The sequence below is a fragment of the Musca autumnalis genome, unplaced genomic scaffold (assembly GCF_047663935.1).
Source record: "Musca autumnalis isolate F117 unplaced genomic scaffold, ASM4766393v1 scaffold_131, whole genome shotgun sequence".
NCBI lineage: Eukaryota > Metazoa > Arthropoda > Insecta > Diptera > Muscidae > Musca > Musca autumnalis.
In genome coordinates this window covers 49,872-121,960 of record NW_027411680.1, presented here as the reverse complement: position 1 = coordinate 121,960, position 72,089 = coordinate 49,872, and the positions used below count along the sequence as shown (strand labels likewise).

The 72,089-nt window shown below is 35.7% G+C and overlaps 2 protein-coding genes across 2 annotated transcripts; both read left to right on the top strand.

The window, feature by feature from the left end:
• Positions 1 to 33,056: 33,056 nt before the first annotated feature.
• On the top strand, positions 33,057 to 41,695 carry LOC141391828 (uncharacterized). Its single transcript, XM_073964523.1, has 3 exons — positions 33,057 to 33,339; positions 33,549 to 33,634; positions 40,575 to 41,695. Exon 3 carries the CDS (start codon positions 40,577 to 40,579, stop codon positions 41,624 to 41,626), a length of 1,050 nt encoding a protein of 349 aa, XP_073820624.1. The 5' UTR covers positions 33,057 to 33,339; positions 33,549 to 33,634; positions 40,575 to 40,576; the 3' UTR covers positions 41,627 to 41,695.
• Positions 39,168 to 40,517, top strand: LOC141391830 (uncharacterized). Its single transcript, XM_073964525.1, has one exon. It carries the CDS (start codon positions 39,168 to 39,170, stop codon positions 40,515 to 40,517), a length of 1,350 nt encoding a protein of 449 aa, XP_073820626.1.
• Positions 41,696 to 72,089: the final 30,394 nt, after the last annotated feature.

Genomic DNA, 72,089 nt, shown 5'->3' with positions numbered 1-72,089 from the left:
CTCACAACCCTCACCATCCTATATTCTACTGGCAGAAAAAGTTAATAGTAGAAACCCAATATCGATTACACCCCCCTTTCAGCTAACCCATTTGCGTAAGAAAACGTCTAAATTTGGTTAGAAATTCATTATGAATTAAAATCCTATTTTTATTCAATTCATTATAAAAAATATTTAAGAATTATTTGTTGTATTAAATAACAACAGATTTTTACAATATATAACTAATGATAGGGGATTTTAAATATAGCAACTATATAAATGACAATGTTATAATTTCGAAATCTTTCAGGAAAATTTCAAATCAATTAATCTTAAAAAATGTGAATTTATATCTTATAGATATTAATGTGAAATTCAATGTTCATATGATTTTGGAAAGTATGTTGACATTAAGTAAAAATATTAACAACACTGTTTCCTGCAATGGGTTAATATCATTGTCAACAATGATTGATATTCAACTAAAGATAAATAGATTACAATGTAAGGAGATATCGATGCAAAGGCAGAGTAATCAAATTGTGGCTTTACCAAAACAAAAGGAATAACAATTTTGTTCTCAATAAAGAAACATATTATTATCAATATGTGTGTAAGATTGTGTAATATGGGCTACAAGGTGATTACTCCCGCATCATGTAATCTCAACAAGAGAAGAATCACAAAAGCGAACAAAATCAATAACAAAAGAAATATTGTAAAACTGTAGGTTTGTAGTTTTAGCTTACCCCTGTACTCCGGTTATGATGAAGGCCTCCATGCACGACTGGATACTGGTGTAGTTTTCTCTTGATTTAAAGAGTTATGTTGAGAGCTGAGAATAGTAATATTAATTGATTTTGTTGTATGTGACTCTCAGTGATATTCCTCTATTTTTTTGTTTTGTAATTTCTATTTCATTGATAAACGTTGAGTTGTAAAAGTATTTATGCGTAAATCAAACTAACTTTAAAGATACATGACTGGGAAGTATACCCCACGGAAACATGTCTTGCAACAAATTTATGCATTAAATTTAAACATTGTATTTTAGGGTGGTATTAGATCACATGTATGTTGTTTAGTGAAACACGTATTATTAATTCAAAAGGCATGTAAATAGTATACTTTAAAAATAGTCTGATACGCATATAGATACTTGTATTTTTATGACTAAGTTAACAATATAATTTGGTTATAAGTGGATTTTAATTATAGTTAGGATGTTCTAACGAATTTTGCATTTATAATTGGGTAGAAACCATTTTCAAGTTACTTAATGCAAATTATTTAGTATTTCTGATTAGGTCACATTAGAGATATTGCCAAACTTTTTCTTTGTGAATTTTTAGCTTTTTGTTATAATCTATCTTGATGATATTAAAATTATGTCATTCAGAGAAACGTGAATTTTTTTACGTTTTGAATATTGGAAACTTTGAGGTTAAAGTAAAACTTTAAGACCACTTCTTAAATTTTATAGAAAAGGTAGCTTATTACTCGTTCGATTTTGGATAGATTCTATAAGAATTATGGGGATTCGAAAAACAATATTGTATAATCTTCACCTATAGATTAAATATCACATCGTTCACCAAAAGAACATCACTGTATAAGCACACTGTTTAATGATGGTTTTTACTCTGGAAAGTCTGCGCTGATTTGGAGGAAAATGTATGTTACGAAAGGTTACAGTCTCTTCTTGATGATGAATATGGAGCGCTGAATTGCATATGTCAAAGATGTCACATATCGGTTGCGTTTGTTACATGTGCTTCACGTAAGATACGTATTATTTCGTAGCTGATTCCAATCGAGACAAATTTTTGGCACCAATGCCTGGTGTGGGAAAGCTTTCGACTGGTAGATTTTCGATCACGTGTGGGCGTATGTTCAGGTTAGGATGACAGTACAGACAATTAGGGGTCTCCACAGAACACGCTTTGAGCCAGAGCGGACTCCAGCAAAATGGTACTGGAAAATCACCGTAGGTGAATTGCACTCTCACCGAATCTTTAAAGGAATTCAATGGTGGTATTTTTATCCAGTAATAAAGACACTTGACGCAGTCGAAAATTGCGTCAAAATTGGATTTATTTGTGCGTAGATCTAGAAATGGAATTTTTCTTAAATAATTTTATAAATCCACGGAAAAAGGTGTTGATATTACCAACCTTTTATGAAATAATATCAGTTGATGAACGATGTGTATGATAACTTTTAACTTCTTCTAAGACAATTTTTATGATCTGTTCACTTCAGTGGTATTAGCAGAAAGGAAGATTAATTTCAAGCCAAGTTTTTTTCTTTCTACGACAGAAACATGAAGTAGGAAGTAAAAGAGCAAAATGTCAAAACTGCTATACCGATAACTTCTAATCGATAGCTCAAAGTGGCCTGCAGTACTTCAAGTTTCACATATTTTATCTAAGTATTATTATCACTTTTTTTATTGAAATTTATAAGAGTAATGTTTATATATAAACCATAACACCGGAAAAAGAAGGATAAATGTATCCTTTTTACAAAAAAGGACAATAAAAAATATTAGCTTCGAATGGATTCTAGTTTATGAAATCAAATTTGTCCATGCATGAAAGTCCGGTTCGTCATGTGTGCTTGTACGATCAACAGAAATCGGAAGTACTGTACAGTCAAATACTTGTAATTTACAAAGAGGAACACCAAACATTATCTCTGTGGAGATCAAAACAAAAGATGCAAATATAAAAGCAAATGAAATTTGCATACGCGACGAATTGATCAAATGATATTGACTATTTTACAGCATTTTGGCTACGTATTGATTGTTTTTAATCTCAATATGGGACTTTAATATGTGTTTTTTTTTTTACAGTAGTGCCTTTATATCCAGGTTTACCGTTTTTGATGATTTCCAGAACAAAATGTGGTTGATTCTTATCAAAACACAGAGCTTGTAATGTTGTGAGAAATATACCGAGAGAATATTTAGCCCATAAAAGAATACGTGTTTGTTTCAAAATGACAAAAAGTGAAAAAAATAGAATTACCATGAACTCATTGGACATTAGAGTGTCTCGGAGTCATGTCAATGAGGAGGAGAAAATAAGATATATGTGTGCTGTGGCTCCAGTGTATTTATAGTATTGATTTTAGAAGAAATTTGTTGTGTTCAATAAAATATAGTGAACATTTATACTGAATCAAGTGTGGTATTTGAATTTCTTTTTATTTCATGGTTGTAAAGGATATTAAGGTTAATTTTTATACCAACCTATTAAGCCATCGAAACGCACACTACAAACCTGATAATTCAGGACACATTGGAACGGAATTAGACGGAAAACAGGGCGTTTGATCATGTCCTTATATCCTTACTGTGATACGTTCCTGAATGTTTTCCATCTTCGTCCTCTAATATATAATAGTGATTACCAAGCTTTTGCGTCACCTTAGCTTTAATAAATACAGGTGACAGTTTCGCATTAAAACTTTTCTCAAAATTGCTTTGAGCAAAGTTTCTGCGGAAAACAGTTTGGCCTATGTCGAAGGTTCGTGGACGTGTTCGAAGGTTATATGTGTTTTGATTCCTTTCGTATGCCTCTTTTATATGTCTTCACAAATCTTGCCGTATGATTTGCAGATAATCATCCCTCTGCAGGCTAACACTAGGTTCATTTAATAAGCCTAGGTTTCGCATCAAATCGTAAGACGACGCATGGGTGACCATGTCGAAGCCATAGAGGGCATGGTAGGGGGAAGATTTAATCGATTGATGGAGCGTATTGCGGAGGGCACAATTAACCGATGTAAGGTTATTATCCCATTGTTTGTGATCGCTCTTCAAATATGCTCGAATGCCTGCGATTAACGAGCGATTAACCCGCTCAGAGGCATTCGATTGAGGCGAGTATAATGCGGTGTAAATGTGTTTTATGCCAAAAGAAGTGAAAAACGCATTTAGCTCGTTCGAACGGAATTGACTTCCGTTGTCACTTACAATAAATTCGGGGACCCCATACGCATGAAAAACGTGTTTTAGCAAATAATCCTGTATTGCGCTGGAGGTGAACTTGCGCAGCGGACAGATCCAATGATATTTGGTTAAGTGGTCCAAAACTATTAAAAGTCCAATATTTCCGGATTTGCTTCGGGGATATGGCCCTAAGAGGTCGATGTAGAGGCGCTGGAATGGACGAGATGTTTCGACTATGTTACCCATTGGTGGTTTTAAGACCATATTCGGGGCTTTTGTTGTCTTGCAGACCTCGCAGTTCCTAATGTAGTCTCGGACATCTCGTACCATTCCAGGCCAGAAAAATGTCCGTCTTAGCAATTCAAGGGTTTTGGCCATTCCACAGTGGGAAGCCACGGGAACATCATGGGCTTTTGCTATGGTTGTGGACCGCAGCTGGGGCGGAATCCAGAGTTTCCAAGACCGATTCTCTTGGTCTTCGTCCCCAGAATAATGTTCTGTGCGGTAATAGACAAATCTGTCAATAACTTTGACATCAGGATATTTACCCTCATTCTCTAATACGCGCTTCTTCAAGTCAAGGTAATCTTTATCGTCGTCAAAATGTGTGGAGTTTAAGTCGATACCGGGTTCCGAAAGTTCTATGCTACCAATTTCCTGTTCTGGAATGCGGGAAAGGGCATCGGGGACCACATGATCACTCCCTCTTCTATGACTAATGGAGAACTTGTAAGGCTGCAGTTTGAATACCCAACGAGCGAGCCTGCCGCTCAAGTCGGGTTGCCTCATTAGCCACAGAAAACTGGAGTGATCAGTGATCACCTCGAATTCCTGTAATTCCAAATAGCATCGAAACTTCTTTATTGCTTCAATCGCAGCCAGACATTCTCTCTCTGTAACTGAATAGTTACGTTGAGAGCTATTCAATTTCTTGCTCATGAAAGCAATTGGTTTCTCGTTGCCATCCTCATCGTGCTGTACCAAAACTGCTCCAATCCCGAAATCACTAGCATCGCAGTGAAGATAGAATTTTTTAGAGAAGTCGGGATTGGTCAGTACTGGAGCCGAGGTTAGCACCGATTTCACCCGTTCAAATGCAATTTGGGCTTCGGAAGTCCATTGAAATTTTCTCTTTGTCGAAAGGACTTCAGTTATGGGGAATGTTTCGGTGCAGAAGTTCTGCAAGAACCGCCTATACCAGCCAGCTAACCCAAGAAACCCGCGAACTTGTTTCATGTTCCTTGGTACTGGCCAGTTTAGGATTGCAGAAATCTTCTCCGGATCCGTGGTTATTCCGCCATTCCCTATAATATATCCTAAGTAATTTACGCTAGTTACGCAAAATTTACTTTTCGATACATTTAGAGTTAAATTGGCTTTACGGAACTGGGAGGAAATTCGCATAAGGATGTCTATGTGAGAGGGAAAATCCTCTGAGACTATAACCAAATCATCCAGGTAACCAAACACAGAATGACGCAATTCTGGCGGAATAAGCTCGTTCATCAACCTACACATTGTTTGAGGGGCATTGCACAGCCCGAAAGGCATAACTACAAACTGATATAGCGGCCTTCCCGGGACTGTGAATGCCGTCAATGCTTTGGATTTTTGGTCGAGACTTATCTGCCAGAATGCGTCCTTCAGGTCCAATTTTGAAATGATATTGGCTTTTGGCAGTCTGGGCAGAATTCCCTCAATATTGGGAAGCGGTTACGCATCTTTCTTGGTAACCGCGTTAAGTTTTCGGGCGTCCAAGCAGAGACGCACCTTATTTGGCTTCACCACAAGTCTCATTGGAGAGCTCCAAGGACTTGTGGATGGCTCAATCACTCCCAACTTTAACATTCTGTCTATTTCTCCAAACATTAGCTTTTCCACAGCCGGCGAGACTGGGTAGAAGCGTTGCTTAATAGGCATAGCATCGCCAACATCAATGGAATGTTTTATTAACGATGTTCTGCCCAGACCCTGTGTCTCGAAGTTTGGGAAAAGCTTAATGACAGCATCTAGTTGCTGTTTTTCGTTAGATGTTAAAGGGAAATATGTGACTATAGAGGATTCCTTTACTTCCTGATCAACGGGACAGTCAAGTGCTGACAAGTTTGGTGAACATATGCCACTATTGTTTAGGGCAATAATGTCAGATGTGGACAACAAATTTTGGATAAGGTCAAATGACCGCCAAAAATCGATACCGAGGATCAAATTTTGTGAAATGGATGGTATGATGAATAATTTTATATTTTTAGTCTTGCCTCGAAGAGTGACATTTGTATCGACCCACCCTAATACACTTTGTGTATTACCATCTGCTGTCCTGACGTGGGTTTTTGCAGGTTTGAAATTGGGGTATTTGTAAAAGTTGTGTAGGGCTAGGTTACCTCCTACGCAACTCACATTAGCCCCTGTATCAAGGAGTCCATACTCTTCAAATTCTAGGAACGATACCTTCGCGTAGTACCGCAAGTCCTTAGGATTAGAAATTATTGTAGAAATATGAATATTTCTACACATTTTTTTTACTTTGAAAAAACGTCTAAGACGTAGAGTGGATCGCTTAGGTTTGGACGGATGATAAACAGCTGACACATTAAATATTTCTTTCCGTTTTTGAAAGTATATTTCCCACCTCTTATGGAGGGGGAGTCTGGGATATATAATCCGAGATACATTGGAGGTCTCTTTGACGATATTGGTATCATAAGATGGTCTTTTCAGTATAGTAATAGGGGTTTGTTTGATACATTTAGAGGGCTGTTTTTTAATAGACAAATTAGGGGTATTGTTCTGTAAGTCAGGGATATAAGTCAAATCTCTTTCCGAGTAATCAGTTACGATGGGTCCTTGTGATGGCCCATTGATTTTAAGTTTTTTGATTGATTTTTTGACAGGCAAAAGGCACATTGAGGTTTGTAAACCTTTTTGGCCCCACAGCCATAACAAAAGATGGCCCTGTTATCAAGGCAGTCGTGCCAGTGGTGGCCAATCTTGTCACAATTCCAACATTTTAGGCTAACATCGGACTTGTGAATAGCCTCTACTGAATGTGGGATTTCAGAATCTGAATCTAAGGGTTCATCACCCTCAACAGGGGCAACATACTTACGAGGGGCAGAATTTATAGTAAAAGAGCGTAAAGGGAGATTTTTGCGAACATATTCGTCACTTAAAAAGTTTTACCTCATTTGAACTAATTTCCTCAAATGAGACAACGAATGGATTGGAACATACAGAAGATCCTGACGGATCTCAGGTCTTAGGTTCCGAGCTATTATTTAGATTAGCTCTTGCTCAGACATAGGGCTTGAAAGCCGGTCAGCTATTGAGGAAAGAGCGTCGGAAAAGGAATCGTATGACTCACTAGGCTTCTGTTTTCTACTTCTCATTTCCTCTCTTAAATCAAATGATGATTTAAGTTGCCTATACTGGTTGAGGATGGCTTCACAAAATGTTTCCCAGGTTATTGACCGAACCCGTTTGTGGTATCGCCAAAACCACTCGCGGGCTTTTCCCGTCAGTAAGGTATTCAAATTGCTGCAAATAACTGTGAAGTCATTGTTGAGAGTTTCCTTAGTGAGGGTTTTGACTCTATAGAGGAATTCTTCTATTGGTAGACAATTTGGTGAACCGTCAAATTTTAAATTCCAATTATTAATAATTGAAGTCACCTTTTCAGCATGAAAGCTCTGAGAACTAGAAGAATAGTGAGTGTTAGGAGACGAATTGCCACTAGAAGATTGATTCTTTTGATTTGGAACAGGATTCCCATTCTGGTTGTTGTGACTATTGGCTACGTTAGTTGAATTTCTATTAGAATTCTGAGCATTACTTGGTATTATAGTGTTATTAATTGGAAGATTAGAACCTACATTTTGGTTCTTTGAACTGTTAGGCAATGTTGGGAAAAAGTTGCAGTTTGCAAGAAGGCGAGCGACTGTCACTTCAATCAGTTGGTTAATTTGATTATAATCAACATTGTTGGTGATTACTCCTAGATTATTTGAATATTGTAACGGAGATGCATCCAAATGAATTTGATCCGAAATACTATTGTTTCGATCTGGAGTTCGTAGAATATCTACATTTGGAAAAGGGTTGTTGTTCGTTATGGGATTTTGTGTTTCCTGGAATAAATTCCGGGAAGTACTTCTTGTGTAATAAGTTTTTGCCATGGCTCCTCTAGTGGATTTGGTAGTATTTTTATTACCTTTGGGGGGTTTAGGGGCTAAACTCAAAGTACGAAGGTCGCTGAGTTCGCAAGGTTTTTTTACATGTAGGACATATTGACGAAGAGGATAAAGAGTTCTCAATGCATGTTCTATGAAAATAATGAGAACAACCGTTTATGTAGAGACAATCTTGTCCTTGTTCCAATACTTCATTGCAAATATGACATGCTGCAGAAGAAGTGGATGCTGCAGTTGTAGGATGAGATTCTTCTGGATTAGATCCTTCCGGTGGTGGAGTCTGTAATGCCTCCGCCATGTCAAGATTGTATCTTTTTTTTAGGATATGAAATGAGGTTCGGATATCCAATGGTAATCAAAAGTTTTGGGTTTAAGGAATATGGTATATTGATATATAAACACTGTTTCATATATCAGTTTTAATCAAATGTAAACGAAATTGGTTTAATCAAATATTATCAAATAAGATTTGAAATATAGATTATTGTTGAAATATTTTCTTATTCATATTTTTGTATATAAAGTTATTTTTGTGAACTATCGATCACTAAACAAACTTTTATAAACCGATTTCCGTAAAAACAGCTCAATTAAAGAAATATTTATTGAGAGGAAAAACAATTATTAAAATACGAACGTTTCTTGCATATAAATGGGTACTGTTGTAAAAGGAGTTGATAACAGACGACTAAAAAGGATATCAAAAATGGCTATGGAGTTGAGAATAAATCTTAAATCCATGGAAACTCAGACAAACCAACATAAGGAATGTTCTATTCTTGGTCCTTATACTGTTGATATGAGGTCATTAATTCGCACTTGCAAATAAAATGAAATCCTCAAATATCCCAGTTGCTAATACCTAAGTCGACAAATCCCCAAAGAATAAAAGATATATTGCGAACTATATGAGATTGAAAATGTCTTTTATGGCATTCAAAACAGATTTTGAAAGGGTTAATAGGATGCAAACGGTCGACAGATCGAAGTAAACCTCAACCTGCGAATTTCCAGTGAGGTCCTACTAACTATTCAAGAACCTTGTATCTTGTCATAAACGATCTTTTACAAATCTCATGAAATATTGAACTCTAGGATAACTGAAAAAAAAACAGAGCCAAAAAGACCAGGATATATTCTTTCCGGTCCCACGTTGGGCGCCAAATTCTGTAATGTACACGAACGAATTCGCATGAATGCATTTTGTATTTGTAAATTTTGACATTCGAGGAGTTTGGGATGAGGTAGGACGATGGGAGTCTTTTCATCATTCCAACCCATGTTCTCATTACATCCTTATTGTAGACTCCCTTCTTTATTTTAATTTTGCAAAAGAAATTAGATAAGGACCAGTGAGATTGAAAAAAATTAAACTAAATATTACATAAGAAAGCAAAGATACCCCACATTATAAAAAATGCCATGATTTGAATTGTAAGTTATTACATTTAGTCGCTGTCTAAAATGGATATATACTCTCTGGTGTTATCGAGAGTATCTGCTCATAACCCTCACCATCCTATATTCTACTGGCAGAAAAAGTTAATAGTAGAAACCCAATATCGATTACACCCCCCTTTCAGCTAACCCATTTGCGCAAGAAAACGTCTAAATTTGCTTAGAAATTCATTATGAATTAAAATCCTATTTTTATTCAATTCATTATAAAAAATATTTAAAAATTATTTGTTGTATTAAATAACAACAGATTTTTACAATATATAACTAATGATAGGGGATTTTAAATATAGCAACTATATAAATGACAATGTTATAATTTCGAAATCTTTCAGGAAAATTCCAAATTAATTAATCTTAAAAAATGTGAATTTATATCTTATAGATATTAATATGAAATTCAATGTTCATATGGTTTTGGAAAGTATGTTGACATTAAGTAAAAATATTAACAACACTGTTTCCTGCAATGGGTTAATATCATTGTCAACAATGATTAATATTCAACTAAAGAAATTTGTGAATGGGATGTAAATAAATAGATTACAATGTAAGGAGAGATCGATGCAAAGGCAGAGTAATCAAATTGTGGCTTTACCAAAACAAAAGGAATAACAATTTTGTTCTCAATAAAGAAACATATTATTATCAATATGTATGTAAGATTGTGTAATATGAGCTACAAGGTGATTACTCCCGCATCATGTAATCTCAACAAGAGAAGAATCACAAAAGCGAACAAAATCAATAACAAAAGAAATATTGTAAAACTGTAGGTTTGTAGTTTTAGCTTACCCCTGTACTCCGGTTATGATGAAGGCCTCCATGCACGACTGGATACTGGTGTAGTTTTCTCTTGATTTAAAGAGTTATGTTGAGAGCTGAGAATAGTAATATTAATTGATTTTGTTGTATGTGATTCTCAGTGATATTCCTCTATTTTTTTGTTTTGTAATTTCTATTTCATTGATAAACGTTGAGTTGTAAAAGTATTTATGCGTAAATCAAACTAACTTTAAAGATACATGACTGGGAAGTATACCCCACGGAAACATGTCTTGCAACAAATTTATGCATTAAATTTAAACATTGTATTTTAGGGTGGTATTAGATCACATGTATGTTGTTTAGTGAAACACGTATTATTAATTCAAAAGGCATGTAAATAGTATACTTTAAAAATAGTCTGATACGCATATAGATACTTGTATTTTTATGACGAAGTTAACAATATAATTTGGTTTAAAGTTAGGATGTTTTAATGAATTTTGCATTTATAATTGGGTAGAAACCATTTTCAAGTTACTTAATGCAAATTATTTAGTATTTCTGATTAGGTCACATTAGAGATATTGCCAAACTTTTTCTTTGTGAATTTTTAGCTTTTTGTTTTAATCTATCTTGACGATATTAAAATTATGTCATTCAGAGAAACGTGAATTTTTTTACGTTTTGAATATTGGAAACTTTGAGGTTAAAGTAAAACTTTAAGACCACTTCTTAAATTTTATAGAAAAGGTAGCTTATTACTCGTTCGATTTTGGATAGATTCTATAAGAATTATGGGGATTCGAAAAACAATATTGTATAATCTTCACCTATAGATTAAATATCACATCGTTCACCAAAAGAACATCACTGTATAAGCACACTGTTTAATGATGGTTTTTACTCTGGAAAGTCTGCGCTGATTTGGAGGAAAATGTATGTTACGAAAGGTTACAGTCTCTTCTTGATGATGAATATGGAGCGCTGAATTGCATATGTCAAAGATGTCACATATCGGTTGCGTTTGTTACATGTGCTTCACGTAAGATACGTATTATTTCGTAGCTGATTCCAATCGAGACAAATTTTTGGCACCAATGCCTGGTGTGGGAAAGCTTTCGACTGGTAGATTTTCGATCACGTGTGGGCGTATTTTCAGGTTAGGATGACAATACAGACAATTAGGGGTCTCCACAGAACACGCATTGAGCCAGAGCGGACTCCAGCAAAATGGTACTGGAAAATCACCGTAGGTGAATTGCACTCTCACCGATTCTTTAAAGGAATTCAATGGTGGTATTTTTATCCAGTAATAAAGACACTTGACGCAGTCGAAAATTACGTCAAAATTGGATTTATTTGTGCTAGAAATGGAATTTTTCTTAAATAATTTTATAAATCCACGGACAACAAATTTTGGATAAGGTCAAATGACCGCCAAAAATCGATACCGTGGATCAAATTGTGTGAAATGGATGGTATGATGAATAATTTTATATTTTTAGTCTTGCCTCGAAGAGTGACATTTGTATCGACCCACCCTAATACACTTTGTGTATTACCATCTGCTGTCCTGACGTGGGTTTTTGCAGGTTTGAAATTGGGGTATTTGTAAAAGTTGTGTAGGGCTAGGTTACCTCCTACGCAACTCACATTAGCCCCTGTATCAAGGAGTCCATACTCTTCAAATTCTAGGAACGATACCTTCGCGTAGTACCGCAAGTCCTTAGGATTAGAAATTATTGTAGAAATATGAATATTTCTACACATTTTTTTTACTTTGAAAAAACGTCTAAGACGTAGAGTGGATCGCTTAGGTTTGGACGGATGATAAACAGCTGACACATTAAATATTTCTTTCCGTTTTTGAAAGTATATTTCCCACCTCTTATGGAGGGGGAGTCTGGGATATATAATCCGAGATACATTGGAGGTCTCTTTGACGATATTGGTATCATAAGATGGTCTTTTCAGTATAGTAATAGGGGTTTGTTTGATACATTTAGAGGGCTGTTTTTAATAGACAAATTAGGGGTATTGTTCTGTAAGTCAGGGATATAAGTCAAATCTCTTTCCGAGTAATCAGTTACGATGGGTCCTTGTGATGGCCCATTGATTTTAAGTTTTTTGATTGATTTTTTGACAGGCAAAAGGCACATTGAGGTTTGTAAACCTTTTTGGCCCCACAGCCATAACAAAAGATGGCCCTGTTATCAAGGCAGTCGTGCCAGTGGTGGCCAATCTTGTCACAATTCCAACATTTTAGGCTAACATCGGACTTGTGAATAGCCTCTACTGAATGTGGGATTTCAGAATCTGAATCTAAGGGTTCATCACCCTCAACAGGGGCAACATACTTACGAGGGGCAGAATTTATAGTAAAAGAGCGTAAAGGGAGATTTTTGCGAACATATTCGTCACTTAAAAAGTTTTACCTCATTTGAACTAATTTCCTCAAATGAGACAACGAATGGATTGGAACATACAGAAGATCCTGACGGATCTCAGGTCTAAGGTTCCGAGCTATTATTTCGATTAGCTCTTGCTCAGACATAGGGCTTGAAAGCCGGTCAGCTATTGAGGAAAGAGCGTCGGAAAAGGAATCGTATGATTCACTAGGCTTCTGTTTTCTACTTCTCATTTCCTCTCTTAAATCAAATGATGATTTAAGTTGCCTATACTGGTTGAGGATGGCTTCACAAAATGTTTCCCAGGTTATTGACCGAACCCGTTTGTGGTATCGCCAAAACCACTCGCGGGCTTTTCCCGTCAGTAAGGTATTCAAATTGCTGCAAATAACTGTGAAGTCATTGTTGAGAGTTTCCTTAGTGAGGGTTTTGACTCTATAGAGGAATTCTTCTATTGGTAGACCATTTGGTGAACCGTCAAATTTTAAATTCCAATTATTAATAATTGAAGTCACCTTTTCAGCATGAAAGCTCTGAGAACTAGAAGAATAGTGAGTGTTAGGAGACGAATTGCCACTAGAAGATTGATTCTTTTGATTTGGAACAGGATTCCCATTCTGGTTGTTGTGACTATTGGCAACGTTAGTTGAATTTCTATTAGAATTCTGAGCATTACTTGGTATTATAGTGTTATTAATTGGAAGATTAGAACCTACATTTTGGTTGTTTGAACTGTTAGGCAATGTTGGGAAAAAGTTGCAGTTTGCAAGAAGGCGAGCGACTGTCACTTCAATCAGTTGGTTAATTTGATTATAATCAACATTGTTGGTGATTACTCCTAGATTATTTGAATATTGTAACGGAGATGCATCCAAATGAATTTGATCCGAAATACTATTGTTTCGATCTGGAGTTAGTAGAATATCTACATTTGGAAAAGGGTTGTTGTTCGTTATGGGATTTTGTGTTTCCTGGAATAAATTCCGGGAAGTACTTCTTGTGTAATAAGTTTTTGCCATGGCTCCACGACCTCTAGTGGATTTGGTAGTATTTTTATTACCTTTGAGGGGTTTAGGGGCTAAACTCAAAGTACGAAGGTCGCTGAGTTCGCAAGGTTTTTTTACATGTAGGACATATTGACGAAGAGGATAAAGAGTTCTCAATGCATGTTCTATGAAAATAATGAGAACAACCGTTTATGTAGAGACAATCTTGTCCTTGTTCCAATACTTCATTGCAAATATGACATGCTGCAGAAGAAGTGGATGCTGCAGTTGTAGGATGAGATTCTTCTGGATTAGATCCTTCCGGTGGTGGAGTCTGTAATGCCTCCGCCATGTCAAGATTGTATCTTTTTTTTAGGATATGAAATGAGGTTCGGATATCCAATGGTAATCAAAAGTTTTGGGTTTAAGGAATATGGTATATTGATATATAAACACTGTTTCATATATCAGTTTTAATCAAATGTAAACGAAATTGGTTTAATCAAATATTATCAAATAAGATTTGAAATATAGATTATTGTTGAAATATTTTCTTATTCATATTTTTGTATATAAAGTTATTTTTGTGAACTATCGATCACTAAACAAACTTTTATAAACCGATTTCCGTAAAAACAGCTCAATTAAAGAAATATTTATTGAGAGGAAAAACAATTATTAAAATACGAACGTTTCTTGCATATAAATGGGTACTGTTGTAAAAGGAGTTGATAACAGACGACTAAAAAGGATATCAAAAATGGCTATGGAGTTGAGAATAAATCTTAAATCCATGGAAACTCAGACAAACCAACATAAGGAATGTTCTATTCTTGGTCCTTATACTGTTGATATGAGGTCATTAATTCGCACTTGCAAATAAAATGAAATCCTCAAATATCCCAGTTGCTAATACCTAAGTCGACAAATCCCCAAAGAATAAAAGATATATTGCGAACTATATGAGACTGAAAATGTCTTTTATGGCATTCAAAACAGATTTTAAAAGGGTTAATAGGATGCAAACGGTCGACAGATCGAAGTAAACCTCAACCTGCGAATTTCCAGTGAGGTCCTACTAACTATTCAAGAACCTTGTATCTTGTCATAAACGATCTTTTACACATCTCATGAAATATTGAACTCTAGGATAACTGAAAAAAAACAGAGCCAAAAAGACCAGGATATATTCTTTCCGGCCCCACGTTGGGCGCCAAATTCTGTAATGTACACGAACGAATTCGCATGAATGCATTTTGTATTTGTAAATTTTGACATTCGAGGAGTTTGGGATGAGGTAGGACGATGGGAGTCTTTTCATCATTCCAACCCATGTTCTCATTACATCCTTATTGTAGACTCCCTTCTTTATTTTAATTTTGCAAAAGAAATTAGATAAGGACCAGTGAGATTGAAAAAACTTAAACTAAATATTACATAAGAAAGCAAAGATACCCCACATTATAAAAAATGCCATGATTTGAATTGTAAGTTATTACATTTAGTCGCTGTCTAAAATGGATATATACTCTCTGGTGTTATCGAGAGTATCTGCTCACAACCCTCTCCATCCTATATTCTACTGGCAGAAAAAGTTAATAGTAGAAACCCAATATCGATTACACCCCCCTTTCAGCTAACCCATTTGCGCAAGAAAACGTCTAAATTTGCTTAGAAATTCATTATGAATTAAAATCCTATTTTTATTCAATTCATTATAAAAAATATTTAAAAATTATTTGTTGTATTAAATAACAACAGATTTTTACAATATATAACTAATGATAGGGGATTTTAAATATAGCAACTATATAAATGACAATGTTATAATTTCGAAATCTTTCAGGAAAATTCCAAATTAATTAATCTTAAAAAATGTGAATTTATATCTTATAGATATTAATATGAAATTCAATGTTCATATGGTTTTGGAAAGTATGTTGACATTAAGTAAAAATATTAACAACACTGTTTCCTGCAATGGGTTAATATCATTGTCAACAATGATTAATATTCAACTAAAGAAATTTGTGAATGGGATGTAAATAAATAGATTACAATGTAAGGAGAGATCGATGCAAAGGCAGAGTAATCAAATTGTGGCTTTACCAAAACAAAAGGAATAACAATTTTGTTCTCAATAAAGAAACATATTATTATCAATATGTATGTAAGATTGTGTAATATGAGCTACAAGGTGATTACTCCCGCATCATGTAATCTCAACAAGAGAAGAATCACAAAAGCGAACAAAATCAATAACAAAAGAAATATTGTAAAACTGTAGGTTTGTAGTTTTAGCTTACCCCTGTACTCCGGTTATGATGAAGGCCTCCATGCACGACTGGATACTGGTGTAGTTTTCTCTTGATTTAAAGAGTTATGTTGAGAGCTGAGAATAGTAATATTAATTGATTTTGTTGTATGTGATTCTCAGTGATATTCCTCTATTTTTTTGTTTTGTAATTTCTATTTCATTGATAAACGTTGAGTTGTAAAAGTATTTATGCGTAAATCAAACTAACTTTAAAGATACATGACTGGGAAGTATACCCCACGGAAACATGTCTTGCAACAAATTTATGCATTAAATTTAAACATTGTATTTTAGGGTGGTATTAGATCACATGTATGTTGTTTAGTGAAACACGTATTATTAATTCAAAAGGCATGTAAATAGTATACTTTAAAAATAGTCTGATACGCATATAGATACTTGTATTTTTATGACGAAGTTAACAATATAATTTGGTTTAAAGTTAGGATGTTTTAATGAATTTTGCATTTATAATTGGGTAGAAACCATTTTCAAGTTACTTAATGCAAATTATTTAGTATTTCTGATTATGTCACATTAGAGATATTGCCAAACTTTTTCTTTGTGAATTTTTAGCTTTTTGTTATAATCTATCTTGACGATATTAAAATTATGTCATTCAGAGAAACGTGAATTTTTTTACGTTTTGAATATTGGAAACTTTGAGGTTAAAGTAAAACTTTAAGACCACTTCTTAAATTTTATAGAAAAGGTAGCTTATTACTCGTTCGATTTTGGATAGATTCTATAAGAATTATGGGGATTCGAAAAACAATATTGTATAATCTTCACCTATAGATTAAATATCACATCGTTCACCAAAAGAACATCACTGTATAAGCACACTGTTTAATGATGGTTTTTACTCTGGAAAGTCTGCGCTGATTTGGAGGAAAATGTATGTTACGAAAGGTTACAGTCTCTTCTTGATGATGAATATGGAGCGCTGAATTGCATATGTCAAAGATGTCACATATCGGTTGCGTTTGTTACATGTGCTTCACGTAAGATACGTATTATTTCGTAGCTGATTCCAATCGAGACAAATTTTTGGCACCAATGCCTGGTGTGGGAAAGCTTTCGACTGGTAGATTTTCGATCACGTGTGGGCGTATTTTCAGGTTAGGATGACAATACAGACAATTAGGGGTCTCCACAGAACACGCATTGAGCCAGAGCGGACTCCAGCAAAATGGTACTGGAAAATCACCGTAGGTGAATTGCACTCTCACCGATTCTTTAAAGGAATTCAATGGTGGTATTTTTATCCAGTAATAAAGACACTTGACGCAGTCGAAAATTACGTCAAAATTGGATTTATTTGTGCTAGAAATGGAATTTTTCTTAAATAATTTTATAAATCCACGGAAAAGGTGTTGATATTACCAACCTTTTATGAAATAATATCAGTTGATGAACGATGTGTATGATTACTTTTAACTTTTTCCAAGATAATTTTTATGATCTGTTCACTTCAGTGGAAGATTAATTTCAAGCCAAGTTTTTTTCTTTCTACGACAGAAACATGAAGTAGGAAGTAAAAGAGCAAAATGTCAAAACTGCTATACCGATAACTTCTAATCGATAGCTCAAAGTGGCCTGCAGTACTTCAAGTTTCACATATTTTATCTAAGTATTATTATCACTTTTTTTATTGAAATTTATAAGAGTAATGTTTATATATAAACCATAACACCGGAAAAAGAAGGATAAATGTATCCTTTTTACAAAAAAGGACAATAAAAAATATTAGCTTCGAATGGATTCTAGTTTATGAAATCTAATTTGTCAATGCATGAAAGTCCGGTTCGTCATGTGTGCTTGTACGATCAACAGAAATCGGAAGTACTGTACAGTCAAATACTTGTAATGTACAAAGAGGAACACCAAACATTATCTCTATGGAGATCAAAACAAAAGATGCAAATATAAAAGCAAATGAAATTTGCATACGCGACGAATTGATCAAATGATATTGACTATTTTACAGCATTTTGGGTAAGTTTTGATTGTTTTTAATCTCAATATGGGACTTTAATATGTGTTTTTTTTTACAGTAGTGCCTTTATATCCAGGTTTACCGTTTTTGATGATTTCCAGAACAAAATGTGGTTGATTCTTATCAAAACACAGAGCTTGTAATGTTGTGAGAAATATACCGAGAGAATATTTAGCCCATAAAAGAATACGTGTTTGTTTCAAAATGACAAAAAGTGAAAAAAATAGAATTACCATGAACTCATTGGACATTAGAGTGTCTCGGAGTCATGTCAATGAGGAGGAGAAAATAAGATATATGTGTGCTGTGGCTCCAGTGTATTTATAGTTTTGATTTTAGAAGAAATTTGTTGTGTTCAATAAAATATAGTGAACATTTATACTGAATCAAGTGTGGTATTTGAATTTCTTTTTATTTCATGGTTGTAAAGGATATTAAGGTTAATTTTTATACCAACCTATTAAGCCATCGAAACGCACACTACAATTTTTGGTTGTGTTGTTCTCACTGCATCTAGGCATTATTTGTCTTTGCATGTTTCGTGTAATCACAAGTACTCTATTTGTATCACTTCTAGTTGGAATGAGAGCTTTTAATGTTTCGCTATCCAATTTTAATCTTGATAGAGCATCAGCGTTTGTATTTACTTTTTCTTTCTTATATAAAATATCAAAATCATAATCTGAAAGATCCATACGTATACGCGTCATTTTTGAAGACGGGTTTTTATGGGAAAAAAATGAAACCAAAGGTCGATGATCTGTTACCACTGTGAATCTTCTTCCATAAAGATATGGCCTAAAAAAATTGATTCCCCAGTGTATTGCCAATAATTCTTTCTCTATGATTGGCTTATTTACATCATGTTTTGATAACGTGGAACTGGCATATGATATTGGTAAATCAAATCCAATATCTCCTTGAGATAAAACAGCCCCCAGGGCGTAATTCGATGCATCTGTAGTTAAAAGAAAAGGTCTATTAAAGTCTGGGTATTGAAGTATTGGTGGTTTTAATAGCTTGTCTTTAAGAGTCTCGAACCCAATTTTGCATCCCATACTCCACTCGAATTTTTTATTTTTCTTCGCTAAGTCATTGAGAATTTTTGTATCCTCTTTTGGGGATTGGGTAATTTCTGATTATTTCATCTTTCATAGGATCTGTTTTTATGCCTTTGTCAGTGATTTGGTGGCCTAAGTAAATCACCTCTGGTTTAAGGAAACTGCATTTCGATGCATTAAGTTTTAAGTTGCAACTTCTGAGACGCTTGAATACTTCAATAAAATTTTTGTTGTGATGATTCAAACTACAACCGAAAACTATAATGTCATCCACATATAGAAAAGCGGCTGCATCAAGCCCACTTAAAGCAGTGGTTAGCATTCGCTGAAAACTGTTCGATGATATCTTTAGTCCAAATGGTAACCTTTTAAAGTGGTAATGAAAATTTTTTGTCGAAAAGGCGGTCAGAGGGCGAGAATCTTCAGCCAGGTTTATCTGGTGAAATGAATTGGTCATATCTAGCGTCGAAAAGTATTTTGTTCTGCCAAGTCTATCTAATACATCATCTAATCTACTTAATGGAAATTTATCATTTATTATTTTATTGTTTAATCTTCGAAAATCCACCACAAGTCGCTATTTCTTGTTATTATCATGCGATTTTTTTGGTACCACTAAAAGTGGAGAGTTATATGGACTGACTGAATTTTCAATAATATCATCTTCGAGTAACTTTTTTTTTTTTTTTTTTAATTCATTTATTAATAAATCACAAAATATTCAATAAACTAAACAATGTGGCCCCGCGCCAGTATTGACATTACTGGGGCCAGTTGGCAACTAAACTATTTAAGCATTAATTCATAACAAATATAATAGTAATTAATAATAAGTAAATAGTAATCAATATACTACAAGAAAATAATAAAATAAAATGAGAACATACAAAGTAAAGCAAAGTGTCAGAGAAGCATTTCCAAATTAGATATCAAATGATCTTTTACCCGTCTCTTAAATATTGATAATGTTCTACTTTGTTTTACAAACAACGGTATATTATTAAATTCATTACTTCCCGCATAATCAATACGTTGTTTCGTGACTTCGAGTCTACATCTTGGAGGTCTTAAATTCGACGAGCCCCTGGTAACAACATTTGTATTATTATTATTATTAAAAGTTATTGCTCTATCACCTATATTATGAATTGATTTATAAACATATACTAGTAAATGTTTCTTATACAAACCCCTTATTGGTAATATGTTCTTTCCAAAATATTTATATAATGACAAAGTGTTATATCGATTAGGCAAATTAAACACACACCGTAAGGCCTTATTTTGTAATGTTTGCAGGGATGTTAATTCGTTTGTCAATTTATGTCCGTACACGATGACCATATACTCTAAGTGAGAGTGAATCAACGCTTTGTACATCAACAATCTAATATCCATACTCAGCTTTGCTTTTAGTTTAAATAAAATCCCAATGGCAGAGGCAATTTTCGCCTTTACGTACTTTATGTGGCCATCCCACTTCAAATTGCTCTTTAATTGTACGCCTAAGTACCTTATTTCATTTACTTCTCGCACAAGACTACCTTCAACAAAGAATTCAAAGTTATTATTCATCATAGGAAAGGATGGCCTAAATCTTAAAAGTTTGGTCTTGTTTGGATTTAAAACAAGCCTATTAAGTCTGGCAAATTCCGCAACCAACGACGAATCTCTTTCCAACTTTACCCGTAGGACTTTTTCATGTGTATATGGGTAAAAAATTGCGATGTCGTCCGCAAACATTACTATTGCCCCCAATAGGCCAAGATTATTTATATCGTTTACGTACAGCATGAAAAATAGCGGTCCTAAAATGCTCCCCTGAGGAACTCCACTGCAAATGGATCGAACCGAACTTCTACTTTCTCCCACTTGGACAAATTGAGTTCTATTTTCAAAGTAACTTCTTATGAGTTCAAGCTCTTTATTCCTTATGCCATAATAAGTTAATTTGTTCAGCAAAATATCATGATCGACTAGATCAAACGCCTTACTGAAATCATAAAAGAGTCCAGCTACTCCTGAATGCCCGCGGTCTAAACCCCCACAGATTAAATTAATCGCCTTAATGACTGCCGTGTCAGTACCACCTCCTTTGATGTATGCAAACTGAGAACGATGAATTAAAGAGCCCTCTTCGAGATAGGACATCAATTGCATATGCATGATTCTCTCAATTATTTTATCCAATGACGATAGAAGTGCTATTGGCCTGAATTGATCGACCATCGTAGGATTAGGTTACTTCGGTATGGCAACAATTTTGTGATGTTTCAAAACATAGGGATACTCTGTTACAGTTACCATACAGTTAAAAATATTTGCTATTAAGGGGGATAGCAAATCAGAAAATCGTTTTAAAAATTCAATAGAGATACCGTCATCTCCAGGACTTTTTGAAGAGTTCATATTTAGTATGACATCTTTTACTACATTCATAGTAACCATTTGAAAATGAAAACAACCATTATGACTTCTCAGCGTTCTTAACAAATTTGGATTATCGTTTGCATATTTAGGTATATTTTCTCTTACAGTGGTTACCGAATTGATGAAATAGTCATTGAACTTATCTGATAATACCTGTTCGTCGTATATGACATCACCCCCTTCACCTGTCACACATATGCCCTTCTCTGAAGATTTACCTTAGGTTTTGTTAATCAAAACCACTGTTTTTTGGATCACCACTATATTTTCTTATATTATCATCATAATAATTATTCATGCGTAGACCTTTTGATTATCCGACTAATTCGTTTCAAACGCTCTTTTATTGATGTATCCTCACGATGTCTTCTCCTCATTTTTAAAAGCTTGTCCTTCTCTTTTATTAATTCTCCTAAATGCTTATTTATCCACGGAGACACATCATACTTTTTTAGACGATTTTCAGAAGCCACCGATGTACTTTCATTAACAACATGCGTAATAAGTCGTATAAGATCACTTGACATAACGAAGGGTCCGATACAGTTTGCAGTTCCGAAATGCCTTCAAGCAATAATCTTTCAACCTTTCTGTAATCGCACACTTTCCTTTTTACGTTGTAAGAACAATTGTCACCATGATTTGCCATTACCCTACAAAATAACATATTATGATCACTTAGATCAATTTCAACGGATTCAATTTTCATAGACACTTTGGTATTGGCAAATATATTGTCAATGCTAGAACCACTTTGTGGCCTAGTGATTAAATTGTGGCAACTATGATGATCAAATGTATTGAAGAGTTCCAAAATGTCTTTAGCGTTAGGACCATTCAGATCAATGTTGGAATCTCCCAATACGATTGAAGAACAGGTAGCAGTGCTTTCTAACCTTTCCTCCATTATGTCTAAAAATACTGGTACATTACACCTTTGGGATCTATAGTAAGATAATACATGCAGCGTTTTCCCTATCATCTTTAAATTATGCAATCTAATATGGACAATATTGACAAAATTAACACACTCGCAAGATATAACCGTGTATTTAAACCGATTATTGACGTACAATGACGTTCCGCCGTAGCCATCGCTACGGCAACTGTGTACTCCACTAAAGTGCGGAATGTTATATAACTGGGTACAATCACTGGAAAACCATGTTTCATTTATAGCTAAAATGTCAGGCAATTTAGGTAGATTGGCAATAACGTTTCTAAATTGATTAAATTTATGAATAGACGAAATGCTCCTCATATTCACTGTAACAATACTGATATAATTGTTATTACATTCAGTTAAAAAATTTTTATAAGAATCTAGATTTTTGAAATAATTCATAGAAAATGGAATAATTGATTCAAAAACTAACAATAATTAAAGAAATAAAAAAAAACGAAAAATTATGATTTGTCATCTAACACCCCATCATCATCACTGCTGCCAATATCAACATTAATTTTTCTTTGTAGGCTACGCCTTGGTTTTTGGCTTTGGGTAGTTGCTTCCATCAATAGCATATCGACATCATCTTCCGTTCGAATTAACTTGGCTCGTGAAGAATCTGACTTTTTGGCAAAAATACGACCATGATTTGTATACACTGAAATGTACCCTACTGCCTTCAAGGTTTTAGCATATGACAACAATTTTGAAGTCTCATTGCTTAATAAATCATTAATAAAAACCTTCTCCATGTTCTCCTTATTCTTTAGTGCTGACTTCGCCTTCATAAATTCATCCTTTGATTTCTTTTGCGAAAACTTTATAATTAGCTGTTTGTTTTCTTTAGACCTTCCACTGAAGAAAGCGTCCTCTATATCTTCCTTCCCGACGGTAGCTCCCATAACCTTCGACAAATCAGTAGCCACATCAATAGCATTTTTATTTTCATTATTTTTGATCTCAAAAACGATGCAGTCGTGTTTAACTTTGTTATCGTTAAGACGTTTTACAGAAGATTTCAAATATATAATCTCTTGTTTCAATGCATTATTTTCTTTCTTTATTACATCCAGCTGTTTCTTGTTTTCAATCATTATCTTCATCACATCTTCATACTTGGTAGATAGAAACGAAATTGAGTTTTTTATCTCAACCAGCTGATCAAGCTGGTTTAGTTTGTCTTTAATAAACATCAGCTCATCTTTTATGGACGTACTGTCATCTCTCTTGCACAAATGACATATATACTGCTCGTCCTTATTCTCAACCAGGCGTACATCGGACATGCATTGTTTTCTCGCATTTATCGCATGATATATTGTCTTCCACATCTTCGTTTATCACCAACTTGCACTGCCAACAAACAATTTTTTTATTTATTTTTGTGCTTTTGCGGCTCTTTCCCGGCATTATTTCAATATTCTCCAATTCTCATTAGCACGTTCACTCAACAAAAGTAGTCTCTGAGTTTTAGTAATCGTTGGATAATTAGATAAATGATTTTTTTCTTAAACATCCACGGAGCACTCGTAAAACGCAAGTTTATGCAAACAGGGTTGCCAACTTACTTCTTTACCTGATCATTAATTTCATGCATTTGGGAGTCAGGCAGTCTATAATTCTTTGTGTACACCGGTGTTCGGTCTATTATTTGGATATGTTGAGAGTAGAAGTTGTTAACACTCAATTTCTCTCCCGGCAAGTGGAAAATGTCCTGATATTCTTTTATTATTCTCTTCAAAGTTTCTTGGGCATCAACATCTTTTGTTTCAATATCTAAGCTATAAAGTAATGTCATTCTAGATTCGCCTTGTATAACTGAGTTTGATGTATGTAATATTTGATATTCTTTTAGGCCATGAACTTCAAAATTTATAGATTCTATTCTCACTACTTCATTCGTCGTATTTAGAAGTTTTACATGTTTTATACCATGTTTTGGTATCAAGCAATTTGCTACGTAAACTCCTTTCATGATTTCACTTTTTAGTATCAAACCATCTTTTTTATGTCTAAAGTGATTGGAACAATCAATTCTGCTCTCGCTGGTATGATAATTTCCTTTTGCGTTAGCTTCCTTTAGCTTCATTGGTGTTACTATTTCATGCTCGTTTATATTGAAATTGATTGTAAATGTCTCAAAATCTATCCTGCAAAGGTATTCTGTTAATATGTCGCGACCAATTATACCATCTGTTGAGATTGGAAAATTTTGGTCAACTATATAGAATTTGTGTTTTATTGTTTGTGATTCGAGTTGTAACGTTATATAAGCACTGTACGGCATTTTCTGTTATACCTGTAAGTCTTGCTGTTTCCTGGATATTTATATTTCTAAAATTCTAATTTTTGCAAATCAAAACGTCTGCCCCAGTATCAACCAAAAAAGTGAGTTGTGTATTTACATCTATACAGTTTATTGTTACAAAAGCACTAGATTTAGCATTCAGGTTAAAGATTCTTACATTTGGCAGTTTCTTCTGTCTCCTGGCCATCGGAGTTTCCCTGCTCTTCATACGCAAATGCTCTATAATCATTCCCCTGTCTTTCTGTTTTATTGTTTCTACTATATTGATGAGTACTAGTATTGTTTCCTTTATATTTGTTACTTTTGTTTTCGTAGTATTTTCCATTATCGTATCTACTACTATTTATCGATTGATTAACGTTTCTATTTCTGTAACCACTATTCGAGTTATATGTGTTACTGTTATTATTTGTGTATCTATTTTCATATCTTTTAATGTGATCATTACGATATCTATTGCTATTGCAATCATTGTCATTTTGGTATCTACTTTTGTATTTACGGCTAGGACTAACGCTCCTATTGCCGCTATACCTATTTTTATGTATGGTGTATACGCTTTTGTCTTCAGAACCAAAGCATTTTTCGGCTTGCAAGCACCTTTGGGCAGCTTCGTTCATGTTTTTTTCACTTCGGACACCTTTTGTAAATATATTTAATGCCATATTCTCGCTTATTTTATAAACTGCGTGTTTAGTCTCTTGGGAGACTATCCGTAAGCTCTGATATTTGTTCTCTAAACTCTGTTATAGATCCATTTCCCTGATTAGTAGTACCTTATTCGGATAAAACTTGCTGCAACGTACGTGGGTTTGGATATGCTTCAATCAACAGGTTTTTTAGTTCCGAAAGCTTAGTAGGTTTATTATATCGACCTAATATACTTCGCACCTGACTTGATAGTTTAAAATTATAGATGTACTTAATGAAAATTTCTTTGTCCTCTTCTATTGTGAGGTCATGCAATAATTCAACTTGTGATAAGAATTCATCTAAGTATTTGAAGGCACCCTTAAATACTGGTAGGTTTTTGCCTACTACCGAAATGTCAAAGTGAGCCATATTTGATGAACTTCCAGTAACCTTTTCCTCCTTAGTGTTTAAACTTTGTAAGATTGTTGCGATTTCTGCACAAAGTAATTCAATTTTCAGTTTTGCTTGAGACAATTCGTCACTATTTGCAATTTCAGTAGCTCTTTTCTCTATAAAGTCTAATCTACTATGTTTATGTTCTACATATTTCTTTGAAAATACTTTGTTAATACTTTTTTTTAAATTAGTTTTAAGTGTATCTAGTTCGTATACGTAACTGACAATTTCTTCCATTTATACATATTTCTTTTATATCCTTTGTACAAAATTGATTTTTCTTTATTTGGTGTATACGTAATTGAATTGACATCTAAAATAAGTTTGTTTATTAAATCCGGTTATGTGTAAACGTACTATTATAATTCAATGTGCGATCACATGTTCCCCTGCTTTAAAAACTGGAAAAATTACGAAACTCGTAAAAGTGGTAAACTACTTTCATACAAATTGTCTGTGCGGGAATGCAAAATGTGGAAAAGTGGTAAAATTGCAAAAACTTGTTAGTTTTGGAACAGAGCTTATGTCTTTAGTTATTTAGACGATTTACAAACGGGTGTGTACTCCCTTAATTCAGACTTTGATTACTGGTTACATCAGGTATTCATCCATAAAATAACACTGACATTTACTTTCAGTTTGTTTATATAATTCCTCGTGTGAAATTAATCAATATTGTTGTTTTATAAATTTGTGTGAATTTCTGTAGTTTTTAGTTTATAAATTGTTTTTATTCTGTTGTTTAATTTATATTATTCATTTTCCATATAAATTATTTTTTTTTGTGTACAAAACAGAATATACTTTAAGTTTAATTTAAGTAATTAAAAATATGCATGCTTTTTTGAAAAATAAAAGTGCTGAATATTATTTTTTTTGTTTTATTTATTATGTTTGTTTTTTTGGGGCATTTGACCCTCTATATTAATAATTTGTTCCCAAAGTTCGACAGAAACTTTCCATGGTGGTGGTGGGTCGGAGTTAACACGATTCTTCAGGTCAGCTACTAGTCGGCGTAACCTCACAATTTTTCCACCACGTTTGTGTTTCGGCTTCTGTGTAAGTGGTATAGCGGTCAAGACAGCCTCCTTCGCCTTTGCTGCCGTGCCATGTATTCCTTTATGGACAATTTAATGGGGCCTTGTTTGTATGTTGCTGGTGTTGTAGGTTCCACGGGTATCTCAGAAGAGCCTGGCAGGATCGCCATGTGCTGGTTCGCCACTGTGTAGGTATAAATTTACAAGCCCTACCTATCGAGTTGAGCCGGCGCTTTTTAAACGCCACAGGCAAAGAATAGTTTTAAACCTCTGCAGGCACCAAATAGTGCCAATGCAAGAATTTATTTCGAAGCGCTTATGTAAAAGTAAAAAGACAGTTTTATTACTGTACCAACAGTTCGGCTGATAAAACTTTATTGACAATATAAAGGAAATTAACCTGGAACTAACGGCATAAATTTAATTCTATATTCCTTATGGCTAGTGTCCTTAAAAAGTAAACAGTGAAACATGTGTTGGTTCAACAGCTGATAAGTCATATGATCAAAACATATGACCAATACAGCTGATAATAAGGGATATCTCAATTTGAGTATCGATAAAACCGATTACACTACACGGCAGATCCGTTCAAGAGTGTTTTTTTTTTTTTGTAACCTTTAGGCTATTTTCACAGGAAGTATGGACTTACCCTTAATGAAACTTACAGCGTCGTATAGAGGACAGCGACTACAACTTGCGTAAACAAAAATCAAAGTGGTTCGAAGCCAGGTCCTAAACTGAACTTTTCCGAACTTTTGTGGGAGGTACCCGAAGGAGTGCACCGATTGAGTCCATATTGGAACCTCATCTAAGTTGGTAGAAATTACACGATGTGCAAAGTATGGACCAAATCGGTTATTCCCTACAAGAGTTATCGTGCGCACAAGTTTTCTGACAATTTTTGAACATTTGTGGGGGAGGTACCTGAAGGAGTAGACCTATATGGCCCATCTTCGAACTTAAATCGAATCTGAACAAAATGTTTCGATACCCAAAATTTGAACCGAATAGACTGATCCATTCGAGACAGACGGACGGACATTGCTAGATCTACTCAAAATTGTCTGAAACGGATATCATACAAACATACTTGGGGTCTAAAACCATTATTTCGATTAGGCACATTTTTGGTTGTATCAAAGTGTAAATACCCTCTTTAGCCTAAAGGCTGAGGGTATAATGATAAAGTAACTTTTTCGCTGATGGACTAAAGGACTACTACGAATTGATGGCGGAAATTGATAGAGCCACGGGTCCTTCTACCCCGATTCCCGCCGTGTCACCTACCCCTGGTCCAACCCCAGCTACTAACATAGCGCCCCCGTCCATTATTTCCGAAAACATGGACACTTCGGAGAATAACGTCGCTCCTAACCCTCCAATTGTGGTACCTTTGCCACTTACGCCTCTCGCATCGCCGTCCGTCACTGCAACCCCACCCGCTTCTGATAAACCGGTTAATTTTAAGTTCAGAATCTGTGATGGTAGACATCCACTCCGTTTCTGTAATCAATTTATGAATTTACCTTTGGAGAAACGGCATAGGGAAGTTGTGAAGTATAGCTATTGTACTCGTTGTCTGACACAGTCTCACCTGGCAATGGATTGTAGAAGTAGGACCAGTTGTCGTATTTGTAACGACAAGCACCATACCTTGCTACTCGATGGCATCCCTACGCCATCAAAAAATCCTACTTCTAGTCCTGCTCGTAAGCATCATCCATATAAAAAGCCCAGGGTCCGTCCGCAAAATGAGACTGTTTCCTGTCCATCCGTAGGAAGCAGTCTTCCGATCGCTTCTGCTACCCCTTCCATTGGAAGCCTACCCCTGGTTGGTGTAGTTCCCCTTTCCCCGAGCCTGGTAGTACGCTTAGTAAGTGCTAAGTCGTCTATCCCTGCCCGTGGTATTATTGACCAATGTGCCAGGCAAAGTCAAATTTGTGTGTCTTTAGTGCACAGTCTGCAGCTTCCCTGCTCCAAAATTGACGACATTTCGTATTGTCGGTTTACCATCACCTCTATGCACGATCCTGCACAATCAGTTGCAGTGACGGCCCGGGTCTGTGATTTGGCACGTGTCTTGACGCCTCCTGAAACAGTGCCGGAGAGGGTTAAGGAGTCGTACCTGGGTGTACATCTAGCAGATCCGCAATTTTATATTGTGGTACGTGTGGCATTGGGCCATATGGCAAAAGTAATGACCGGCCGAATACAGATGTTCCCAGGCTTAGCCTTGGCCCAGTATAGCATATTTGACAGGGTTTTATCCGGGGTATGCAGTAGCTGAGGATCCCTAATGATCCTATTGCGCGTGGTCCCTAATGACCCAACGCATCAGTATGGTCCCTAATGGCCATACATGTATATATGGCTGGGTCCCTAATGGCCATAATTACCGCGGGGTCCCTAATGGCGCCATCGTTTAGTTTGTAAGCATATCATATGGTCCCTAATGGTCATATTTACCGCGGGGTCCCTAATGGCCCGGGGTGCCTAATGGCCTCATCGTTTAGTTTGTAAATGTTTTTCACAAAATGAAATTAAAAACAAGAAAAAACTAACAAAAAAATTAATTTAATTGAATAAAAAAAAAAAAAAACTTGGAATGATTTGTATTCTTTTCATTTTAACATCCCTACGATGTTGAAAGGTGGGCGCCAAATGTTTAAATTAAATAGTTTATTTTTGATATTACTTTCGCTTATCAACGGCCAATCTGTTGTGGTCTAGATTATCGTTAAAATCTGCAAACTCCTTATTGTTTCATCCTTGTAACATTTGCATTGCAGATTTTAGCGATAATTCTTTCGTTGAGTTGTTTGACATTTTCCCACCTCTCATCATCTACTTTTACTTTCCATCGGATTGTTGAACGCCATCGAAGCTTTATTGTAAGCCGTTGCAAATCATCAGGTAATATCGTTACCAAAACCTTTTATTTATTCAATAAAAGCTCATTTGACTTCTAGTCAAACAAATATTAAAACGAAAATACTGCCTTTTTATTTCTCCTCTTTTTTCTTTTATTTACATTGACGTAAACACATATATTGGGGCAAAGATGGGAACATATTGTTGTCACCTTGCTCCATGTGGCATACAATTTATGGCACAAACCATAACTATGGATATGGAAAAGATATTTATATTCCAACAGATATTCCTCTAAATTTTCGGAAAGATGTTCAATGCACTATTATTAATAATTTAAGCCAAAAACATAAGTATTTTCTTCAGTCAGCTTCAAGCAGTTGTGACGCAATCAATAAAAGGCGATTATCTGAAAACGGGAAAATGGCGTATGGAACACTTATTATTAATAAATATTTAGTACTGTTTTGGATGACATTTGTATTAAAAAAATGGCTGAATACGCAATATCTTTTAAATGATTGTTTAATGATAACAGCGAACTCGTTATAATTGAGTATAAAATAAACCACGGTTAACGACTGAAACAACTGGTGTTGCATGGAGGGATGGTTCGTATGAAAAGTCATATACATAGCTGTATAAAAATTAGTAAAATTTTAAGTAAATGTGGTTTTCGAATTAGTGTGTCTCAAGCTAACGGAAAATGTTTTTTTTTTTTTTAAATTCTCGACAAGCTTTGGAGTGATTTTCTAGATAAACAAACATACACTGTATGAGTAATGAGAAGGGATGTCGCTGTAAGTTATACACTTTTGGACTAAAAAATCTGCGGGGAAAAGTGAACTGTATTTATTGCGGATTGAGCATTATTCACGGGTGTGGACAGAGAATCCCTGTAACGATACTTACAAGACCCCATTCCTTCGTGACCTATGCTACCAATTAATCCGGCCGTGCTCAGGGCTTGGGGGGTGTTCTTGTCTAAAGGAATAGGCCTCAACCAGTTACAATAAAATTAAAATTTTGGTAGCTAAATATTATAACATAAAATCGCGATGGCCATTGCCAGTATAAAGGAATTATTGATATGGATTGGAATCTAGATGTTACAGAATCATTGTCGGACTTCCCACCCAGCCATGCCGACTGTGTTTCTGTCAGCCCACAAGCACTCTAAATGCCTATGCCTTCAATTTCGTGGTACTACTTTATGATTTCAACAGAATAAGATTTTGTTTTAATTTCTGATCATTTTATATTTAGAAAAAAAATATGTACATAAAACAAACATGAAAATTGGTACAAAATGTACAGGTAAATGTAAAAGCTGGAAGAGCGTGGAACATTCTATTTAATTCCATTTAAGTCAATGTAAAATAAATAACATGAGGATTATGTAGCGTAATTAATATATTATGTAGCGTAATTAATATTATAGTTATATATTTTACTTATAAATGGTAAAGTGTATGAATGATTAAATTACTTACAATTATAATCCGTAGCTTCGTCGACAAGCGCTTGTTGATCTTGCTGCAACATTAACTTCTTTGATAAATTAATAGTGTTTTTACAGAAATCGATATAATGAAAAAAAAATGAAATCAGGATCTTAATGTAGGAACTGCAGAATGTATATGAAGACTTCGTATTCAAATTCGAACAAAATATATATACCATCTCTTTGAACTGATTCGTTTAAAATTAATCCTTCCTAGATCCCATACTTCTTTGGAAATTTTTTCTTCTAATAAATTATAGATTCTTGAACTGTCACACAAATTTATAGTTGCCTTTAGATTTTATTTAGGAATTGAGCTTGAATGGACCGTTCAAATATATGCTTCTTTAGATTAAATTTTCACAATTTAAAATTATCAGGAAATCAGCACAGAGACATTTGATCCCACTTTCGTAGATTTTCAGCTTTGTGGAAATTGAGGGTTAACCGCAAGACATCATCGAATAAAAGGATAATTTACACAAATCCGAAATGGGAATTTTGGCGGTTAAAAAATTTATTTCTCAAATATGATATGTATTTTTATTTTGAAATTTTTTCTTAATTTTGTTATGTTTAGTTTCAATGTTCAAAATCGAATCCCTCATATTTTTTTTCAGAACGAAAACTTTTATGACGTAGGAAACTTCCAAAGCCTTCTTAATTAAAAATATATTTACTATGAAATCCAGCAGAGTTTATATACTTATATGAAAGTATAAACCGTCCATAAAACACGGTCACATCCCAAGTTATAACATATAGATATAAAGAAAGAATAAAAAAGCAATCTGTGACAGACAATTTCTTTATTGGTAAGATTGATTACTTACCTTTGAGAGGTTGCACACAGAGCAAATTTTTCAAATTCATGTATAGACAATTAGATATGTTGTAACAACAAAAACTGTTGGAATGTAGGAACTCTTTCTCCACTTGCGAAAAACCATCCTTCGGACGAATTTAAAAATTGACCAGGGATTAATAGGAACATTGATGTAAATTATTTATTCCGCCGGCCTTGCAACATCCAGCTATATTGCAAAATTAAATGTTAATGGTTTATGAAAGTTCTTTATACGTGTTTTATTCACATCATTGCTTTGATGTTCTCCCTTCATGCTAGTACCAACAAGCGGAGGATATCCTCGGCGTCATGGTTAAGTGTTCCACACGCCATTTTCGGGATATACGTGGTCGTCTTTTTCCTATCTGCTCTAGTTTCCAGACATCCATGTTTGATAGTATGAAATTTTTGTTTTAATAAGAGACAAGTATTAAAACGCATTTTAAAAATCAGAACTATAATTTTTGATTTAGAAGTTTAGAATTTATTGGGACAGTATGTCATTTTGTTCAATGTGTTATACAGTATTTTACATTTGTGTCAGATTTTGGATGTGTAACCAATCGACAAAAAACCTATGTTTACAAATGTATCTATAACTTTTATATTCCAACAGATTTTTTCTACATTTTCGGAAAGAACTTTTATATACTATTATTAATAATTTAAGCCAAAAATATAAATATTTTGTTTAGTCAACTTCACGCAAACATTAAAATACGGTTATCTCAAAATGGGAAGATTACGTATCGAACACTTCAGCGCTGACACCAACCATATATCGTATGATAAAATGAAGTTTAACATTTCATAATAAATATTTACTGCTGTTTTGGACGACATTCATATTAAAAAATGGGTAGTGTATAAGTTAGATACATTGTCCCGCAATTTCCCTGCTCGATCAATCACGGATGCTGATTGACGCACTGGCATCTCCTCTACACTTCCCTTAGCGGATACCGTAGTGTGCGGATCGCCGCTGGGCAGTGGTTGTTGTTGGTTTGCTCACCTTGGTACACCTGTATTTTCTCCCTCTCACGGGAATAGTTTGTAAATGTATTTGTAATAGACAAGGGATCCTCTGCGATCACTTAGATCCTATGCGATCACTTGTCGTTTAGCATTGAAAGCGAAAGCACCAAGGCCTCTGTCGCCACATTAAATTACAAAGGTAATTTTGTTGTTGTAATGAAAACATACTAAGCTTAAACTCAATAAAACCTCCTAATTATTTTATACAAAAGAATTGATACCGCTGTGTTTTTATTTCTTTTTGTTTCTCCCACCATTGCTCTACATAAACATTTGGTCGCATCGAGTCGGATTTGCAAAACCTGAGAAGTTGCCCGGAATAATTGTTTTTTCTTTTCTTTTACAAAGGAAAAAAATCACCAACAACGCATCCCCCCTCATAACCTGCATCACAAATTCATCTCCTCATATCATCATCATCATCCAAAAACAAGGTACGTAAGTTCAGTGAATTGTTTTTGTGAGCTTTACAGTGCTATTTTTCGGAAAAAAGTGAAAAAGTGTTGTTTGTTAGTTTGTTCCGCGGTACTGGTCGCCTTTGTTTCACCCTATTACGCGGTATCGTCGAATATACAGTCCACTAGAATTTAATTTCCATACAAATCAATTAAAATTATTTTGAAATCGAGTCGTGTTTGCATTAATTTCCATTTCGTCGCGAAATAATCGAACGTTTTCATTAATCTGTGCTAATTTCTTAATATTTAACACAAAAAAATATACTTTTCTAATTGAAATAATCTGCCGCTGTAGTGTGCCTTTTTTTTTCTTTTGCTTATTGCAATAATTCCCCACACATTTGTTCTGTTGAGAGATCATATTTTCTAATTCTCCCAACAACAATAATATTCATATTCCCAGTGCCCTTTGTTATTGAAATTCCAGCATACCACCAAAATACTTATCTCCCCAGCTCTCACTGTTGGTTATTTTTCTGTTTGTCGTGTAATACAACAACAAGAATACGCGCCTTTTTTATTTTTTGATAGCGTCCGTCTATGCCCTAATAAACATACCAACAATATTTGCCTCTCCAACTCTCACTGCTTGCTTGGTCGTTGTCGTTGGTCTGTTTGTAGCGAGGTAGTTACATACACACATACCCCCCACTACTTGTGTGTTGTCTTTCCCTTTTGTGTGGTATTCGTTATTCACCACGGCACAGTGGGTCGAAGTGGAATATTATGAATTTTAAAATTTAATTTCTTTTAAATATTTTTGCAATTTTATTTGAAATAAATATTAGTGATAAAAACATTTTTTGCATTTTGGAACAAATTCACCCTACTTTCGGCAAATAATAAGCACATTTTAACGAAGCCGTTTGTGAGAGAAAAAAATCGGTTTTGTATATAATTTTAAATAAAAAATATTTTTTTTTAATTTGGAAAAACTGCCGTAAGCGTGTCCTAATAAAGTATTTGAAAATATATAAATTAAATTCGGTTAAAGATTCGTGCACCCTACACCAGGTACATATTGAAAAATTGATTTTTGTCGTTATATTTAATATTTTTAATCGAATTTCATCGTTTAAATATTTATAGCTATTATTTGAATATTTATTTACACCTTTTAGTTAAAATTTGCCCCAAATTTTTCGCTTCGTTAGAGAAAAGTGCAATTTCGGTTGTCATTTTCATTTTTCTCTTTCTTATTTTTGCTGATTTTTCAAAATATTTGTGCTTTCTTCTTTCCACCGAATTCGTTTGTGATTTTTCTTTGGGTTTGCTACAGTTTGTGTGGGTTGATCCTTGAATTTAGGTTCATTTCGTGACTTTAAGCCACCGTTTTTCTGAATAAATCGTTGAGTTTTACGTCTTCTATCTTCAGTTTGTTGAGATTTATTGATATTTACAGTAGAAGTATAGTCTTACAGAATGTCGATCTCCGCACTGACTCAATTTATTCGCGCTTCTGACAACGTTGTCAAATTTATTGCAAGTTTTAGGCTTAGCAAGCCCGAAAATCATACGACTTTCAATCTTGAAATCCGAAACACCGAACTAAAGGACTTGTGGCGAAAAGCAAAAGATACTTATGATAAGTATCTTGATCATTTGATAACTGTGGAGGGTGTTAGTTCCCAAGACATTGCTTCTGCCGATGCAAAATTCCAGGCCACTTATGAGAACTTTGAGGAGTGTTTGTCGGATATTGAAGAAAAGCTGCAACGACTTAAGTCGGAGAAATCTCCCCCTCCCTCTCCTATGTTAGGAAATAATAGCACACCTCACAATACTCAGTTGCAGAATGCTCAAAACCATGAATCGTTTGGTAGGGAGTCCAATCGGTCAGCAATTTCTAATTTGAGAAATGAAACTGTTAATAGCTTGAATCCCCAATGTTTGACCAATGCAGTTTCGCATGATATTCAGAATCCCATAAATACTCCGATTTCTAACTGGAGTTTGCCACCTTATGTCTCCGATACAATGCACCATCTCAGTTTACCACCGTGCGATATTGATGATTTTCATGGTGACTTCCTCACTTGGCCAACATTTCGTGACCTTTTTACAGTTATGTTCATCAACAATTCCCGGCTTAGTGACATAGAGCGGCTATGTCATTTGGTTAAGAAAACAAAAGGCGAAGCTAAGGAAATAGTGGCTAAGTTTCCTCTAACTCTAAGAAGTTTTGCTCTTGCTTGGAAAGCCCTTAAGGATACCTATGACAACCAACGAATCCTAGTCAATAATCATTTAAAAATTTTGTTTGATCTTCCATCGTTAACCCATGAATCGAGTTCGGGTCTAAAAACTTTACAGAGAGGCATAAACGGCTGTTTGTCTGCCATGTCGGTTTATGACGTTCCTACGGATCAGTGGGATCCAATCTTAGTTTTTATTTGTATTCAGCGTCTGCCAAAACTTACCGTGACCCTCTGGGAACAGAGTCTCACCGATAAGTCGTCCTTATCGTCATGGTCTCAGCTCGATTCTTTCCTCACGGAAAGAATTCAGACGCTCACCTGTTTGCGTGATATAAAAGGTATAGATTCCTCCAAATCTTCGAATCAGCGCAACGTTAAGGCCCATTTGGCAAACACGTCGTCGGATGCGGTAAAATCTTCTGCTAAACATCGTTGTGTCTTCTGTTCTAATCAAAATCATACTCTGTACTCTTGTCTTCGGTTTAAACGGTTAACCTTTGATCAAAAACAAGCTGCTGTGAAGAAGCTTGACTTGTGTTTCAATTGTCTATGTAGAGGACATTCCGTCAATAAGTGCACTAGCACCCGTAATTGCAACGTATGCCATGAAAGGCATCACACCCTTATGCACAAACCAAGTAGATCGCCCCCTGCAGGTAATCCCATTTCGAATGCAACTCCTCCCGCCACCAGTACTCAATCAAATTCTGATTTAGATAATGTTGCCTCCACCTCTACTGGTGCCAATCCGACTGTAATAAACCGTCAAGTTAATTACACGTCTCACAATTCTAATGTTCTTCTGGGTACTGCGATTGTAAATATTTGTTCATGAAGGAACTTCTTACCCTGTTCGAGCTCTCATTGACCCAGCGTCTGAGGCTACGTTTATAACGGAGAACCTTCAGCATAGATTAAAATTATCGACACGATCTACCATTGCAAACATTTCTGGGGTAAATGGTTCGTCATCTGTTACCTCCACGAAAAACTGTAGGATTTGTATAGGATCTCGTCTAAGTGCTTCAATTTTGCTGAAAGCCGATGCTTTTGTTCTCCCTAAGATTTCTGGTAAACTTCCCTCCTTTACTGTTGACCCTGCTGTGGCACGGAATTTGCCTAATCTTCGTTTGGCTGACCCAAACATTTTTGATAGTCGCTCGGTAGATATGTTGTTGGGTGCGGACGTATATCCTCAAATATTGTTGCCTGGGGTACAACACAACATATTAGGTTCCCTGTTGGCGCAAAATACTGTCTTTGGTTGGATCCTTTCTGGTCCAATTCCCTGCTCCCCTTTGCAGACCTTTACAACTACGTTGAGTTTTAGTGAGGAAGACAGCCTCAACAAAACCCTTCTGCGGTTTTGGGAACTAGAGGAGGTTCCCAAACGCAAAATACTTTCGCCATCAGACAAGTTTTGCGAAGAGAACTATAGGTCCACAACTACGAGGAACTCAGATGGTCGTTACGTTGTAATGCTCCCCCTTCGTGCTGAATTCCCTCAAACATTGCAAATTGGTGATTCGCGTCAGAATGTCCTCGGTCAATTTTTTAGAAATGAGAATTCCCTTTTGCGCAAACCTTCTCTCAAAGAAATGTACGATGCCGTTGTTCGTGAGTATATCGACTTAGGTCACATGTGCTCTGTTTCCCCCTCACAAGCGCCACTTGTTTGTTATTTACCCCATCACCCAGTAGTTAATCTTGAAAAACAAACATCTAAAGTCCGTGTCGTCTTTAATGCTTCAAATAAAACGTCTAACGGCGTAAGTCTAAACGACATTCTACACGTGGGACCTACTCTCCAAGCTGATTTAGTCTTATTAATCTTAAGATGGCGTTTATTCCGGTTTGTGTTTAATTGTGACATAACGCAAATGTATCGTCAAATACGCGTTCACCCACAACATACACCCCTTCAGAGAATATTGTTTAGAGATTCCCCCAATGACCCCATTTTGGATTATGAATTGCAAACTGTTACGTTTGGGGTAAATTGTGCGCCCTATTTGGCAATTCGTACTTTGCTCCAACTTGCTGATGACTGTGAATCAGAATATCCTTTGGCCTCAAAAATTCTCCGCAGATGTATGTATGTTGATGACGTCCTTGCAGGCGGTCATGACCTAGATTCCACTTTGTCTGCTCGAGACCAACTTATCTCTTCATTATCCACTGCTAAATTTGAATTGAGGAAGTGGACCTCAAATGAGAAATCGGTGCTTGATAGCTTGCCCCCCAGTCATCTATTCGACGCCCAGGTTTTATCCTTTGTCGAGGCAAGTAGCTCAAAACCGTTGGGTATAAGATGGAACGCAAGTTTAGATGCTTTTTACTTTTGTGTAAATCCCATCCCTCAGAAAATTAACTATACGAAGCGGGAAGTTCTTTCACATATAGCCAAATTATTTGACCCCGTGGGTTGGTTATCTCCCGTTATTGTCGTAGCGAAAATTATTATGCAGAAAGTGTGGCTGGATAATACGGGATGGGACGATTCGCTTCTTCTTGCTACGAAAAACTCTTGGCAAACTTTCGTTGACAATTATCCTAAAGTGAACTCAATCAAAATTCCGCGTTGGGTTCATTATGAACCACACTCTGTGGCAGAATTGCATGTGTTTTCTGATGCTTCAGAGAAAGCATACGCGGGGGTAATCTATATTCGAATAAAAAATGCGCATGGTGAAATTCAGGTCCATTTGCTAGCTTCTAAAACAAGAGTAGCGCCTATTAAGTCGGTCTCATTACCTCGTTTAGAATTGTGTGGGGCTGTACTAGCATCGGAACTTCTAAAACCTATTTTAAGCGATTTGGAAATTCCTATTGATAAGATATACTGTTGGACTGATTCGACAATAGTCCTAGCGTGGTTGCGAAAAACTAACACCACCTGGACTACTTTTGTGGCAAATAGGGTTTGTCGAATACAGCAAAACGTAGTGAATGGTCACTGGTTTCATGTTAGGTCAGAGGACAACCCGGCCGATTTGGGAAGCCGTGGAGCCACGCCTTTAGAACTAGCTAATAGTTGTCTTTGGTGGAAGGGACCCAGTTGGCTAAGTCACGATAGTTCTATGTGGAACCTTCCGAATGTCACACCCCTCGAGACTGACTTAGAAGCTCGTAGCATTAAAGCAAATTTTTCATTTTTTTCGCAATATGAAGACATTTTAGATAGGTTTTCTTCGCTTGATAGAGCGTTGCGAGTATTGGCTTACATGTATCGCTTCATACATAAAACTCGCCCCCAGAGTCGACCTGCACATTGTTTTACTAGTCAGATTCCATCTGGGGAAGAAATTAAAATGGTTAAAGTTCGTTTAGCCATATTGGCACAAAAGTTTCATTATGCAGAGGAATATAAACATCTTCTAGATAAGAGACCTTTACCATCCTCTAGTTCCCTTCTGTCGTTGAACCCCATTTTAGACGAGTCTGGTGTTATGCGTCTAAATGGACGGTTAGCAAACTCTCCCACCTTATCAGAGAATGAAAAGTGGCCCATTGTTTTACCATATGGTTGTCGATTCGCACGACTTCTTGTTGAATACGCTCATTCAAAAACTGTTCACGGCGGAAATCAGCGCATGATGCGTATTATTCGACAGGAGTTTTGGATTCCTCGTGTCAAAACTCTAATCCGCACAGTAATTAATCGTTGCAAGGTGTGCTGGCTTGAGAAAAATCGATCATGCTCGCAGATTATGGCTGCACTGCCTCCCGAACGAACATCGATAAATAGGCCTTTCACTACAACTGGGGTAGACTTTGCTGGTCCTTTTAATATAAAGTCATTTACGGGTCGTGCTTGTCGTATGACTAAAGGATACGTGTGCGTCTTTGTTTGTTTTTCGACCAAGGCTGTGCATTTAGAGGCAGCATCTGATCTAACGTCGTCCTCTTTTCTGGCTACCTTCTATCGTTTCATAGGTCGTCGTGGCTGTCCTAAGACCATATTTTCGGACAACGGGACTAATTTTGTTGGTGCTTCTCACGAGCTTGAAAAAGATTTTCGAACATTTATTCGTGAAAGTCGTGATACCGTTTGTTCTGCTTTAGGTTATGAGGAACTTACGTGGCAGTTTATACCAGCTGGCGCTCCCCACATGGGTGGTCTGTGGGAGGCAGCTGTAAAAAGTTTTAAAAAGCATCTGTATCGCCATGTAAAGTCGTTTTCCTATACGTTCGAGGAGTTTACCACCATTCTAACTCGTATTGAGGCATGTTTAAACTCTCGACCCCTGTGTCCAATGTCGGATAATCCTGAGGAACTAGTAGCACTCACTCCTGGCCACTTTCTCATTGGGGCACCCCTCCTTTCTCCACCGGAACCCTTGCTTGAAGAATCACCGCTGAGTTTAGTTAATCGGTTTAGGAAATTGAAAGCTTTAACGCACCAATTTTGCATCAGGTGGAAAGAAGAATACTTATTTACTTTAAATAATCGTTACAAGTGGAAATATCCCCAGAGGAATGTTGAGGTCGATGACATGGTTGTAGTTCGAAATGAGAAATTACCACCAACCTCGTGGAAACTAGGACGTGTTGTAGAAACTCATCCCGGCAATGATGGAAAGGTTCGCGTCGTAGATGTTCGAACTGGTCAGGGTATTATTAGGCGACCAGTCGTTAAGTTAGTAGTTCTCCCAAACTAAGTTTCTTCTAAATAACTATCATCTCTTGTGTGTTGTCGTGCTCTCCCTTTGTAATAGCCATGGCATCCAAAGAACTTTTTCCCGAAGTTGTCTTGTCCGACTATGATGATGCAATGATGTCCGACCGAGAAGTCGAGGCAGAGATGATGGTCACCAGCCCGGCTATGCCGGAACCGAAGGTCGTTCCAGCTGTTAACGACGTCCCCGCTACCACCACTTCTAACAAACCCGATAAAACGGCTGATATGACGCCTCCTCAAATTGCTCCACCTCCTAGTGTAGCTGCTAAGACCGTGTCTAAGCGCGTAGCATCGTCATCGGTTAATGCGCCGGTTCCCTGTCGGTTATGTACCCAGCTTCACCCGTTGACCAAATGTACAGTTTTTAAAAGAATGTCCCTCGAAAAGCGTGTGCGCGCTGTAGCTTACCACCGCTACTGTTACAATTGTCTGCGTTCGGATCATCTTTCAAAATTTTGTCCGGTCCCCCAACGATGCAAGTATTGCGCTAAAAAGCACCACACGTATTTGCACGAAGATAAGAGTACCAATGTGACTCCGACAAATTCGCGAGCGGTCGTTCCCCGAGGTATCTACGCAGTGCCACCACCCCACATCTTACCGACATCTGTCTTACCGATAGGTCGCGTATTCTCTTTGTCCCCAACGGTGGTGGTGCGGCTCTGTCTACCGGACTCCACTATCCCGGTGCGTGCACTATTAGATCCTTGCTGTCCCGTAAGTCAGGATTGCGCGTCGTTGATCACCGAACTGCAATGGCCGACCACGAAAGTAAACGATATGACATATGCAGACTTTTTGATAATGTCGAGGTTTGATTCGGGTCAAAAACAATTTGTGACTGCACGTGTGGCAAACATAACTAGAGGCATTACACCACCGATGTCAGTCCCTACCAACATACGGGAATCCTTTGTTGGATTGGAACTCGCCGATCCTGCCTTTGATCGTTCTGGGCCACTAGCTATGGTATTGGGTCCAGAAATCTATTATAAAATTTTGTCCCCCCGCATGATAACTCAACCGGGTCTTCCTACAGCCCAATACACATCATTTGGATGGGTAATTGCGGGCCCTGTAAACTTATAATTGTAGACTTATTACGTACATGGATACTTTTGTTGATGAATTAAATAAATGCTCACAAAATGAACTGAACTTACGTCCTGAACTATTATTATCATATATATGCATATGTATTCATTCTAAATATTCATAATTTTGTTGATACACACCTATATGTATCAAGGTGGGCGGCAATGTATAAGTTAGATACATTGTCCCGCAATTTCCCTGCTCGATCAATCACGGATGCTGATTGACGCACTGGCATCTCCTCTACACTTCCCTTAGCGGATACCGTAGTGTGCGGATCGCCGCTGGGCAGTGGTTGTTGTTGGTTTGCTCACCTTGGTACACCTGTATTTTCTCCCTCTCACGGGAATAGTTTGTAAATGTATTTGTAATAGACAAGGGATCCTCTGCGATCACTTAGATCCTATGCGATCACTTGTCGTTTAGCATTGAAAGCGAAAGCACCAAGGCCTCTGTCGCCACATTAAATTACAAAGGTAATTTTGTTGTTGTAATGAAAACATACTAAGCTTAAACTCAATAAAACCTCCTAATTATTTTATACAAAAGAATTGATACCGCTGTGTTTTTATTTCTTTTTGTTTCTCCCACCATTGCTCTACATAAACAGGTAGGTACGCAGTATATTTTAAATGAATTTTTAATGATATCAGCGAACTCGTCCGTTGCTATGTACAATAAATGTTATAATTGAGTGGAAAATGAAACACGTTTAACGACTGAAGCAACTGCTGTTGCATGCAGGGATGGTCCGAATGATTTTTTTAGGGTTTCCACGGTCAAAATATTGCAAACATTGAAGAGGTCATAAACCTGTATCAAAAGTGGTAAAAGTTGTAAAATTCAAAGTAAATGTAGTATGAGTGTGTCTGAAGCTGACGGAAAATGTGTATTTAAATTATCTTTCCTTCTTTATGTATCTTTATCTAACTTTTCGGCTGAATACAGCTTTTGTTTTGCTTGTATGAAATAAACTAGCATTGGAATAATTTTATAAATAAACAAAAAGACTGTATTTGTAAAAAGATGTAAATAAATTATACGTGCAGGAAATTCAATAATTAGTTTAAAGCACTTAAAACTGCCATGTCGCAATTCAAAATGAACATCCTCCTGATATTATCTAAGAAAAGATGGAAGTTTGGGCGATGGCATGGTGGAATAAGAAGGTGTTACATCAAATCATGTCAAACGTCAAATTTGCTCACAATAATGCATTACTGTGAATTGCTTGTTTACATTTTGTGTGTGATTTTATTCACAATAACGCATTTTGACAACTGGTATGAAGAGCAGCTGTTTTTGGCGCTACACCTTATTATTCCACCATGGGCGATGGGCATATTTAAAGACGTTTGTATTGTGCTCGTTGGTCGATGTTGTAAAAATGGGGACCTGTCATAAGAACTGTCATAAGAAACCATTCCATTTCATACCTAAGGCTTTGGTCGAACTTGATTCACGTAAGCGGAGGAAATCGCAATCATATATATGAGAATAAAAACTATGGAAAAAGAGCCGCGCAAATTGACAGATCTTACTCGCTGTAATATCACCAATTTTGAACGAATATTCAAATTTGGATAAAAAAGTATTATGACAAATTACGGAAAGTTTTTAGTGAATTTATTTTTATAAAGTTTAATTTTAACCCGAATTTAAGCAGCTCGAATTAGGAAATGGACCTGGACTGAGCATTCTACAGACAGCAAAACGCAAACCACTTAATTTGGATAAGACATATAGCCGCTGTCATAACTAGTATTTTTTAAAACAAAATTTTCGTTTTCAGTAGTGCGATTCATTAACTCATTTTCTGAGTTGTCGACAAAAATTTTTAACATTAAAACGGAAAAGTATTATTGAAAATTTCAAAAAAAAAAACTGTTGCTAATTAACGAAATTATAAGCATTTTAATTTTACAGAGTTTTGTCGGTAACTCTACTACAGATCACTTCATCTTAACCTCCATTGATGGCCAATGATTATTACAAAAAAAAAAATTAATAACTCTTTTATGTTATTATTTTACATCAAAATTAAAATAAACATTGTTAAAAACTAATATGGGTTTCATATTACTTTCAATAAATGTAAAGGATTCATTCGATTTGGAAATGGTTTCATTTAATTTGGCAATGCTATATTAAAAAGGCTGGATACGCAGTGATATTAACTATCTCGTTATATTTGAGTGGAAAATTAACCACGGTTAAGTACTGAAACAACGCATTATAATTCTTTGGGTTTTCAACGTCAAAAGTGTCAAGCGTTGATAAAAAAAAATGGGAAAAATCGTAAAATTTTAAGTAAATGTGGTATTCAAAGAGTACGTCTCAAGCAGACGGAAAATGTATACTTAAATTCTCGATAATCATTGCATTCATTTTGTAGTTAAACAAACAGACACTGTATTATTATATAAGCATTGTTGTGATGTACACTTTTGTGCAATTAAATCTGGATAATGTGGACTGTATTTATTAGTCGTTTAGTTATTAGCTCCAAGTATCTGGACAAAAAATCTCAATTAGCAACACGTAAATATAAAGAAAAGAAAATTATTTTCTCTATTTTTAGATTCACTTTGGCAGTTTTGTTGAGATGTGTGTTTTACTTACTAATTGTATGTAAGTCAAGCTTAATCTCATATTCAAATTTAAAAACAACAAATTTAAAGTGGGATGTAGTTAAAATTGATTACTTTAGGGGATGGCAGAGAAGACTAGATTTGCCCAACGCCACTTGGACTCATTAGTTCTCTTAGTTCTTTGTATTGAAACAAAGAACCATTTCCCAATTTTATGATTTAGCAAGATTGATTGCTTACCATTGAGAGTTTGCTTATGGGTATTCTACACGATATGTTTTTTAGATATGGATTGTCACTTTGGATATACATTTTGTATATAAAAAGTGACAACCCATATGTAAACAAGTGAGCAAAGGAGCAAAAGACGGGGGCCGACCATGTGACGAGGCCGACCATGTGATACCCTACACCACTACCCCTGTGCATAAGCTTTTCACTGGTAACCATTTATTTTAGGCAACATAATCCGACTACCACCAAACATATTTTGGTTTTTAATCAAAAAAATATGCCTCTTTCTCTCTGGGACCCCCATAAGCAACCAAAATTTTGTGATCATCCGATCAAAATTTCGACCTGTAGAATGGAAGTTTTGGATGCATTACCGACTATTGTGGTATATGCCATATTTGACTACCTTCGCCAACCTACTTTACACCAATGTACAGTTCAAATAACCCTACTAGAAATCGATTACACCACCGATGTCAGTCCCTACCAACATACGGGAATCCTTTGTTGGATTGGAACTCGCCGATCCTGCCTTTGATCGTTCTGGGCCACTAGCTATGGTATTGGGTCCAGAAATCTATTATAAAATTTTGTCCCCCCGCATGATAACTCAACCGGGTCTTCCTACAGCCCAATACACATCATTTGGATGGGTAATTGCGGGCCCTGTAAACTTATAATTGTAGACTTATTACGTACATGGATACTTTTGTTGATGAATTAACTTGAATTAAATAAATGCTCACAAAATGAACTGAACTTACGTCCTGAACTATTATTATCATATATATGCATATGTATTCATTCTAAATATTCATAATTTTGTTGATACACACCTATATGTATCAAGGTGGGCGGCAATGTATAAGTTAGATACATTGTCCCGCAATTTCCCTGCTCGATCAATCACGGATGCTGATTGACGCACTGGCATCTCCTCTACACTTCCCTTAGCGGATACCGTAGTGTGCGGATCGCCGCTGGGCAGTGGTTGTTGTTGGTTTGCTCACCTTGGTACACCTGTATTTTCTCCCTCTCACGGGAATAGTTTGTAAATGTATTTGTAATAGACAAGGGATCCTCTGCGATCACTTAGATCCTATGCGATCACTTGTCGTTTAGCATTGAAAGCGAAAGCACCAAGGCCTCTGTCGCCACATTAAATTACAAAGGTAATTTTGTTGTTGTAATGAAAACATACTAAGCTTAAACTCAATAAAACCTCCTAATTATTTTATACAAAAGAATTGATACCGCTGTGTTTTTATTTCTTTTTGTTTCTCCCACCATTGCTCTACATAAACAGGTAGGTACGCAGTATATTTTAAATGAATTTTTAATGATATCAGCGAACTCGTCCGTTGCTATGTACAACAAATGTTATAATTGAGTGGAAAACGAAACACGTTTAACGACTGAAGCAACTGCTGTTGCATGCAGGGATGGTCCGAATGATTTTTTTAGGGTTTCCACGGTCAAAATATTGCAAACATTGAAGAGGTCATAAACCTGTATCAAAAGTGGTAAAAGTTGTAAAATTCAAAGTAAATGTAGTATGAGTGTGTCTGAAGCTGACGGAAAATGTGTATTTAAATTATCTTTCCTTCTTTATGTATCTTTATCTAACTTTTCGGCTGAATACAGCTTTTGTTTTGCTTGTATGAAATAAACTAGCATTGGAATAATTTTATAAATAAACAAAAAGACTGTATTTGTAAAAAGATGTAAATAAATTATACGTGCAGGAAATTCAATAATTAGTTTAAAGCACTTAAAACTGCCATGTCGCAATTCAAAATGAACATCCTCCTGATATTATCTAAGAAAAGATGGAAGTTTGGGCGATGGCATGGTGGAATAAGAAGGTGTTACATCAAATCATGTCAAACGTCAAATTTGCTCACAATAATGCATTACTGTGAATTGCTTGTTTACATTTTGTGTGTGATTTTATTCACAATAACGCATTTTGACAACTGGTATGAAGAGCAGCTGTTTTTGGCGCTACACCTTATTATTCCACCATGGGCGATGGGCATATTTAAAGACGTTTGTATTGTGCTCGTTGGTCGATGTTGTAAAAATGGGGACCTGTCATAAGAACTGTCATAAGAAACCATTCCATTTCATACCTAAGGCTTTGGTCGAACTTGATTCACGTAAGCGGAGGAAATCGCAATCATATATATGAGAATAAAAACTATGGAAAAAGAGCCGCGCAAATTGACAGATCTTACTCGCTGTAATATCACCAATTTTGAACGAATATTCAAATTTGGATAAAAAAGTATTATGACAAATTACGGAAAGTTTTTAGTGAATTTATTTTTATAAAGTTTAATTTTAACCCGAATTTAAGCAGCTCGAATTAGGAAATGGACCTGGACTGAGCATTCTACAGACAGCAAAACGCAAACCACTTAATTTGGATAAGACATATAGCCGCTGTCATAACTAGTATTTTTTAAAACAAAATTTTCGTTTTCAGTAGTGCGATTCATTAACTCATTTTCTGAGTTGTCGACAAAAATTTTTAACATTAAAACGGAAAATTATTATTGAAAATTTCAAAAAAAAAAAAAACTGTTGCTAATTAACGAAATTATAAGCATTTTAATTTTAGAGAGTTTTGTCGGTAACTCTACTACAGATCACTTCATCTTAACCTCCATTGATGGCCAATGATTATTACAAAAAAAAATTAATAACTCTTTTATGTTATTATTTTACATCAAAATTAAAATAAACATTGTTAAAAACTAATATGGGTTTCATATTACTTTCAATAAATGTAAAGGATTCATTCGATTTGGAAATGGTTTCATTTAATTTGGCAATGCTATATTAAAAAGGCTGGATACGCAGTGATATTAACTATCTCGTTATATTTGAGTGGAAAATTAACCACGGTTAAGTACTGAAACAACGCATTATAATTCTTTGGGTTTTCAACGTCAAAAGTGTCAAGCGTTGATAAAAAAAAAAATGGGAAAAATCGTAAAATTTTAAGTAAATGTGGTATTCAAAGAGTACGTCTCAAGCAGACGGAAAATGTATACTTAAATTCTCGATAATCATTGCATTCATTTTGTAGTTAAACAAACAGACACTGTATTATTATATAAGCATTGTTGTGATGTACACTTTTGTGCAATTAAATCTGGATAATGTGGACTGTATTTATTAGTCGTTTAGTTATTAGCTCCAAGTATCTGGACAAAAAATCTCAATTAGCAACACGTAAATATAAAGAAAAGAAAATTATTTTCTCTATTTTTAGATTCACTTTGGCAGTTTTGTTGAGATGTGTGTTTTACTTATTAATTGTATGTAAGTCAAGCTTAATCTCATATTCAAATTTAAAAACAACAAATTTAAAGTGGGATGTAGTTAAAATTGATTACTTTAGGGGATGGCAGAGAAGACTAGATTTGCCCAACGCCACTTGGACTCATTAGTTCTCTTAGTTCTTTGTATTGAAACAAAGAACCATTTCCCAATTTTATGATTTAGCAAGATTGATTGCTTACCATTGAGAGTTTGCTTATGGGTATTCTACACGATATGTTTTTTACATATGGATTGTCACTTTGGATATACATTTTGTATATAAAAAGTGACAACCCATATGTAAACAAGTGAGCAAAGGAGCAAAAGACGGGGGCCGACCATGTGACGAGGCCGACCATGTGATACCCTACACCACTACCCCTGTGCATAAGCTTTTCACTGGTAACCATTTATTTTAGGCAACATAATCCGACTACCACCAAACATATTTTGGTTTTTAATCAAAAAAATATGCCTCTTTCTCTCTGGGACCCCCATAAGCAACCAAAATTTTGTGATCATCCGATCAAAATTTCGACCTGTAGAATGGAAGTTTTGGATGCATTACCGACTATTGTGGTATATGCCATATTTGACTACCTTCGCCAACCTACTTTACACCAATGTACAGTTCAAATAACCCTACTAGAAATCGATATATTCACAAAGAATAAAATTTTGAATTTGTCTCCACATGAGTTTTTCCTATTCCGATCCCTAAATATTTTCTGACTATCACCAAAATCAATAGGCATCTTCCTCTGTGGGGCCCCCATCAACCCCCAAAAATTCGTGACTATCCGATCAAAATTCCAACCTGTAGCGTGATAACAATAAATGGAAAAATTGGATATATTATATTTTATAATATATTTTGCGATATCTCGGTTGTTTGCCCACTTACGCCAACATACTTTTCTTCTTCCATTGGCGGGCTTTCCTTTTGGAATACTCCTACTAGAAGCGGAAATATTCGCATAAGAAAAAAAAAACGTTGACTTTTCTCCACATAAGCTTTTCGCTTATTCCGACACCTGAATATTATCCGACCATCACCAAAATAAATACGCTTCTTTCGCATAAAATTCCAAAAACTTCGTGACGATCAGATCAAATTTGCGACCTGTAGCGTGATAACATAAAATCGGAAAATGGGATGCATTACCGACTATTGCGATATCTCTGTTGTTTGAGCAGCTACGACAACCAACTGTACATCAATGTAAAGTTGATATTTTTACTTTCCTTGCCAGGTTTTGCTTTTGATACACCTCTTAAAGAAACAGAGATATTGGCTTAGAAATAAAACGTTGACCATTCTCCAAATAAGTTTTTGCCCATTCCGACCCCTGAATATTATCCGACCATCATTAAAATCAGTAAGCTTCTTCCTCCGTGGGACCCCCATTAACCCTCAAAATTTCGTGACGATCCGATCAAAATTGCGACCTGTAGCGTTATTACAAAAAATCGGAAAATGGGATGCATTATCGGCTATTGCCATATCTCTGCTTTTTTACCACCTACGACAACTTACTTTACAGCATTGTAAAGATGATATATATTACTTTCCTTACCAGGTTTTGTTTTTGATATGCCTCTAAAAGAAACAGAGATTTTGGCTTTGAAATAAAACGTTGACGTTTTTTCAAATAAGTGTTTGCCCATTCCGACCCCTGAACATTATCCGACCATCAAAATCAATAGGCTTCTTTCTCTTTGGGACCCCCATTAATCCCCAAAATTTCGTGACGATCCGATCAAAATTGCGACCTGTAGCGTGATTTAAGTATTTTGTTTTCGGTGGATTCAGGGTGTTTGCGTATCACATGCGAAAAAAAGAGAGAACTATAAAGTACTATATGGAAGTATTTTATATAATCGCAGTGGAATGTATTTTTATTGATTGGAGGGGTACTTTATACAAACGCCACTCATTACAATATTTAATTACCTTTGCATTAAAACCTTTGACCGATAAATGGTGCAATCCACCCTGCGCTATACAATAATTTTGCAACAGCCGAGACAACCATGCTCTTTGTCAAAGATGATTTTGTCGAAATTGTGACGACCCGCTTCCCTACAGACCCTATTCCTTCAGGCCTAACGCCACCTTTTATTCCGGCTGTGCTCAGGGCTAATGGGGGGTGTTCTTACCTGAAGGAATCAGTCTAGGTCGATCAAGAAAAATTAAAATTTTTAGGTAGCATTAACTTAAAAGTGCAAATTGACGGGAGTAAACTTATTTCTTTCGGAAAGAAAGAGATACAGGGATAACTTGATGTTGTATGTCATCCCAAAGCCGAATAACCCACCCAACCATGCCGACTTTCTAACTTTTATTGTCAGCCCACACGCCTTTTAACCTAGCCCTTCAATTGCGTGGTAAAATAAGTTGAAATCTGTTTAAAAATTCATTTTAAACGTTTAATTCCAAACAAAGATTATTAACGAAATATTGTAAAGAAAAATATCTACAATTGTAAACCGTGAAAATAAATTCTATAGTATAATTTAACAAATAACGCGATTGGATTGATATGACGCGAATATAACGGATTATAGAATATTTATCGTATATCAATGTAAAAAAAATAATAATAACAGTATTACGTTTAAAAGATAATATGTTTTGACCACTCAACACATTTGTTTTATACTAAATATTTAAAATATGTTTATGTATATTCCATGCAATACTTACAGTTATCATTATCCTTTTCAACAAGCGCTTGCAGAATGGACCTTGAAAATCTTGACAAGAATAATTTGAGTGGGAATAAAATGTGTTGAGAAGTTTAAAATTAACTATAGAATAAAACTTAATCGTTAAATATATGATGAAGTTAATCTAGATGATGTTCTCTGATTAATTGTTTGACATAGTAGCCTTGTATTGATCCATTTTACGCAGAAGATGCAGGAAATTAGTAGAATGCTGGGATGTGATTGCTTAAAGTCTTTATAATTTTATCCAGACGTTGAATACAGAAGATATGGATAGACCATGTCGCCAATAGATTTAGAAAATCGATGCACGCGTTCGATAGAAACTTGGCCTTATAAATTGATACAGCAGATTGTACTTCTTTAGACGAAAATCAGCAGAAGTTCCTAAAACATTTTTATGGAAGCCAATATCCTTTCAAAATTCTTATGCACAAAATTCAGCAGAAATTCTTTAAAACATTTTACGTAGGCCAAAGTCCTTTTGAATTCTCATGTACAAAATTGTGCAGAAATATCCTTTCAATCCTTTCATATACAAATTCAGCATTAATTCAAATATCCTTTTTATATAAAATTCAGGCGAAATTCTTCAAATATCCTTTTTATATAAAATTCAGGCGAAATTCTTTTAATATTTTTCGGCAAGTTCCATTATATAGTCGAAGCAATATCCTTTATATCCTTATGAAAATTTCAGTAGTATCCTTAATATATGTTCGAGGATATACTTATTTTTTCGGTTTTAAGAACGAATCGTTTCAAATACTATTTATTGAATGAATATTTTTTTTGTTTATTTTTCGACAGGCAATCCTCTCTCCCCCAAAAGTATATTTATAGTATATTCACACCGCCAATTAAAAAAAAAAAAAAGATTTTTAGTATCCATCTATATCCAAATGTCCTTCGCGTGGTAAACGTTCTTGTTTCGTCCTTCTATGTCTTCTAATTCGTAATAGACCTTACCAATCCTGCGCACAACTTTCGCTCTTACACCTACCGGTGCTAACTTTGAACTATAGTATCCAACCTTGGAGCTTTGCACAAAATTTCGTCTTATCACTTCCTGTCCTACATTAAATTCTCTAAATCGTGACCTTACATTGTACCTCTTTTCATTTCTTTCATATGCTCTCTTATCGATTCTCTAATTACAGCGAATTCGTCCTGACGTTCAATTTTTGCGTCTGATTCAGATAACATTTCTAATTTCCTTAAAATTTCGTAATCACTACCATGTGTTACCATTCTTTGTCCAAAAACAATTTCGTAAGGTCTTTTACCGATACTCTGGTGAACACTGTTTCGAAGAGAAGAGTTAACGCTGTCAATATACCTATCCCACTCTCTCTGGTCGTCTCTAACATACGATCGTAATGCTTCGTTCACTACATGATTCACACGTTCACTTGCATTCGATTGGGGACTGTATACCACAGTAAGATTATGCTTGATGCCATTTTGCTCCATATACCGTTCAAAGTCCTTGCTCCTAAACTGCTAAACATGGTCGGTCACAATCACTTCCGGAACACCGTAACAGCTAAAAATTTCTTTTTGAAGATATTCTAATATAGGTTTAGTAATCAACTTCTTTAACGGTTTTAAAAAGGTAAATTTAGAAAAGTGGTCCAGAATAATCAACGTGACCAGATTTTGTTCGTGGCAGGGGTCCTATTAAATCTATACTTATAAAAGAGTTCAGTAATGATGACTCACTGACTCACTGATTCACTGACTCACTGATTCACTGACTCACTGACTGACTGACTGATAATCAACGCCCAGACTAAACGGCTGGAGCTAGAATCTTGAAATTTTGGGTGAGGGTCACTCATGGTCCGAATAGGTCAGATAAGGCTCGGTTTTTGGAAATTCGAACTAGAACAGTACGAAAAGTACTAAAAGGTACTAAATATGGTACCCTTAGTATTAGGCAAACGCGAAGAGCTTGAATTCTGAAATTTGGAATGAGGTTCACTGATGGAGAGTTAGAAAGGTGTACCAAAGGGTTTTTGGAAATTCGAACTATAAGTGTACGAAGAGTAATAAAAGTTACTAAATTTAGTACCATTTGGTATAACGCGAACGGACAGAGCTAAAATCTTGCAATTTTGGAATGAAAATCAAGGTTTAGAAGATATGTTGATATTAGGAGGTGGTTTTGAAAATGTGTACTCATGTGTGCGAATAGTACTAAATAGTACTAAATTTGGTAAAATGAGAATTTGGGCGAACCGATAAAGTTGGAATTCTGAAATTTGGAATTACTATTACTGTTGGAGTGTAGGTTTGAGATATGGAGGTAGTTTTTGAAATTCGTACATATGGGTACGGAAGGTACTAAATAGTACCAAATAAGGTACAATTTGGATTTGGGGGAACGGATGGACCTGGAATCCTGAAATTTAGAATTAGGATTACTGTCGGAGTGTAGGATAGAGGTATTTTGGAAATTCGTACTTTTGGGTACGAAAAGTACTAAATGGTACCAAATTTGGTACAATATGAATTTAAGTGATCGGATAGAGCTGGAATAGGGAAATTTGGAATTAAGATTACTATTGGAGTGTGGGATTGGTATACTTTTGGAAATTCGTACTTATGGCAACGAAAAGTACTAAATGGTACCAAATTTGGTACAATTTGGATTTGGGTGATCAGATACATTTGGAATCCTGAAATTCGAAATTAAGATTACTTTTGGAGTGTTGGATAGAGGTAGGTTTGGAAATTCGGACCTATGGGAACAAAAAGCACTAAATGGTACTAAACTTGGTACAATTTGGATTATGGTGATCTGATGCAGCTGTAATTCTGAAATTTGGAATTAAGATTACTGTTGGCGTGTAGGCTTGAGGTAGTTGTGGATATTCGTATTCTTGGGTACGAATAGTACTAAATAGTACCAAATTTGGGTTTGGTACAATTTGGGTTTGGGTGAACGGATATAGCTGAAATTCCGAGATTTGGAATAAGGAGTACTATTGGAGTGTAGGATTGATAAAGTTTTGGAAATTTTTAGTTATGGGTAGGAAAAGTATTAAATAGTACTAAATTTGGTACAATTTAGATTTTTTTTTTTTTTATTTATTTATTTTAGTATTCATAAGTATGTAACAATTGATTTAATATTGCCCCAGCGCCACTTGGGCATTATTGGGGCGTTCTACTATGTGCATAATATACTATTTCAAAATGTATTAAAAGTGATTTATAAAAAAATAAATGAAAAAAGACTTTAATCACACTAGAAGCATATCGATATTATTCATTAAATATTGCTTTAACTTGGATTTAAACATCGAGATTCTGGGAATATTTTTAATGCTCGCAGGAAGATGGTTATATTCTAAACATCCAGAGTATTCAATTCTTTGCTTGGTAGTTTCAAGCCTACACCTTTTAACATGGAGATTCGACCTATTCCTGGTGTTGAAACCTGTCTGAGTTTGATTGAAAGTTATGACATGATAACCGATTTTGTTTAATGATTTATATACGTACATTAGCATTTGCAATTTGTAAAGGCCGTGAATAGGTAAAATAGTTCTTGATACATTTTTGTACAACAATGATGAGGAAAACCTTTGCGGAATATTGTAGACCATACGGAGAGCTTTGTTTTGAGTTCGCTGTAGGGATTTCAAATCACAACTCGTTTTGTGTGCATAAACCATAGGTAAGTAATTATAGTGACTATGAATCAGTGCATTGTATAACAACAACTTAGTTTTTTCATCAAATTTATACTTAAATTTATAAAGTAAGCCAATGGCTGGAGCTACTTTGGATTTTATATACTGTAAATGAGAGTTCCATGATAGATTACTCTGAAAATTGATTCCTAGGTATATTAGGCAACTGCTCTCAACTACATTTTTCCCACCAATAGAAACGTTGAAGGTGTTTTCAGCACTAACAATGCGGGGTCTAAAACGCAAAATTTTAGTTTTGTCGGAGTTTATGACTAATCCATTTATTCTGGCAAACTTATGAATTGCTTGCGCATCTTCTTCAATCTGACCTTTTAAAATTGCATCATGACAATAAGGATAAAATAAGCTCAAATCGTCAGCATACATTATAAGTTTACCGTACAAATTTATATTTGCAATATCATTTAAATAAATTGTGAACAGTAATGGGCCCAGGACACTACCTTGGGGAACTCCATATTGAATGGGTTTCATACTACTACAACAATTGTTGACTTGAACAAATTGTTGCCTGCTTCGCAAATAGTTTTCTATGAGTCTATACGCATTTCAATGTTGGGATAGATTTGGAATCGTGAAATTCGGAACTAAAATTGCTGTTGGAGTGTTGATAGAGGTAGGTTTGAAAATTCGTACTTTGGATACGAATAGTACTAAATGGTACCAAATTTGGATTTGAGTTATCGGATGTATCTGGAATTCTGAAATTCGGAATTAAGCTTATTGTTTGAACATAGCACTGAGGTAGTTTTGAAAATTGGTATTTATGTGTACGAAAAGTACTAAATGGTACCAAATCTGGTAAAATTTGGATTTGGGTGAACGGATATAAATGGAATCCCGAGATTCGGAATAAGGATTACTGTTGGTAAATAGGATTTATGAAGTTTTTGACATTTTTAGTTATGGGTACGAAAAGTACTAAATGGTACCAAATTTTAATTTATGTGATCGGACACATTTGGAATCCTGAAATTCGGAATTATTGTTGGAGTGTTGAAAGAGGAAGGTTTGGAAATTCGTACTTTGGATAAGAAAAGTACTAAATGGTATCAAATTTGGTACAATTTGGATTACGGTGATCGGATGCAGCTGTAATCCTGAAATTTGGAATTAAGATTACTGTTGGCGTGTAGGATTGAGGTAGTTGTAGAAATTCGTACTCATGGGTACAAAAGTACTAAATGGTACCAAATTTAATACAGTTTGCATTTTGAACGGATATTTTATTTTAATTTATGTGATGTTGATGTTGGAGTGTTGATAGATGTAGGTTTAGAAATTCGTACTATGGATACGAATAGTACTAAATGGTACCAAATTTGGATTTGAGTTATCGGATATATCTAGAATCCTGAAATTCGGAATTAAGCTTATTGTTTGAACATAGCACTGAGGTAGTTTTGAAAATTCGTACTTATGGGTGCGAAAAGTACTAAATGGTACTAAATTTGGTACAATTTGGATTTCGGTGATCTGATGTGGCTGCCATACTCAAGTTTGGAATTAAAATACCTGTTGAATTGTAGGATTGATAAAATTTTGAAAATTTTTAGTTGTGGGTAGGAAAAGTACTAAATAGTACTAAATTTGGTACAATTTGGATTTGAGCGAACGGATAGAGTTGGAATCAAGAAATTTGGAATTAAGATTACTGTTGGAGTGTAGGATTGAGATATGGAAGTAGTTTTTGAAATTCGTACTTATGAGTACGAAAAGAACTACATTTTGTACAATTAGGATTTGGGTGAAATTATAGCGCTCGAATCCTAAAATGTGGAATTAGGTACACTTAGGGGTACGAAATGGTTCCATGTGTGGTACAATTTTGTATTGGTTGAACGGATAGATCTGGATTCGTGAAATTTGGAATTAAGATTACTGTTATCATTTGCTTATAACGTCCGATTTACACAGGATTTGGTACAATTTGTTATTGTGTGAAGGGAATTTAGGAGGAGGTTCGTATTTATGCATTTACATGTAAAGAACTAAATAGTTCTATAATTGGTTTTGGGGGAACAGATAGAGCTGGAAATGAGGATGGCGGTTGTTGGGTTAGGCCGTATTTGCGTTGAGAACCTCAATTAAAATATCTCAAAAAATGTGGACTGCTCTTGATGTGTAGGCGTGACGAAAATCGGACTAAAGTGGTACGTATTAGTACACAAAATGTTTCCACCATTCTATATTATATATTGTTTATTTGTTTTGTATATTTAACGCATACGAAGTAGCGGGCACTTTGCTAGTCAATATATAAACGCTGAAACGGCCTTTCTGTAGCAACCATTTGCCCTAATGGTGGCTTCAGCGTATTTGTAGGAGTCTTTGACGTCTTACACAAAATGCATTGTTGAATATATCGGCGTACATGAACTACTAAACCAGGCCAGAAAAAATATCGCCTTATACGCTCGAGTGTCCTCGCAACACCTCCATGGCTTGATTTCGGGATATCATGAGCCCAATAAATAATTTTTTCTCGCAATTCATGAGGTACATAAAGTTTCCAAGAGTCCGATTCGTCTGTATCACCGTTTGAAAATGCCATCCGTTTGTAAATATACTGATCTTCTACCCTAAAATCTGGCAGCTTCATTTTGGTATATTCCTCCCGTAATTTTGCATAATCTACACTTTCAAAAGCATCGGATTTCAGATCTATGGCAGGTATATTATCTATATCTATCGCCTCCAAAAATTCCTCTCCTTCATAAATCCGCGATAATGCATCAGGCACCACGTTATACCTTCCACTACGATGTTCTATGCTAAAATTAAAGCCTTGTAATTTTAGTGACCATCTGGCTAGTCGTCCGGAGAGATCTTTTTGTCCCATTAACCATTTTAAACTTGCATGGTCAGTCACAACTTTAAATTCTTGACCCTCGATTTATGCTCTATACTTGGCTATTGCCATCACAACAGTTAAACATTCTAGCTCTGTTATAGAGTAATTTCTCTGACTCTTATTTAACTTGTGTGACATAAATGATATGGGCCTTTCAATGCCCTCCTCATCTTCTTGAGCTAATACTGCTCCAATACCATAAGTGCTTGCATCGCACTTTATTATGAACGGTTTGTCATAATTTGGATGGATTAATAAAGGAGCTGATGTTAACTTTTCTTTTAAGAGTTCGAAAGATTTTTGAGCATTTTCGGTCCAAACAAAATTTTTCTTTTTAGAAAGAAGCTCTGTTAGAGGGAATGCTATCGCTGAATAATCCTGTATAAATCGACGGTACCATCCTGTCATTCCCAAAAATCTTCGAACTTGTCGAATTGATTTAGGTACCGGTATATTTTTAATAGCGCTAACCTTTTCCTCATCGACTTGCAGAGTTCCATTTCCTACTACATATCCTAAATATTTTACCCTGCTCAACGCAAACTCACTCTTCTTAACGTTTTCGTAAATGGGTCGCTACTTCTAAAAGGTGGTTTATGTGGTCGTCAAAATTTTTGGAAACTATAAGGAGGTCATCCAAATATACGAAAACGTGTGACTTCATATTATACGGGATTACCATATTCATCAACCTACAAAGAGTCTGAGGGGCATTACATAGCCCGAAGGGCATACGTGTAAATTGATAGAGCGGCCTATTAGGGACCGTAAAAAGCCGTTTCCGGGTTTGAACTCTCATCCAGTTTTACTTGCCAAAAGGCATCTTAAGATCTATCTTGGAAATACATCTTACTGGAGGAAGTCTGGCCAAAATACCATCAATATTTGGCATTGGGTAGGGATCCTTTTCTGTCACAGAGTTTAATCTGCGACTGTTTTATGCACATTCTGACTTTACCAGGTTTTATTACAACTACTGTTGGTGAAGACCAAGGTGATGTAGGTGCCTCTTCTATTACCCCTAAAGAAATCATTCTATCTATTTCTCCGCACAACTGTTTTTCCACGGCCGGAGATATAGGGTAATATCGCTGCTTTATTGGCTTTGCGACACATGTGTCTAAAGTGTGTTCTATTAACGACGTACATCCCAATCCTTCAATTTCCGAATCAGGAAAAGTGGATATTACGTTATTAAGCCTACGTTGTTGTTCTGAGGTCAGTTGTAATTTATCCGGTTTATTTTCGCTTGCGTCAATCGCCCCAATATGTGGTAAAGAGATTTGTAATCCAAATTTCTTCCAAAAGTCATAACCGCAGATGACATCTTGTTGTATCGCTGGAACAATTAGCCCCGCTATCAAGCAAAGCAAAATGATTCGATACCCCAATCTTGAGGTTTATATACGGTCTGTGGTCGGAATTTCTAACAAAAAACGAAGATATTGTAATTCGCTTGTATTCTCTCATTCTAGGGTAATAATTCCTTATACGCCTAGTGGACCGTTTAATATGTCTTGTCTGTGCTTCTTGTGTTTGGTTCTGAATGTTATTAATCCAAATATGAAATGGTCTTTAAAGAGTATTGTCTTTTTTGAATTTCTAAATTTAGTTTCTTTTCGGTTTTATCTTTGTTTTGAACGGATGTCCGATTTATTTTCTGCGGACATCCGACTTCGCGTTTCCCTGACTCTTTATACTACATTTAGGGCACGTCGGTTTATACGTATCACGTAAGCCACATCCATAGCAGAAGATGCGTCGTGTTTTTATGCAGTGTATATATGTGTGCCCAGTTTCATCGCAATTCCAACATTTTATTATCTTCCTCAGAATCATCCGGTTGAACTTGGGGAATATCAGTCATATCAGTTATTTCCGCTATTCGTGCCTTGAATAATCTCGAGACTTTATGGGTCACTTCTTGCATAAACCGTTCATGTCTTCGAACTTCCTTTCAGAGCTGAGACATGCTGTCAATCTGAAAGTGAAGCAACTCATGTCTAACATCCGGTTTCAAATTTTTCAATACGGTCCCGCAAAGTTCCGATTCAGAAATGGGATGTTTCAGTCTATCAGTCATTGCAATTACCACCTCCAAATAGTCATCAATAGTCTCTTGGGGTTTTTGTTTACGTCGCCGTATCTCATCCATGATGTCAAAATCGCTAAAGTCATCTTTGAAATAAATTTTTTGAGCAGCGGTTAAAGTTTGCCAGCTAATATCATCGGCGTTCCTATGGAATCTCTAATACCATTGCAAAGCCTTTCCGTCAAATATGCCGTGTGCATTCTTGCACAAAAGTTCAAAGTCTCCATTCAAAGTGTTAGAAGTCAAGGTATTTATTCTATACATGAATTTCTTCTACTCTCATATCGGACGAGTTTCCGGTATATTTAATTTCCAGTTACGGATAATGTTTAGAACTCTTTCAGAATTCATCACCTCTGTACCACGTTGTTCTCCTGTCCTAGAATTTGTTAATTGAGTCGCATTCTGTTCTCCACGTTGTTCTCCTGTCCTAGAAAGTTGACATTTGAGTAGTATTTAAGTTTAAATCTGAAGCCCCACCAGTTAATGTGTTGTTCTCCCTGAACACTCTCAATTAATTTGTTATGACACTGGTCAACTCCTCCCTCAAATTAGTCACCGATTCGCTAATCAAAGACCTAATATTATTATCGTCTGGAACGGTTCGCGTAGTTGTATTCCTACTGGGATTTCTGGAATTCTGGGCCCTAGTTATTCTTCGAGCTGAATTTTCCGCTTGAGGTGAATTTTGCGTATCGTTATTTTCTACATCTACTGTAAAACTACAGTTGATTGGTTCATACACGTCTAACACATTCAAATTTTCCCTACTTCTTTTAAGGGGCATGATTATCAAAAAATTACCAGTCAATAAATTATATGCTCAAATTTAAGTTTAATATAGCAATATAAATGTTCAAATGTAAAGTTATTTCCACTACTCTTGAAGGTTTCAGTTAAAAAAGCGTTAAATAAAATTATAAAATCAAATTCTCTTCAAAGATACACTAATTTGAAACTGCGATAGAAATCGTCTAGGAGATTGGAAACAATGTACCTCATTACCAATAATCTCTACTATACATATTCTATCTACACCGAAACAATAACACTGTGCTACAGTGAAAATTTGCAGGGGTTCTAATGCGTAAATTCGGTTTTGTGGGAGTCCACAGAAGACGAAAATACCTTTGGTTTCTTTCGGTCACTTCGGTCTTTCATTTTATAACGGTAAATGTAGTGAAAAATGGGCTTTCTTGGTTTTTCAACTTGTTAATTGTACTGTTAGGTGTCATTTACGCAGCCCAGAGCACAAGAAAAAAACATTTTACTGTTTTTTAATGCGTTTTTGTCACACTTCAACCCCTATTACTTAGCCATTTGTTAACCGATTTTAAAAATCGTGTGCAAATCGGTTGTGGAAAAAAGAAGTAATGTCCGTTTAAATTTGAAAATCCAAGAAAGTGAATTTTTCACTATATTTACCATTATAAAATCAAAACCCGAAGTGACCCAAAGAAACCAAAGGTATTTTCGTCTTCTATGGACTCCCACAAAACCGAATTTTTGCATCAGAAATACTGCAAAAAAAATGTGTCCACTTTTGTATCACAGTGTAATTATTTTGAATAAGCGTTGAATTCTACTGAGGAGATTGGAAACGCAATAATCCATCACCAACAATCTCAACCAAGTGCATTTCACTCAGAATCCAAGAATAAAATCAAGGAGTATATTCCAATATGAACCAGAATAAAATCTCTCCTAAGCTTTTCTATGGTATATTATCTCTAGCCTCTTTACTTATTTAGTACACTTCGATATTAACCAACATGAAATCAAAAGAATAAAGAGGTTAGATTACAAAAACAAAAGAATCCGCCAACTTGCATAATAAATTAAATGATAAGGGATCCATCAAATCTTTAAATGTTTTGTAAATGGTCTAATTTTCAAATTCTTTTCTCGATGGGCCCCACGTTGGGCGCCATAAAATTTCTGTGACGACCCGCTTCCCTACAGACCCTATTCCTTCAGGCCCAACGCTACCTTTTATTCCGGCTGTGCTCAGGGTTAATGGGGGGTGTTCTTACCTGAAGGAATCAGTCTAGGTCGATCAAGAAAAATTAAAATTTTTAGGTAGCATTAACTTAAAAGTGCAAATTGACGGGAGTAAACTTATTTCTTTCGGAAAGAAAAAGATACAGGGATAACTTGATGTTGTATGTCATCCCAAAGCCGAATAACCCACCCAACCATGCCGACTTTCTAACTTTTATTGTCAGCCCACACGCCTTTTAACCTAGCCCTTCAATTTCGTGGTAAAATAAGTTGAAATCTGTTTAAAAATTAATTTTAAACGTTTAATTCCAAACAAAGATTATTACCGAAATATTGTAAAAAAAAATATGTACAATTGTAAACCGTGAAAATAAATTCTATAGTATAATTTAACAAATAACGCGATTGGATTGATATAACGCGAATATAACGGACTATAGAATATTTATCGTATATCAATGAAAAAAAAAAATAATAATAACAGTATTACGTTTAAAAGATAAAATGCTTTGACCACTCAACACATTTGTTTTATACTAAATATTTAAAATATGTTTATGTATATTCCATGCAATACTTACAGTTATCATTATCCTTTTCAACAAGCGCTTGCAGAATGGACCTTGAAAATCTTGACAAGAATAATTTGAGTGGGAATAAAATGTGTTGAGAAGTTTAAAATTAACTATAGAATAAAACTTAATCGTTAAATATATGATGAAGTTAATCTAGATGATGTTCTCCGATTAATTGTTTGACATAGTAGCCTTGTATTGATCCATTTTACGCAGAAGATGCAGGAAAATAGTAGAAAGCTGGGATGTGATTGCTTAAAATCTTTATAATTTTATCCAGATGTTGAATACAGAAGATATGGATAGACCATGTCGCCAATAGATTTAGAAAATCGATGCATGCGTTCGATAGAAACTTGGCCTTATAAATTAATACAGCAGATTATACTTCTTTAGACGCAGAAGTTCTTAAAACATTTTTATGGAAGCCAATATCCTTTCAAAATTCTTATGCACAAATTTCAGCAGAAATTCTTTAAAACATTTTACGTAGGCCAAAGACCTTTTGAATTCTCATGTACAAAATTGTGCAGAAATATCCTTTCAATCCTTTCATATACAAATTCAGCATAAATTCAAATATCCTTTTTTATAAAATTCAGGCGAAATTCTTCAAATATCCTTTTTATATAAAATTCAGGCGAAATTCTTTTAATATTTTTCGGCAAGTTCCATTATATATTCCAAGCAACATCCTTTATATCCTTATGAAAATTTCAGTAGTATCCTTAATATATGTTCGAGGATATACTTATATTTTCGGATTTAAGAACGAATCGTTTCAAATACTATTTATTGAATGAATATTTTTTTTTATTTTTCGACAGGCAATCCTCTCTCCCCCAAAAGTATATTTCCTTCCCTTCTATATTTTTGAAAAAAAATATGTACTTGTATATTCCCAAAATAAAAACTTATAGTGCTCACAAAATTGAGGCAAGGATATATGAGAACTGTCATGAGAAACCATTCCATTTCATACCTAAGGCTTTGGTCGAACTTGATTCACGTAAGCGGAGAAAATCGCAATCATATATGAGAATAAAAACTATGGAAAAAGAGCCGCGCAAATTGACAGATCTTACTCGCTGTAATATCACCAATTTTGAACGAATATTCAAACAGCAAAACGCAAACCACTTAATTTGGATAAGACATATAGCGCTGTCATAACCAGTATTTTTTAAAACAAATTTTCGTTTTCAGTAGTGCGATTCATTAACTCATTTTCTGAGTTGTCAGCAAAAATTTTTAACATTAAAACAGAAAAGTATTATTGAAAATTTCAAAAAAACCTGTTGCCATTGGTAGAACTTTGTAACTACTTTTTATTGGTCGCTAAAACTAATAATATCGCTAATTAACGAAATTATAAGCATTTTAATTTTACCGAGTTTTGTCGGTAACTCCACTACAGATCACTTCATCCTAACCTCCATTGATGGCCAATGATTATTACAAAAAAAAAATTAATAACTCTTTTATGTTATTATTTTACATGGGTTTCATATTACTTTCAATAAATGTAAAGGTTTCATTTGATTTGGAAATGGTTTCATTTAATTTGGCAATGCTATATTAAAAATTCTGGATATGCAGTGATATTAACTAACTCGTTATATTTGAGTGGAAAATTAACCACGGTTAAGTACTGAAACAAATGGTGTTCCATGCAGGAATGGTCCGAATTAAAATTTTTTGGGTTTTCAACGTCAAAAGTGGAAAACGTTGATAACAAAATGGCAAAAGTCGTAAAATTTTAAGTAAATGTGGTATTCAAAGAGTAAGTCTGAAGCAGACGGTAAATTTATACTTAAATTCTCGATAATCATTGCATTTATTTTGTAGTTAAACGAACAGCCACTGTATTATTATATAAGCAGTGTTGTGATGTACACTTTTGTGCAAATAAATGTGGATAATGTGGACTGTGTTTATTAGTCGTTTAGTTATTAGCTCCAAGTATCTGGACAAAGAATCTCAACTAGCAACACGTAAATATAAAGAAAGGAAAATTATTTTCTCTATTTTTTAGATTCACTTTGGCAGTTTTGTTGAGATGTGTGTTTTACTTACTATTTGTATGTAAGTAAAGCTTAATCTAATATTTGTTGTATTCAAATTTAAAAACAACAAATTTAAAGTAGGATGTAGTTAAAATTGATTAGATTCACTTTGGCAGTTTTGTTGTGATGTGTGTTTACTTTTTATTTTTAAAGTAAGACCCAACTTAATCACAGATTTGTTGTTTTCACGGTGGACGATTTGTTTGTTGTTATTTCGACAAACTATCAACATAGTTATGATGATTCTCTGCATTGTGGAGACGCATAACATTGGGAGTAGTTAATTTGGTTTGCATATGCGGCTACGAGAGTTTTTGAATGTTTCTGTTGAATTCGCATTTAACCGAATTCGTCGGTCACATTTATTCTTGAGCTCGAGTCGTCATAAAATTGGGGAAGAGCTCTTTGCTTCAATGTAAAGAACTAAGAGAACTGATGATTCCAAGTGGCGTTGGACGAAACTAGTATTCTCTGCCTTCCCTAAAGTAAATCAATTTTAACTACCTCCACTTTAAAAACTTGTTGTTTTTAAAATTTGATAACAACAAATCTGTGATTAAGCTGGGTCTTACTTTAAAAATAAAAAGTAAAATTGATTACTTTAGGGGATGGCATAGAAGACTAGATTCACCCAACTCCACTTGGACTCATTAGTTCTCTTAGTTCTTTGTATTGAAACAAAGAACCCTTCCCCAATTTTATGATTTGGCAAGATTGAATGCTTATCATTGAGAGTTTGCTTATGGGTATTCTACACGGTATGTTCTTTACATATGGATTGCCACTTTGGATATACATTTTGTATATAAAAAGTGACAACCCATATGTAAACAAGTGAGCAAAGGCTATAGTCGGGACGGGGCCGACCATGTGATACCCTACACCACTACCCCTGTGCATAAGCTTTTCACTGGTAAACATTTATTTTAGGCAACATAATCCGACTACCACCAAACATATTTTGGTTTTTAATCAAAAAAATATGCCTCTTTCTCTCTGGGACCCCCACAAGCAACCAAAATTTTGTGACCATCCGATCAAAACTTCGACCTGTAGTGAACGCCTTGCTTGTTTGAGGGCAAGCGTGTAAGGAAAGAAATGGAACACTTGAGAGTTCAGACAATCCGCACCTTATTTATTTATGGATGAAGACTTGCTATGTGTCTCCAAATTTGTAGAAATAATTACCGAGGGTGTACCTAGAAAGAAGTAGAGCCAATGTATCTGGATTGCTTTGATTAATTCAGATTTTATTCAGGAACGTCTTACCAGTAGAAAGGTTGTAATACAAAGAGAAAGAGTGTTACAAAAATTCTACGGAAGTCGCGAAATGTGACATGAAACGTCAAACAAACGTCAAAGTGCAACAAAAGTATTTGGGTATTTTACGTTAGTACGGAATTTTAGGGGTGTTGTACTGAGATAGGAATTGCAATATTTATGTTGTTTATGGGGACATAAACATTTCTGCCACCCCACAAGGGAGCATATTTAAATTAATCATCGATTCATGTTTCATTCCGGAACTAGACATATAGCTTAAAAGTAATTTTTAAAAATTATATTACTATTATTTCAATTCAATATTTAATTCAAGAAATTAACATATTTTGTATTGGTTTTATGAAATAAATTTTTTAATAATATGGTATATTTTTTATGCAGTGTGGGTTCCAAAAATTGACCATCCAAAGAGGGTATTTTGGGCGGTTGGCAGACCAGGTCGATTCAGCACACCTTCACTAATAATGCGAGAATATACATCTACTCCCAAAATAACATCTATCGAGCTTGATTTATAAATTCAGAGTCAGCTAGTAGAATATTATTAAATTTGTTGGCAACGGTTTTGGATAACGATTTTCCAGGTGTGAGAATCGAAATTCGTCGATTGACTCAACAATTTTTGAAGAAATGCAGCAATATTTAGAAGCTGAGTCCAAAAGACAGTGTGCCTTTAAAGTATTTTTGGAAGTGCAGACTTGTACTACAATTGTTGGAAGGATAGTTGTAGCATTTTGTTTTAAAATGGAAGACAACGGGGTACGGGTAATCTGCGTACCCGACGAGGGGCGAGGTTTTTCTTCTTGGGTTTGCTGAGTCAAATCATCGGAGACGCTATTTGGAGATGCGTTTTGTCTGGATTCTGGTCTTAATCGTGGATTTTGGTGAAGCAAGCTATGATGACTTTTGTGGCAATATCTGCAGCCAGTTATTGTAAAGCATGAACCTTTGGAATGTGAATGTGCTAAACAATTGCTACAATACCCATAGAGCTGTACCGTCTGTATTCTTTTTGTCACATTCATATCCAAAAATCGTTTACATTGTTTGAGAGGGTGTTTGTTTTTACAAAGTCTGCAAGCATAAGTTAGGTTTCTCCGGGAGCGGTTACGCATTCTATAGCTAAGGATAAAGAAAGTTTAGTAAAAGAAATATAAGAGCTTAGAGTGGAGAAGTTTTGTAGAGAAGTAGATGAGTCAACAGGGAGCACAACTAACTTTGTTATTGGTATTGTGATGTTGCCTCTCTCGGTGAGAATCTCTGCAACACCATACCGTCGGATCCTGGATGCACTTTAATAAACGCCACATATTAGCTAGAACTTTCGAAGCTCCAATAAAGTTTGTACCACTCGTTGCAGGACAAAACTCATCGTCCCATTGGAGTCAGTGAACGGGTTTAGGCTTAGTAATGAACTAGATTTTGGAAGTGGTTTCTTTGCAGATATAGCCAAGTATTCGTCGGGATAGTGTGCTTTTTGGATCATAGCAATTAACTTGTTTTGGATCACAGATATTTCAGATGCAGATATAGTTAACGAATTATGGTGAAAATCGTTGCGGAATTTGGGATGGGTACGGAAAAAGAATCGATATACATACGCTAGTACTCGTAACGCGCGAGGAAGCGAGGAGAATCTTTCTAACACATCCTCGAAGTCATCGAAGTAGGATAGATATACTTTCACAGATTTCCTTTCCAACTCGATTCCATCCTGTGGTATGATTTCCAACCTTGGCCAATCCGCCTCGGCTATTTGAAGCCATGGTGGTCCTTGCCACCATAGAGAACATTGCATTAAATATTGTGGACTAACACCACGGCTAGCTAAGTCCGCAGGATTCGACTCCGACCTGACGTGGAACCAATGAGATGGATTGATAACTTGGATGATCTTAGAGACCCTGTTAGCTACGAAGGTGGACCAGAAATCGGTCCAACAATAGACAGAAGAGTTTGGAATTTTTAGTTGGGGGATATATTGGTCTATCATTTCACTCAGCAATGATGCTCCACATAATTCAAGGCGTGGAATAGAGAGCGTTTTTAATGGAGCCACTTTCGTTTTAGAGCACATAAGTTGTGTGGATATGGAATTTTCGGTTTTTAAGCGGACGTAAAGAGAAGCAGCGTATGCCTTTTCGGAGGCATCGCAGAATTCGTGGAACTGGACTTCACTTTTTGGGGAATAAGTGAACCATCTCGGAATTTTAATGGAATTTATGAGTGGATATGTTGACAAAAAGTACTTCCATTTTGATGTTGCTTCTTCAGAGACCTGTTCGTCCCATTTAGTGCCCTCTACCCAAATCTGTTGCATAATGATCTTAGGAATGATAATACAGGGTGCCAACCAGCCGGCAGGGTCAAAGAGTTTGGCGATTTGGGACAGAATTTCCCTCTTCGTATAAGTGGAGGAATCGGAAAAGGATAGAGCGGTGAAGTAAAAACAATCTGAGATGGCATTCCATCGAATGCCAAGCGTTTTTGCAGTGCTTTTATCGTCGAATTCCAGAAAGTGCTCATTTAATAGTTTAATATCGGCTAAAATTTCACGAGAATTCGAGGTCCACTTTCTCATAGTAAAACCTGCAGAGCCTAAGGCTTTAGTTAGCTGTCGCGATTCAATGGCACAAGAGCACAAGAGCATCGTCAACATACATGGAGTTGCGTAAAATATCGGACGCTAAAGGATATGTGGTTTCTACGTCGTCTGCTAACTGCAACAAGGTGCGGGTTGCTAGGAAGGGTGCACAATTCACCCCAAATGTAACTGTTTTGAGTTCAAAATCTTGTATTTTCTCATTCGGTTGACTTCGGTGAAAGATACGCTGAAATGGAGTGTGCTCTCGGTCTACGAGGATCTGCCTATACATCTTTGATATATCGCCATTATATACGTAGCGGAAAAAACGCCAATTGAGGATTAGGGCAACCAGATCTTGTTGTAGTGAGGGTCCTGTATAAAGGACGTCATTAAGGCTTAGACGGGATGAGGTGAGAGCGGATGCGTTAAACACAACCCGAACTCTCGTAATTGTGCTTTCGGATTTTACCACTGCATGGTGTGGTAAATAATAACACTTTTGAAGATTGGAATTGGGACAGGGTGTAACTTCAGACATATGATTTAAGGATATGTACTCCTCAAGAACCTTGTCATATTCGTCCTTGAACTCAGGGGTTCGAAGGAGCCTAGCCTCGTTCCGAAGAAACTGTGCCATTGCACTTTTTCTTGAGTGACCTAGGTCGGAGGAATTGTCCTTAAAAGGAAGACGAACAATGTATCTTCCATCGTCTGCCTTGTTTCTAGTTGTCTTGAACAAATTTTCACAGATGGTTGGTCCGATGGAGATGTAAAAGTCTTCATCGGGAGGTCTTCTATCTCCCAGAAACGTGAAATTTCTTTTTCGAAAGATATTTCACTAACATATGATACAGTTGTATGGAAAGCGGAAACGGATTCGCAGGGAATGGGTCCGGTAAGGATCCATCCGAATACTGTTTGCTGTGCCATTAAAGATCCACATATGTTATGCCTAATGCCGCCTATGAGAAGATCAATTTTGGAACAAGCATAAAACCGAGGGTCAGCTAAAGGAATATTTTGAAAACCCTGAAGAGAACTAAGGTCCACGGTCCTTGAAGGCAAACTCCCGGACAGCTGCGGGACCACTAAAGCTGAAGTTGATAGTTCGAATTCGTCATCGATAGTGGAACAAAGGGTAAAACTGCACTCCTTTTGAGCAGATGCCGAAATGGTGTTGTTTAACCCCGAAATGCGAGCACAAGTTTTTGTGAAAGGAAGATGAAGATCATTGAACAAATTTTCTGAAATGAAAGTTCCTTGGGAACCTGAGTCAACCAGAGCTCTGGCAACATATTCTAAACCGTTGTGGCATATTTTAACTAGGGCAGTACCTAATAGAACTCCATTGGATTGACTCGAAAAGCATGACTGTACCATTTTCCCCGTTGTTGTGGACTGTAACGTAGGTTTGCGAGACAGGTTTTGGAAGGAATTGGGGGTTTGGTCCGAGTTTGGGTTTTGTGACCTAGAGTAAGGCTTCGAATCACGATGGAGTAGGGTATGGTGCTTTTTGCCACACTTGTAACAGCAAAATTTGCTCGTACAGTTCTTAACCGTATGAGTCTTGGAAAGACAATTGAGGCACAAGCTGGATTTCTTGATCTCACCTAATCTTTGTTCGGGATCCATCTCAAGGAATTTTGGGCACTTGCGAATAACATGCAACTTATTGGAGCATAGTCCGCACTTCGTATCGGTGATACTATTTTGGAATGATCGAATGTGTTTCGCATTATGGTTGTTGTTGGTTTTATTGGAAGAACTAGAAGAATTGTCCGTTTTTCGACGAATTTCTAAAACAGATTCCAAAGTCCGATGTCGGTTAGTCAGAAAGGCGTCAAGCTCCGACCATTTGGGAATTTCCGTAGTATCTTCCAACGTCTGTTCCCATAAGGTCAAAGTTGACTCTGGGAGTCGATTAGAACAGATATGGATGAAAATGGGATCCCAGCTATCAACATCGACTTCGTATGACTTTAGGAGGGATATGCATGTATTTACATCCCATTGAATGTTCTTAAATGAAACGCTGGATTCGTTTTGTATGTAGGGAAGACTGAAAAAGTTTTTCAGCTGTATGTTCACCAGAACTCGCCTATTTTCGTAACGTGAACATAGACTTTTCCAAGCTGTGGTAAGATTGTCATGGGTGAGAGGGAATTTATTGACTATGTCATTGGGTTCACCCTTAGTTCTTTGGATGAGATAGAACAATTTTTCCACAGAACTCAGTCTGGAATTTTTATACAGACTGCCGTGAGCATGTCCCTAAATGTGGGCCATGAAGTTTATTCACCACTGAAAAGAGGAACTTCGCACGGAGGAAGCTTAAAACCCTCCTTTTGGATAGGCGTTGAGCTGACGACTGGAGAGGCTAAGCAATGAAGCTTTTCACCTAGCTGGGCAAAGCAACGACAATAAGTTGCGAAAGAGCTGCGAAATTTTGACTTGATTGTGTCAATTGGGGATGCGTTTTGGCTTTCGTCATGCTTCTGGGAGTCGCCTGCCTCTTCAGCGTCTTCACCTTCTTCGTTTTCAGTATCGATGAGACATTGTTCGTACACTGGCTTCAATCGAGACCAAAGTTCCCTCAGTTCTTCTTTATGAGCCTCAATAACGTAGGAAGATGACAATTGTGTTTGTTTATCGTTGAGGTTGGCCTCAAATTCCACGAGTCTGTCTGATAGACGAATGAATTTATCTAACGACATGATGAACGTTATAATAACTTTGAGGAGAATTTATCGATACGAATCAATCTTTCAAATCTGGGTAAGTATACCAGAGACAAATTTAACTTCATTCAAAAAGTTGCGATAAGTATATTCCTCGCCACAAATATTGCGAATCTATGTTTTTATAGTGATCAAAGGAACATCAACATCTACTTTGAGATAAAGCAAAAGTAACACAGGAATAATGCAGCATACAATGCAACATACAACGACTCGTAAGACAAACTCACTTTATGTGTATCTTTAAAATTTTGTTTCAATATACATACATTTATCGCAGGGATAAGTAGTGATAGCACAGCATGTAATGGTCAGTGACGTGACGTCAGCTGATTCTAGTATTTAGAAATCGGAGACTGGAAGGATAGAGAACAAGAGTGGGAATACAAGAGAATTGGAAAACAAAACACAGTGTGAGTGTCTCTATGTTAACCCTTTGAGGTCTATGAGACTTCCAGGGACCAAACACGTTTACTTCAACAAATGCTTAAAATTCGCACCGACGACGTTTGACAAGATCACTATACTGACAAATAGTTTATGATTAGTTATTATTTTGTTGAATTCATATAAACTGAACTTTGAAAATATATTGACTTGAGGAGTATTTCCGGAGTAAAGTAAACATTCATATAACATTTCAATTTTTTCTTTTTTTTATGTAACTGTGTTATGTAGTTTACCTTAAGTATTTCACTTTGTTTTTTACCTTGGGTAAATTGCGAATATAGATAGAATTGTGAAAATAAAGTAATTTTAACTTGTTGCGGCCTTGCAGGTGTTAAGAATAAAAACAAGAACCTTAACAGTTTAAACCAGAATAGAGTAAATGTTGTCATATGTCAGTAAATGTAATCATAACACAAGAAACGCTCCATAGGTGGGAGATAGTATATCGATATTAAATTGTTGGAATAATTTTCAGTGTGTTGACAATTTAAAAATATATTTGTTATTGTTTTTCAAGCACATAGGCACATAATTCTCTTCGATTGAGAGTTGGTACGAAAAGAAGATGAAACACAGAGTACTTAGTACCGTGCATGGATGAGAGATAGAAGACGGTATCACAAGAAATAGGGATGGGGGAATGTGCAAAAAGCAATCGTGGATGTGGATGAAGGTAAGAAATGGGAATGCAACGGAATTTGGGTGATGGGAGAATATTCAGATCAGAAGATCAGCAAAAAATGTGGGTATGTAAATATGTATGTTTGTAATAATGTTGTCCCACAAATCTTTTCAATATCGTTATCAAATATGTTTTCTTGCAGGTATATCCAAACAATTTTATTTTGCAGCAGAAAAATTCAAACGTACGTCTTCTAATATGAAAGCATGGGGTTGGCTTTATAGTTTTGTCACTTTTTAGGATTTTTCTATTTTTTTAATTACCCACGAGCACTTAACTTTTTTGCTTCATGCGCTCTATTCACTCTACAACTCTTTCTCTGGTAATTTTACGATGACTAAATCAGAATTCGAATGCAAATCAAACAAACCTGTTTTCTGTTGAAATGTAACCACTGGAACTATGGAAATAGAAACTCAGAGAGTGTTCCCCTTGTATGTGTGTAGCCTTGTAGATCCGGCTCGAAGGACCAAAAATGAACGCCTTGCTTGTTGGAGGGCAAGCGTGTAAGGAAAGAAATA

Bases quoted from the DNA above. Each gene is read 5' to 3' on its own strand.
- LOC141391830 (XM_073964525.1), top strand. From the start codon at position 39,168: ATGGTTAAAGTTCGTTTAGCCATATTGGCACAAAAGTTTCATTATGCA.
- LOC141391828 (XM_073964523.1), top strand. From the start codon at position 40,577: ATGGCATCCAAAGAACTTTTTCCCGAAGTTGTCTTGTCCGACTATGAT.